General features: G+C 49.7%; 5 protein-coding genes across 10 annotated transcripts in view; 2 read left to right on the plus strand and 3 right to left on the minus strand.

Annotated features, from left to right (window-relative positions):
* Positions 1-4,845, minus strand: part of Cldn19 (claudin 19) — a 7,321-nt gene extending 2,476 nt beyond the window's left edge. The window contains exons 1-4 of the mRNA XM_052717067.1: positions 4,477-4,845; positions 3,120-3,284; positions 2,938-3,022; positions 1-1,197 (exon numbers count right to left, since the gene is read on the minus strand). The exon at positions 1-1,197 is cut by the window's left edge and continues 2,476 nt beyond it. Of these exons, the coding sequence (XP_052573027.1) occupies positions 1,035-1,197; positions 2,938-3,022; positions 3,120-3,284; positions 4,477-4,699 (636 nt within the window). The 5' untranslated portion in view covers positions 4,700-4,845 and the 3' untranslated portion in view covers positions 1-1,034. The remainder of the gene's footprint in view (positions 1,198-2,937; positions 3,023-3,119; positions 3,285-4,476) is intronic.
* A 6,458-nt stretch (positions 4,846-11,303) lies between these two features.
* P3h1 (prolyl 3-hydroxylase 1) lies at positions 11,304-26,287 on the minus strand. Of its 3 annotated transcripts, none has more exons than XM_052718805.1 (15): positions 25,684-26,287; positions 23,746-23,898; positions 22,434-22,623; positions 21,561-21,692; positions 20,847-20,986; positions 18,102-18,191; positions 17,753-17,805; positions 17,458-17,579; positions 15,359-15,486; positions 15,135-15,230; positions 14,557-14,707; positions 12,960-13,077; positions 12,515-12,590; positions 12,138-12,278; positions 11,304-11,782 (listed from the first exon to the last, which is right to left on the minus strand). In XM_052718805.1, exons 1-15 carry the CDS (start codon positions 26,155-26,157, stop codon positions 11,627-11,629), a joined length of 2,220 nt encoding a protein of 739 aa, XP_052574765.1. In that variant the 5' UTR covers positions 26,158-26,287; the 3' UTR covers positions 11,304-11,626. The 3 variants fall into 3 exon arrangements, with proteins under 3 accessions (XP_052574765.1, XP_052574767.1, XP_052574766.1); XM_052718807.1 differs by having other exon boundaries at positions 17,458-17,606; XM_052718806.1 differs by lacking the exon at positions 11,304-11,782 and having other exon boundaries at positions 12,165-12,278; positions 12,515-12,661.
* A 125-nt stretch (positions 26,288-26,412) lies between these two features.
* Positions 26,413-35,044, plus strand: CUNH1orf50 (chromosome unknown C1orf50 homolog). Its single transcript, XM_052718811.1, has 5 exons — positions 26,413-26,542; positions 26,659-26,774; positions 30,488-30,574; positions 31,480-31,611; positions 32,103-35,044. Exons 1-5 carry the CDS (start codon positions 26,464-26,466, stop codon positions 32,286-32,288), a joined length of 600 nt encoding a protein of 199 aa, XP_052574771.1. The 5' UTR covers positions 26,413-26,463; the 3' UTR covers positions 32,289-35,044.
* A 2,621-nt stretch (positions 35,045-37,665) lies between these two features.
* Positions 37,666-56,736, plus strand: Tmem269 (transmembrane protein 269). 3 transcript variants are annotated; one of them, XM_052718809.1, is made up of 7 exons: positions 37,666-40,101; positions 41,057-41,128; positions 44,029-44,158; positions 47,282-47,379; positions 48,187-48,333; positions 48,922-49,122; positions 52,849-56,736. In XM_052718809.1, exons 2-7 carry the CDS (start codon positions 41,062-41,064, stop codon positions 52,968-52,970), a joined length of 765 nt encoding a protein of 254 aa, XP_052574769.1. In that variant the 5' UTR covers positions 37,666-40,101; positions 41,057-41,061; the 3' UTR covers positions 52,971-56,736. The 3 variants fall into 3 exon arrangements, with proteins under 3 accessions (XP_052574769.1, XP_052574768.1, XP_052574770.1); XM_052718808.1 differs by having other exon boundaries at positions 37,666-41,128; XM_052718810.1 differs by having other exon boundaries at positions 37,666-41,128; positions 48,190-48,333.
* A 3,133-nt stretch (positions 56,737-59,869) lies between these two features.
* Svbp (small vasohibin binding protein) lies at positions 59,870-66,333 on the minus strand. Of its 2 annotated transcripts, XM_052718012.1 has the most exons (4): positions 66,083-66,333; positions 65,839-65,988; positions 65,664-65,731; positions 59,870-60,225 (listed from the first exon to the last, which is right to left on the minus strand). In XM_052718012.1, the coding sequence occupies exons 1-4, from the start codon at positions 66,155-66,157 to the stop codon at positions 60,201-60,203; spliced, it is 318 nt and encodes a 105-aa protein (XP_052573972.1). In that variant the 5' UTR covers positions 66,158-66,333; the 3' UTR covers positions 59,870-60,200. The 2 variants fall into 2 exon arrangements, with proteins under 2 accessions (XP_052573972.1, XP_052573973.1); XM_052718013.1 differs by lacking the exon at positions 65,664-65,731 and having other exon boundaries at positions 66,083-66,307.
* Between the last annotated feature and the right edge of the window lie 1,636 nt (positions 66,334-67,969).

A 67,969-nucleotide genomic window follows, 5' to 3' on the forward strand; every position in this document is an offset into this window, starting at 1 on the left:
TGCTCTGCCTGTGTCCCGGAACCCACCGCAATAACCTTAGGAGCTGGCTCTGACCTCTCTAGTCCAGGCCCCGCCCTAGACGCGTGGGAATAGATAGGATGACATCACACTTGGGGCTGAATGTTCACTTCTCTTTCCAAAAAATACCAAACACACCATCTAGATGTAGTAGTGGGGAGGGCCTGGCTGGGAACCCGGACTTTACACACCCAGGGGGCCCTTGATGGAGGCGGGCAATTTAACAACAGGTCTGCAAGTCAAAAGAGAGAAAGCTGGTTAGTGGAATGAGCGAAGGTGATGGAGACAAGGGCTGTGGAGTCAGGCCCAGGCACAAGATTCTTATGGCAGCCCTGCCTAGTGTCCATTCCTGGGGACAAGAGTGAGACAGTCTGACCTCGTGACCTGTATGGACACCCAAACAATGTTGGGCAACTAACTGCTAGAGCCTGAGGCCTGCTCTTACAGACAGGAGACTCATGCTTCCAGGTCTCTCTGAAGCTCAGTGTCCTTGTGTGTGAGGTGGAGACAGTCCTTAGCCTAGAGAATTCCCTTTATATGGTTGCTGTGAGGAGCTGCTGGATGGAGTATGAAGGGCTCTCTGGACCAAAGTGTGATGAGCTGAGATCCTTCTGTTGCTCTGGGATCTTCAGGGCCCAGCGTATAGTGGGCAGGTGGCCCCTTCAGTAAGTAAGTACACAGATGAAGTTTTTTCAGGTTTTAGGTGGAACTCTTGCCCCACATTGGGCGCCAGCCAGGGGCTAAGCTAGTGTATAAGACCCTGTGTACTCATTCTGGTGCAGACAGAACAGACTGGGTCTTACTGGATGACATGTGTTGGCTGGGTCTTGCTTCTGATCTCTTTGAGCATCTGAGTCTGTGACTCAGAGCCCATGTTGAGGACCGGATGCTTGGAGCTCCAGACAGAGTTCAAGGGGTCTGTACCCCTACCTACCCTTGCCTAGGGTATCACGTAGCTGGCTGGAGTTCTAGGCAAGAGGGTGGCTAGGCAGATGGGCTGGGCAGGGCAGGCAGACTCAGACGTACTCTCGGGCAGCAGTTGAGGGTCCAGAGCGATAGGGCTGTGGGATGCTGTTGGCTCTCTCGGGCTCTGGGCATGTGCAGCAAAGAAAGGAGCCCCCCAGCATGGCCAGGCCAGCAGAGGCCCAGCCGACGAACAGAGCTGGGCCAAATTCATACCTGTAAAAGGTAGGGAGGACTCCATCAGGCTGCAAAACCCAGCCCTGCCTGGCCCCAACCCTCTTGGGGATCCTGTGCCCTGCAACCAGCACCTGGTAGACAAAAGATAGCACACAAGGACTTCACAGGCCTCCTCCTTCTTTCCAAATAAACTAGGGTGAGTGCTCACCTTGCCTCCCTCCCTACTAGCACGTCCACCCCACACAGCTCAAGTCTGGTTGAGTTGGGGTCACTGCCTCATCTGGCTGGTGGAGAGACGGATATAGAGATCCAGATGGATGTGGGAGAACAATCTGCTGTCTCCTTTCCCAGTCATGGTCTGGTCTACGGACCAGAGTCCAGACAGGGTGGCTCCTCACTGCCCTCTGGAGATTGCTGCTTTTCTGCCTGGCCCTCTGGGCTCTCCACATCCAGCCTGGCTCTTCCAGGGTTTTCCCTGTGCCTTGGTACCGGTCTTCCCCTCCTAGAACACCTTCCCAGCTCCTTCTCTACCTTCAGGGCCCAGTTCATATGGAACCTCCCGACTGGGGGACATGCCTTGTCGTTCCCCTTCACCCCTCTACATGCTCACCTCACCCCTCGTCACCCCCCACCGGAAGGATCCTTTGATCTGCACTTGGAGGGCAGGCAGGCTTAACTGTGTTCTCAGGACCCAGTCCAGGCAGCCCCAGGAGTCCTGAAGGGATGGTCCTAGTCCCAGCTTGGCTCCTTGGTTAGACCTTGCAAGGCAGGTCTTTGGGCTGTAGCTGCCCACCCAGAGCACAACTCTCTTGTCTGAATTCTCCTTCTCTGTCTTCTCCATGGAGCCTTCCCACAGAGGCAGCCCAAGCATCCCTCTCATCCTCCTCCGCCCCAGAGTCATCAGGATGTCTGGACTGGGAACTATCATTCTTTGCTCCTGGCTAGACTGAGAGGAAGGGAAGAACCAAGTATACCCAGGCCCCTCTGAAAGCCCCTGACCCCCTTCTCGGCAATGCCTTTAACTCTAAGTAGCTCCCAAGTGTACGGCCTGCTTCGTGCTGCTACCTCCCTCACTCAGAGCGCCCTCTGCTGGAGACAAAGTTAACAGCTGCTTCGCTGTGCTGGCCTCCACTGTGCGGGCCACCTCCCTGCTCTTCACACACAGCAGAGGGCGGCTGCAGCCTCCCCCAGGGTGAGGAGCAAATTCTCACCCTGTGCTCTACTGTGCGGGCCACCTCCCTGCTCTTCTCACACAGCAGAGGGCAGCTGCAGCCTCCCCCAGGGTGAGGAGCAAATTCTCCTCATAGCTGCGGGCTTTACCTTAGCTACCCATTTTCTCCAGTCTCACATTACCAGTGCCCCCCACCCCCGTTCTTCCGCCTCCTCTGGGGAGCCACCTTGACCTGCTGCCACCAGCAGAAGTAAAACTGCCCAGGTGTACTGAGCCCTGGACACAAATCTCTTTCCTCACCACCTCCGAGAGCCTCAAAACCACAGGAGAGCTGGTTCTGGCATGAAAAGGTTAAGTCACAAGTGACCCAGGTCACTGGCAAGAACATAGAGCTGGACTTTAGACCCAGAGTTAGGGCCCTGGGCTCCTCAGGGGCCTGGTTACACCAGGATGTCCTTGTCAGGTCTCCCATCCCTCTCAAGGGCCTGGTCACACCCCACGTGGCTCTCCTTTCTCAGAAACTATCTGGGGCCCATTCCCTATTTCCTCTTCCAAGAGACAATGGGCCAGGGGAGGACAGCTAAGAAGGGGCCAGCCCCGACACTCACCTGGCGTTGATAGGCGTGCTGGGGTTGAAGAATTCCTGGGTTACCAGGGTAGCATACCATGAGACAGCGGTCAAAGTACAGAGACCTAAGGACCAAGTGGGGGTGCTCAGCTCTGCCTGGCCCAGCCAGCCACCGGGGTGGGCTAGCTGCATGGTCGAGGGGGTCGGAGGCAGGGCACTCACCCGCCAAGAGGAAGAGGGCACCCCCGGAGATGGCCACACGGCCCTTGGCGATGGGGTTACTGTCTCCAACCCGCGTACACTTCATGCCCACGACACTGAGCACCATGGCCACAAAGCCCAGCAGCACTGCCACTACCATCAGGGCTCTCGCTGACTGGATATGACCTGGAACAGTGAGATGGTACTGAGCAGGCGTGGGGATCTCGGAGGGGGTGGCAAAATGGAGGAGTTGGACCTGGATGGGAGCAGCCCAGTTTGGAAGGGCTTGAGTAGAAGCTCAAAGAGGTCTGGACCACTTGCCTGCTTGTGAGAAGAGACAAGGAATATATGAGAACAGGGTGCGGAGGTGATTTCCCACTGGCCCTTACCAGCTCCTCTGAACGGTGCTGAGTGATGGAGAGTTTGAATTTGCTCCTCTGCCGCTTTCCCTTGGGTCTGGAGCACCCTCGAGCATCAGGAGATAGGGCCAGGTGCCGCTCAGAATTGCCAGAGAAAGAGCTGAGAATGTGGGGCCCACCTAAGCCCAGCTTGGTCCTCAGCGGCAAGCCCTGCTAATCATCCATGGAAGTGTATGCCTGCTTCTCTCTGAGTGTGCTGGTCAGATCTCGGCTGCAGACAGCTCGGGGAAACTTAGGTCTCTGAAGGAGGCCAGTGATCTGCCTGGGTCCGTGTGCAGTGGGGCTGACTGGTGGCAGTTTCTGCTCAGGTGCTTTGCAGAGCCCTGCTGGAGTGCAGGTGAGATGGCCCCGCCAAGGTCGGAGCTGTAATGGTGGCTGACTGTGGGCCAGCTTGGTGGTTGACATGCCACATCCCAAGAGTAGGGGTGTGTGGTGTGTGTGTGTGTGTAGACATGTGTGTGTGTGTATGTGTGTGGTGTGTGTGTGTGTGTGTGTGTATGTATGCGTGGGTGTGTTCTGTTGTTTGTGTGTGCTCTAGTGCTTTGTGTCTGTGTGAGGTGTTTACACCTGTGTGTGTGTATACATGTGTCTACCAACATAGAATATGGAGAGAAGAGGAACAGATGGTGTTAACAGGCTTGTGGAACCAGACCCTCATCTACCCTCCCATGTCCTATGTATTAGTGTCCTGGTTACACAGGAAGACATCAGTGCGAAGGGTTGGGTGACTGGCCAGGCAGGCTATGGTGTCAGGACAGGGAGCCCAGGCTGCCAGCCTCTTGTGCTCATATGGCCTCCCCAGAGACCCGGCTGGCCTGGACTCTCTATAGTGTACACAGGACAGCAGTTAGGGAACCACACAGGGACTGGAGTGTGCCACCCCGGGCTGAGGGCAGGCTCTGAGAAAGCTTGCCCCAGCCCTCCCCGGCCCCCTCCCAGGCTCCCTGCCTCAAGCCTACCGTCCAGGGCCAGAAGCGAATCATAGAGCTTGCATTGCACCTGCCCGGTGCTCTGAGAGGCGCAAGACATCCACAGCCCTTCGTAGAGGCCCACGGCCGTGATGATGGCATCGCCGGCATAGGAGGACTGCTTCCACTGGGGCAGGGCGGTGCTGGCGATGATGCCCACCCAGCCACCCAGGGCTAGGAAGTAGCCCAGCAGCTGGAGGCCTGAGTTGGCCATGGCCTAGGGAGGAGTCCGAGGGTTCCAGGGCTCAGAGATGGGCCAGGGTCTCGGGGAGCGCCGTGGTCATGGTGAGAGGAACAGCTGGAACAGGGAAGCTAAGTGGCACAGGAGGAGGAGGGGAGCGGAGGGGACGGCTGGACGGACGGCTGGCCAGCCACAGTCAGCCTAGAAAAGGCAGTGGCTGCTGGATTCCAGAATGCAGGGGGCGGCCCAGGGGCTGGAAAAGGCCAAAGCCCGCCCACAGCCAGTCCCCAGCAGAGCCCTTGCCCAGCTTCTTGGGGGTGGAGGGCGGGACCTAGTGCCCAAGGTGGGGTACCCTTGCCCTCCCTGCCTCAAGAGTAAGGAAGGGAGGGGCTAGAGGGAGTGACTCTTCCCCTCTCAAGGCCTTTCCCGCCAGGGAAACCCCTTCAGGAGTGTGATTCCAGTGAGAATTCTAATCCCTCCCGTAAGCACCAGCTCCGCGGATGGCTTTGCTGTGCTTTCGTCCCTGACCTGAACCTGGGGTTTCTCGCCCACTAACTTGAGGATGGAAAGGGAAGGAAAGATTCTAGTTACAGCAGGAAAAACTAGAGTTAGATGTGTGCATGTACGTGTGTGCGTGTGTGTGTGTGTGTGCGTGTGCGTGTGCGTGTGTGTGTGTGTGTGTGTGTGTGTGTGTGTGTGTGTGTATGCTGGGTATGGAAACCAGGCCTTGCACATGTAAGGCAAACACTCTACCACTGAGTTATACCCCCTAGCGTTAGTTTTTGGTAGGGGCTCCGAGGCCAGATGTGCAGAGACTAGGCTAGAGCTGAGGTGTTGGGGAGAAGAGGCCTGGGTACCTGGAAGCCATACGTATCAAAATAGGGGAGACCAAACCAGGGAACATGTGCTGTAGGGTCTGTTTGGGATCTGAGGAGTCAGAAGAAGGACCCTACAGTTACCAGGCCAGCAGTGGCTGCAGGCCAGCCTCAGATGTGGTGGGGAGCTGGGGGGGACCTGCGCCAGCATCTGGCGTGGGCCTGGAGGAAGGAGAACTTCTCAGCCAGTTAATCCCTTTGCTGGCTGGCTCAGCAGCTCCTGCTGGGACCTGAGACAGCAGGCCTGAGCCCCTAGCTCCAGAGCAGCCTGGCAGGGGCAGTGGCCTCTGTACATTCCTGGGGTTCAGGCCGCCCCCTCCCAGACCCCTGCCTGCCCCTTCTCACTCAGCCCTCGGGAACAGGGAATGTTTAACTCCCCTGGGTCTCATTAGCAATCCTCTCACGTTCATTTCGGCCCCACAGGCTTGGCATGGGTGCGGGAGGAATGTCACACCCCTGCTCCCACTCCAGCCAGCCTCCCGGCCGCCTCCCTGCATCCCCTGCATCCCACTGCCTTTCCTGAGCTGCAGCATGGCCAGCTTCCTCCCGCACAGCCTCAGCCCCCACTGCAGGGACAAACCCCCAGTCTGCTGCCTCACATTCTTCACGTGGGTGCCTGGCACTGTCGGACAATGGCAGGCCTGTGTGCCCGATCAGGGCGTGGGCTCTGGTATGGCCTGCAGCTCCAGCTCCAAGCTAGGAGGGCTTGGGGGAAGCTGGGCAGGGGTGGAGTGCTGGTTTTGCTAGACAGTGTCTCACATACTGGGTCCCTCTGACTTCCTGTGTACACAGGACCTGCTTCTTGGGGTAGCCTGCCAATCCCAAAATATCAATGGGGTCCACAGCGGCGACAGAGAAGATGGTTCCGACTTCAAATTCTTCTGCCCTGCATAACAAAACAATGGGATCAAAAGAAGGAGAGGAGGTGGTTGCCAGAGCCCAGAGTGGGGCAGGAGATACAAGCAAAAGACCCCTGGCTGGCAGTGAGACCCTTCTAACCTCCAAGAGGCCTTCCAGATAGGCAGGAAACTGGGATGTGTGTGGTGCTGGTTTCTATGGCCTCTCCTCATGTCTCCACCTTTCTGTTTTTTGGAGGGAGGCATCCAGTGCAGATAGGGAGGGGCATAAGATGCTCCCTACAAAGGAGACGACTGTGTAGCCTCAGTGTCTTCATCCCCAAGGGACACTGTTATACCAAGCTGGGATGCTTAGGGGAGGCAGAGGGACCACACTGAAAAGGGCAGGCAGGGCCCTCCCTCCCAAAGCTGGGTCTTGGCCTCTTGTAAAGACTTCTCTGTGAGGAAGACCAGGGCTCATTCTGACCTTGGGAGCACTGGTCACATACCTGAGTCCTGGTGCCTCAGGGGTACACATAGCACTAGCTGTGACCCTTTCTTCAGACATGCAAGAGGTGAGGTAGACCGGAAGATGGTCACTGTCCCCAGAGCTAATGTGTTCCAGATGTGAAGCCTGAGGGGCAGCAGGATGCCTGTCTATGTCTCCACTCTGGGCATTTCTTCAAGTCCCACCCTAAGGACCCAGAACCTCCACGATTCTTTTTTGTTTTGTTTTGTTTTTTGAGACAACGTTTCTCTGTGTAGTCCTGGGCTGTCCTAGAACTTGCTCTGTACACCAGGCTGGCCTTGAACTCAGAGCTCCACCTGCCTCTGCCTCCGAAGAGCTGGGATTAAAGACATGCACCACCACTGCCTGGCAGAAGTCTCCATGATTCTTACATCTTCCCCTGAGGCCCTCCCAGTTTTTCCCTTTGTTATTTGAGGATTGGGGTCTGTTCTACCTAAATATCCTCTGCTTTCTCAACAGCCTTCCTATGCCAATGTTCCAAAGCCATCTAGAATTCAAGTCCTGCTCCTGAAGTGAAGTTCCCTAGCCCAGTATGGCTTCTCCACCCTAGGGAACCTACCATTCTTGGTGGCCCTGCAGCCCAGTGACTCTCAGGCATGCGTAGAGGACCGGAAGGCTCAGGGTTCCCAGCCCAGCCTCTCATCAGAGCTGACAGGAACTGCCTGGGTGGACACAAGTCACAGTTAAAAAATAAATAAATAAAATGCTTTTGCTTCTGGAGGGTCCTGGCTTCTGAAAAGTCTTGACGTTAGGCAAGTCCTCAGCTGGTCTTCGTCCTCAGTGGAAAAACAGGAGTAATATCATTTGTCTGTCTAGTTCATGAGGTTATTAGGATCACGAATTGCCATCACAGTGGCTGACCAAAAATGTCCCCAAGATATTGGCTCTAGGGTGGGTCTTCCCTGCGGCTGCCTCATCCTGGCATGGCAGACTGCTTAAGGCTGGAAACCGGCTGCCACCTCTTTCACCACTATGCCCAGCTGAGGGCGGCCTTGGTAGGTATGTGTTGATCATTGATGAGTTGGTATGAAGGTTCATTGTTTTTTTTCCTCTCTCATAATGAAATACCAGATACTGGTCCACTGTCCTCTCCCATGGCTGGTTACGAGGGTCTGATTCAGTCGGTTGCAATCTATTATTTTCCTTGTAGCTGCCGTGGGAAATTGGGGGCTCAGAAGTAGTGCCAGCCTTACTACCCCCAACTGGTTAAGTTCCCTGAACAACCACAGACTCAAGACAGAAATGACTTACCTTGGGCCACACCGCAAGAAAGGAGGACGGCCAACCATGTGCCACCCTCAGCTGCTCTGCCTGTCCAGGCATGGTTGAGCAGCCAGACTGAAGTCGCACAATCCTCTGCGTGTTCCCATTCACTGCAATGGGTACATTGTTTTCCTTCTTCCTCAGGGCCATAAGCAACTTGAGGCTGCACGAGGAGTCTCAGGCGGTCCGCCCTCTAACTAGGACAAGGACAGGGGGCAGTCTAATGGTGCCATCACTCCTTGGGACACAGCACTGTGTACGGATCTCTGGTGCCCCCTACCCCAGCTTTGCAGCTTCCCTAGGCACCAGAGACGAATGAGTGTCGTGCCCATATTGTCCCTGCATTTGCTGGGTTGTTCTTTATGCCTGTGACACTCCCACAGGCTGTCTCCATCCCTAGCATTTTCCTTACATTGCTGACCCGCTCTTCTACATGCTTTCCTCACAGAGAGCAAGCACGTACAGTTGCATCTCAGCTGGGGCCCTATCACTCACTGCTTCTGGATGAGCCTCCCTAGCCTAATTACATACACTTACCTTGGTCCTATTGCCACTGAAAACATCTTACCTTTTGTGAGCTCAGAAGAGGCAGTCTGCTGCCAGTATGGAGCTAGCACGCATTGAAATTGTAAAAGCCAGCCGGGCAGTGGTGGCACACAATTTTAATCCCAGTACTCAGGAGGCAGAGGCAGGCAGAGCTCTGAGTTTGAGGCCAGCCTGATCTACAGAGTGAGTTCCAGGACAGCTGGGGCTACACAGAGAAACCCTGGCTTGAAACGCCAACTGACCAACCAACCAACCAAACACACAAAAATTGTAAAAGCCATCTGCCCCAACATAGAAACTTCTGGAAGACCAGGATGAGGCCAATGTAGAGTTCTGTAATGTGGAACTGCTTCTCTTGTGTCAGGAGCTGCGTGAGAGTTCTTCTGCAAGTATTCTTGGACTTCTCGAGCTCAGCACGTGGGTTACCCCTCTGTCTTAGTGAGGAAACAGCTTGGTCACATCCTTCATGTTCGGGATTATTGCTCAGCTCAGTGCCCAGGCCAGGTCCGTGCCCCTTTCTTTTGTATCCTTTAGTCCTTTGTACAGCAAGTGCTTGCCCAGGTCAGACAGAAAGGACCAACAGTGGGAACAGGAGGCCTGAATCACCTCACCAGCACTGTCCCAGCATGAGAGGCAGTCTGCCTGGCCACCCGGTTCTCCCTTCTGCCTCCACACCCAGCTAACTCCTGCAGCATTGGTAAGCCCTTCCTGTGGTTCTCTCCTTCATCTCTTGTGCACACCACCTCACCCAAACATCTCTGGGGAATTCTGACTTCCCCGTTGTCAAAGACGGAAGTAGACCCTCAGTTCTCATTTTGTTTTTTATTTTGAGAGAAGGTCTTACGTAGTCAAGTCTGGCCCTGAACTCTGATCCTCCTTCTTCACCTCTGAAGTGCTGTGGTTAAGGGCGAGCACTGTGACACCAGGATTTCAGTTCTCATCTTGTTCAGCTTCTGAACACCATTTGTCACCACTACCTTGATCTGCACACCGGTACTCAGCCCAGGGGGAGGCCTTGCCATTCCCATGGGTCTGAGGCATTGGGGTCTTTGACACAGCCATGCTCATGTGAGCAATGCATTCACTCAGGACTTCATTGGCTCCCACACACTATTCTCGTCCTTCTTGAAATGCCCTCGTGGGGGCCAGGACACAGCTCTCTTGCTGTTCTCCAGACTGCTCCTAGATGAGCTCTCTCTCTTGAGTTCTCTGCGTACCTCTCCCGGCTTCACACCCCAGTTACAGGCCTCTCAGACTCACCCTTAGCACACCAACCCAGGGCCCCGCTGGCCACATCTCACTTTCCTCCAACAGTGTGCTGCTCTCTCCCCGCCTCATCCAGTGGCTTAACTTCCAAACGCTTCTGCTCAGACCTCGTGACAACCCCTCAGCACCTCCCGTCGGCGCTGCTGTGGAACCAATGCAAGCCTGTCTTCATCATTTCTACTGCATGGCCCTGACCCAGGTCTCCCCCTCCCCCTCTGATCACTCAGCAGCCCTGTTCAGCTGTCTCCATCCCTCTCCCAACAGCTTATTCTCCATGCATTACCCCAGGAAACTTTAAATATGTTAGTCACATTCTGATGCTCCAAGCTCAAAACCTTACTGGGGCCTTCAGATTCTGACCATCTACCCTTCTCTTCCTGGTCCACTCTGCCCCTGTATTAGTCTTTAAAAAAAACCTGTTTTTATTTGTACGTGTGTATGCCATGTGTGTGCTGGCGCCAGGAGAAGGCACCAGATTCCCCGGAGCTGGAGCTGTAGTTATAAGGCACCTGATGTGGGTACTGGGAAGTAAAGAGTAGCAAAGGCTCTAACCTGTTGAGTCATCTCTCAAGCCCTCATCAATCTTCTGTTTCCTCTGCCTTGGGGCCCTGACTTGACTTTCTATATCAAAGGCTTAGGATATGCAAATCACACTTAGGATAATTACACATTTATTATGTATCCCCTATGAAATACAGCTCTGCCAGGACCAGGCTTGCTTGCTCCCTCTCATAATCCCAGCACCAGGCTGCTGCTCACTAAATAGTCTAATGATTGTTCTGGTACAGGTTCCTACACTCTGTCCCATGGCATCTCAAGCATGGTGAAGGTTTGGTGCCACTGTGTGGCCAGAGGAAGGCAATCTCCAGGTCCGTGTTTTTGGTCTCTCAGGGCATCGTCCTGCACACGAGGTTCTCAGGTACAGGCTCTGAGGCCAGCAGAGCAGGAAGCACGTGGCTGCCCGAGGGTAATGTGCCAGAGCACTGCTGACTGCTGCTGTCTGCCAGGAGAGGATTAGTAACAATCCGGATGCTTCGTCCACAGCATTAGTTTATGAAGTGCTGCCACACTGGGTGCTCTATCTGGGCCACACAGCTCCTGCAGAAGGTGGGCACAGTGACGAACAAGATGCCCCTTCTGTGGTAACAACCCAGGTTACCTGGGCTAAGCATCTGGCCTGAGGCTGCACAGGAAGTGACTCAGCTGGGTACTGGGCCAGGCTTCCTGTACGGCACGGGCCACCACACACTGCCCGGAGTAACTGCTACCCAACACGGCCTCTTGGGTAGAATGGACACATTTCCTCTCTTGGAACAAACCACTAGATGAAAAAACACGAATCATTTATTCTTTGGTTGTCTATACAGACACTTAAATACCATGCTGCTCTCAGGCAGCGGCCTCTATGGGCCCCAGGGTGGTTCTGGGCCTGTGTCCTGAGCCTGGCGCCAAGCCCAGAGAAGAGTAGTGTCCTGCTTCATCCACTCTAAGAACAGTAGCACCATGGGGAAGGCTGTGGGCAGGATCCTTTGGCTGGCTAGTGGACAAAGTACCCCTCGCTCTGCAGCCCTGCGAGGCTGGGAAGTCGAGGCGGCAGGACAGACTCCCATGGGTCCAATGACACCCACGTGTGACCTAGCTGCTATCATAGCTCATCTCTGTGCTGCGACTCTCTGTCTGACAGAGACTCTTCTCCGGGTTTTGGGGAGTCCTGTTGGCTATGCAGGGGCTGCTTCTGGAGGAAGTCCACTTCTTCTGGGCTGAACAGCATCTTCACCAGGTCATCAGCCTGCACCCTGTCCTGCAACGGCAAACCGTCTCCTCAGCGAGCCCCAGAGAGAACAATGGCAATCTGCCACAGGGCCGCTGGGACCACCTCCTTCCCAGCAGGCCTACGCTCTGCTGCCTCACACTGGTGGCTGGGACAGGGTCCAGGGAGTGAACCAAGGACTCCACATCATGCCTACCCTGGTGTCACCCCCCCACCCCCCGCCCCATGTGAAAGGGAAGGTCCAGGGAGGGTGAGGCGGATGTGCACTGGTGTGGGGAGTCCCTAGCCCAGGACTCCTTTGTGTCTGGACCACTAGTGGTAGGACTCAGAGGAAGGACCCAGAGCCTCTCGGAAACAGACCAGCAGCCCTCCCAACAGCTCTTACACGCTCACTGTGTCGAGGATCCAGCGTGAACCACAGAGCGATGGCGCAGCGCTGCCCCCTGGTGACGGCCTTCACTCCGTGTGGGTTCTCAGTGCCGGAAGAGAATCCCACAGCCCTTCCACACTGGGGCTGCACCTCTGCCTGTGCGGAGGGAAGAAGGGAAATGGGAAGAGGTCTTAGGAGAGTAATGGGTAATTAGGACCGGGACCCAGAGGACAGTCGGAGGAGAGCTGCCGTATCCCAAGCCCCTGGCCTGGGGGCAGGGTAGGGGCTGGGGAGAAGTCCAGTCAGTGGTCATTCTGTGCACTGTCCTCTGGGGACATCAACTCTAGAGAACAGGGTTTCATCACCAGGAATGAGGACAGGGGAGGACTCACCGTCACAGTTTTGGCATCTAGTTCAGTGAAGTAAAAGTTTCCTCCATCAAAGTCCCCATTAAGGTACAGGATGGCACTGGGAAGGAATCCAGACATGGCTTATCCCCTGCTCCCTGGAACCCTCCTCTGTGTGCTTTCAACCAGCAGCTGGAGGCCAGAAGCTTTTCTGAATCCATCAACCTCTCACAAGGTCCCCCGCCCCTCCTCAGAGACTCCATCATACCCTAGCTAGTGTGTTTCTGTGCCAAGCCCACGCATGCCCTCCTATTCACACCCTTCCCGAGGTCTTCCTATATGGGGACTAGGGTGAGGGACTGGCCTCTACAGATGACGTGCCTCTGCCTGAGTGTGCCCAGGTGCACCAGGGTGGAGAGGCCGAGTGCAGGACATGGAGGAACTTCCGAGGGCAAGCACAGGGCCCTGGCACCACACACACTGCATTTACCTGTAGTCCCGGAAAGTGTAGGCAGGGGGCTCCTTGATGCACACGAGGGTCTCGGCATTCAGGATGCAGTTATCCACATGGACTGGGTGGCTGCCGTCCCTCCTCTCAGCCTGGGACTCTGAGGCCAAGATAATCATGTCAGAGTAGGACATACGGAGACATAGTGAGAGGCTCTCTTGTTGACACACGGGGCAGGGGATGGAGAGGCGTCCCCAAAGGTATGCGAGTTTGTGAAACTGTCATGTACTGGGACATGAGGAGTCTCTGGCTAAGCTTAGCCATCAGGACAAGTTTTGGGGGTGAACAGGGTGCATCCCACAGACCTGTAGGGTACCAACAAGGCAGATCCTGGGCTGAGTGCCATCACCCTGGGAAAGCTAGAGACTTTCTGAAATAGGAAGGACCATAGCAGTAAACAGAGAAAGCTGGTGGGCACAGGGTCCACTGATGCCATCTTCCAGCCGGCCTGCAGGAGGGGTGGCGCAGATGAACAGAAGCCGCATAGTGCAGCCAGAGAGGCAGAGCTTGGGGCGTGTGGACGGGTGGAAAACCACACAGGGAGAGGACACGGAAAGAGGACAGACAGGATGACTGCAAAAACCAGCGGACCGCACCTTCCTCCAGTGTAAACCCTGGCACACTTGTGTGGGGACGGCAGATGCCGCCTCATTGGGTCCAGCCAGTCACCAGCGCCTGCCTATCTTCCTTTCCACCTTTCCTATGGCATGTCTTCTCTCTGCCTCCTTGCCACTTCCAGATGTCTAGCCTTCATCCTCACCCACCATGGTCATTGCTGACCAGCCTCCCCGCCTCTAGTCTGATCCACCTGCTCCCAGTCTCTCAACATCCAGCAGCAGAGCTCATCCTTTAAAATGAAGGTTCTGCCAAGCCCTTCCTGTCTGCTGTCTCCTCGCTGCCAGCAGGTCCCCACCTCGAGGCTCTGTGGCACACAGTCAAGTGCCTGACGCATTCCTTTGGTGTGTGCAGATTTTCTTAGAGCTCTTAACACCCTGAGGGGGAGAGAAGCCTTCCAGCGCCTGCCGCCTTCCAGGAGGTGTCAGTGTGTCTTCTGAATGTTACAGTAGGGCAGCGCTGGCTGTGGGCCACCTGTGATTCCTGCAGCCTGGCTCTGCCTCACCCCTGCTCAGGAAAGCACAGGGGATACGAGGGAGAAGGAACAAGGTCTTGCACCTCTCTGACTTCAAATGCCCTAGCTACCACACAAGGCTGGCCTATCTAACAGTTACTAAGAGAGGCCTGCAGCACAGTGTGGGACCGAGCGAAAGGAGACAACACCAACTCCAGAACGTGCTTCTCTGTGAGCTGGCAACGTTCTTAGCTCCCTCGGTGCTTCCATTCCCTTAGAACTGGTCTCTCTGGCTTGTAGTCTCCTGCTTCCCTGTGAACTCCAGGAACATTCATCCTGCAAACTTCCCACCACCTTTCCTGAAGGCTTCCTGACTCCTGGCTGGATCTTCCTCCACATTACTTGCGCTGGTTTCCCAGCCAGCATGAAGGTCTTCTCCATGGCCTCAGTGTCTAGCACAGTGCCAGGGCGCAGCCTACTCCTGAGAAGCTGCAGGGTGACGAGGCCCACCTTCTATTGCAGTGCGGCACACCAGGTGGGAATAGGAGAAGTAGAGGGGTGTGTCCAGGCGGAAGTAGGACTCCATGACACGCCGAACCTTCTCTGTCACGTTGTAGTACATGTGGGCACTCTGCAGAGGAACTTTCCCTTCCTGCCCAAGCTGCAAAGAACACTGGTGGTCAGCTGCCCTGACTCTACAGGCTGTCAGGACACTGAGGTACAGGGCTGCATACTGGGAGCATCTCCCATCCCACTGCGGAAGGAGCAATCTCTCCGTTCACTACATCCGACTGTCTCCTCTCCTTTCATATTTCACGTACCGTTCAGGAACACGCCCACACGTCTGGGGACCCATCCCGTCTCAGTTGCCTTATTTTTACTGCGCCTCATCTAACAGCCAAGATTCACAAGGAAACTCCTCGGCATAGCTTACTCTCACTCCCTGGCAGCTGGAATGTCAGCAGTGAGGCACTTCTCCCTATGTATCCCCACCCCCAACTCCTCTTAGAGCTGGAGTCTCTTCCTCCTCCTTCCTGGCCAGCAGACTCCCCCTCCTCCCTGCTCTAGAAAGCCAAGATGAATTTTACCTTGAGAGCTTTGAGGACAGTGACACCATAGAACTTTTCATTTGGGGTGTGTGGAGAGGTCTGACCTCGGTAGCCATCTCCTGAAGTTGCTGCTGCCTAATGGGCCCAAAAGATAAGGCAATGTTAGTCAGGGTAGCCGAGTGTCTGATGAGAGGTAACAACTGAGGGCAACAGGGACCGCTGCGCCTAAGAGGGAGGCACTTGGAAGCAGGGGTCACCCCTACATTGGTCAGTCTCTGCAGCTCCTGGCATTCGTCAGCAGAGATCACACCATCCATCACCACTCGCTGGGAGCCGTTCAAGACTTTGGAGTTCATAGTCAGACTGATGCCTTCATACAGCAAGGGACCACCTGCAAATCAAGGACAAGACTAAGTCCCACAGCGGCTCTGCCCAAGGCATGCTGGGAAAGAACAGGCCTTCCAGAGAAATCCCTACTCAGTCTCTTCCAAAGCAAGGGTAATCCAGAGGACAGAATCAGGAGGTCCAAATCCTAGGTCTCACTCTGCCATCAACTACTGGCTCTTGGGCCTCTACCCACTGAGTAAACAGTTACATGTATTCTTAAAACATGAACTCCAGAACTAAAGAACTAGGTTCAATCCCCGAATCCACCACTTACTGTGTGACCTTAGCAAATTACTTACCCCTGTAAGGTTAATTTTTTAAAAAAATATTTTATGTGTATGGGTGTTTTGCCAGCATGTATATCTACGTACCATAGTGGGCCTGGTGCCCAAGGAATTTAGAAGAAATTAGATCCCCTGAGACTGAAGTTAGAGTTGTGAGTCACCCTGTGGGTGCTGGGAATCAAACCTGGGTCCTCTGGAAGAGCAGCCAGTGCTCTTACTGCTGAGCCATTTCTTCAGACCCATTTTTTTTTTTTTTTTTTGGTTTTTTGAGGCAGGGTTTCTTTGTGTAGCTTTGAAGCCTGTCCTGGAACTCACTCTGTAGACCAGGCTGGCCTTGAACTCACAGAGATCTGCCTGCCTCTGCCTCCTGAGTGCTGGGATTAAAGGCGTGTGCCGCCACCACCGCCCGGCCAGACCCATTTTTTTTTTTTTTTTCAAGACAGAATCTGCTAGCCTCTGCTGGGATTAAAGGCGTGAACCACCAACCCAACCTTAATTTTAATCAATTACTATAACAGCATCTTATAAGTTTGACAATGGATTTATGCGAACAACAAATGAGGCGAGTTCAACTCTTAGTATAGTATTTGGCTTACAGGAAATGTCCAAAGATGCTGCCCATGGTAACTTCGTCATCACACGACGTACAACAGCAACCTTGCAATCTGCCTAACCTACCTCTCAGACATGATGAGAAGCAAGGAAGACAGCAAGCACCTTCTGAGAACAAAGCAGGGCTGGACAGACTTTTCACATGCTACTCCTGTTCATATCACCCGGTCAGTCCGAGCAATGGCAAAGGCCGATGTTTCTCCTGTGGTCGTAAGGTGTCTAACTCGGGCCACACCAGAGACCTGGCTCAACCCCATCTACAAGCTGAGGCCTTGGCAGTGCTGCAACAGAGCGAGCCTAACACCTGAAGACGACTCCGTTCCCAAGTCAGACATCAACCAGTGCTGGGCATACCGCTGTTTCCTTACACATTCACAGGAGGAGGTAAGGTCTCTCTGGGGCATCTTTAAGGGCAGAGACGGTGAGAAGTGCATCAGGGGTGGGGACAAGCATGAGCAACAACCTGTGGGCTCAGGGGACCAGAACCAGCCCAGCCCACCTGATGGAGAGGCATGGGGGATGCACAAATGGAGGATATACACATGCACAGGATGTGGACGGAGGATGCTTGACTATTGGGCATGCATGCATGCTCCTGGTGTTTGGAAGACAGGCCTGGCATCTGTGTGTGGGAAAGGATAAGAACACACAGGAGGTGAGTGGGCCGATGTGGCCGAAGGCAATGGGAAAGACAAAGGCAGGAGAGGAGGAGAGCAGAGAGCAGCCATCACTGTGGGCCGCGAGCAGGCAAATGGAGCAGAGACGACAGGAAGGTTTTGGCTTTTGATGACGTGAGTGGTCAGAGAGAGTTTGGAGAGGGAGGCAGGACGGTTTATGCCATCCATGCTTACTGGGACGACGCTAGTCTAACTGTGGCACAGGAATCTTACTTCTTAGCCACAGGCCCATTCTCAGGGCTGTCTGGATGGCAGTTCCTGGTGTGCTGGATGTGGAGGAAGTCCTAGCCAAAGCTGGTATGTGATGGGCTGAGCAAAGCCCTGGTGGGTGCTGCCGCCTGGTGAATGTGAGACCTGCCTGGCTGCCCGCACGGCAGGCATGCCACCCTCCTGCTGGCTCACCTTCCCGCGTCAGTCTGCTCACATCCAACGACTCCTTGGTCTTCTCCTCCACGAGGGTCTCGATCTCCTTCATAAGGTTGCCGATCTCCTGGGAGATGCGGACCGCAGTTTCACGTTCTGACCTGTGAGCATGGCAGTGTTGAAGGTTGCTGGGGCCACCCCCGGTTCCCACTGCAACTTCCCAGACTGGACCTGCCCACCCCTGGCCAGGAGGAGTTCCCATCTGCCTGGGCACAGGAAGCCTCAAACGCTTCGTCAGACCGATCCAACCATGGCATTTCTACAAGGCCCTCACTTCTGCTTCTCTTGCAGTCTCTTGGGAATCACCTCTTCCGGGGTCCATGAGTCCTGAGGTGGGTCAGAACAACAAGCAGGGTGACTTAATCTCCCAGGTCCCAGTGTGACATGGGGCTTCCAGGAGTCCACTGCCTCCCCGCCTGTGATGAGGAGGGCTCTTGGAACCTGTTACTTTTAGTGACCCAGCGCTCCCTGGCATCTTCCACTTTGTCTCCCATCCTCAGGGTTCACACATCCCATGCCTGGCTCAGCCCTGGACAGTCTCTCCTCAGAGCTGTGCAGTGTAGACCCCCTCACCTCCCAGTGCCTCCCTCTTCCCCGTCCTTCTAGCTCTTGCTTTGACTCACCGGATCCACAAAGGGAATCCCGAAAATGTCGTAAGCGAAGAAAAGCAGTTCTTTCTCCAGCAGGCTTCGCTGTCGGTAATCCTGGGCATTCTGAGGAAACAAAGACTCGGCTAGATCCTGGCCCTAGCCTTTAGCCTTCGGGTGGCCTTCCCTGGCATTTTACATTTCCCTACACGACTGAGGTATTTTCTCCCCATCACAGGTTATGTGTTACCCAGTCTGGGCCAAAGGTTTCTCTTCTGTGCTTTACAAGAACCCTGAGGGCAGCATAACTCGGCTTCACAGGAGGGAAGAAGATCCCGGTGGATCTCTGAACCAGATCTGATGATCCTCAGAATGGGACACATGCTTCACAACACCAAGAGTCCATTTTGGCTTTTGCAACTTCTAGGGATTGAACCCAGGGTTTCAAGCATGCTAGCAGGCCCTCTACCACCTGAGCTGTACCTACAGCCCTCTTTTTACTTTTCTTGTTATATTTTATTTATTTACATTGTGTGTCTAGAGTGTATGACTTCTGCTGTGCATGTGTGGCAGTCAGAGGGCAACTCTGTGGAGTTTGCCGTCTCCATCCACCTCTGTGTGGGTTCTGTAGACTGAATTCAGGTCACAAGCTTGTGGGGCAAACATCTTTTTATTAGAACTTTTTATTCTATTTATTTATTTATTGTATGTTTTTGCACACGTGCGGGCACATGTCTGTGTGTGTGCGCATGCGTGTGTCTGTGTGCGTGTGCGTGTGTATACATACGTGTGCTGCAGCATAGGTGTGGAGGTCAGAGATGAACTTGACAGTTTCCTCCTTGTACCATGTGGGTCCAGAGATCAAGCTCAGGTCACGAGGCTCAGCAGCAAGGGCCTCTACCCACCGAGACATCTTGCCTGCCATTTTCGTTTTGAGACCAGGTCTCACTATGTAGCCCAGGCTAGCCTTGATCCTGCTGTCTTTGCTTCCTGAGTAGCAGCTCATGTGGTAAGACTGTCATCTTCATCTTGGAGATGAAGGAGCAGCAGGACTGGAAGGGATGCTACATTCAAACGCAGGGTTCTGGGTCCTCAGGCCCATGGACTGCTACCTGGCCACCTGCCACCCCTCAGAATGACCAGACCCTAGCCCTCCCTGAAGGTGGGCAGCTGCAGATAGCTCAGCTTGGTGCTCTGACATCCCATGTGTGCTCAGGGGGAGGGCTTACCCAGGGCAGGGAAACTGAGTCCCTTCTGGGCTCACATCTTTCCCTAGGTCCCCTGCTAGGATCCAAGCAGCAGAAGGAGGAGAAGAAGACGGTAGGAAAGGCGAGGCAGTTCAAGGGGAACATGTTAAAGGAGTCTGCTCCATCAGCTACCAGAATCACCCAAGCGGAAGAGGAAATTTTAAGGAGTTTAAATTACTGGCTTCCTCCTCCAAATGCCAGACCCAAGCCCATGTATGCTATTGTAGTGGGTAGCCATTCCAGCTTTGGTCTCGAAGTTCCAACCCCCACTGAGACTTCAGTAACTATCACAAGGCGGGGCCAAGGGAGGGCCCTGAAGACCCGAGATCGGGACACACCACGATCTCTGTTCCTGGACCCTGGACGGTGGAGGTTGACCGAGCAGAGCTCCAGAGAACACCGCTGGACTGTGATACACCTTCCCCAGACCCTGTGACCTACCTATCCCTTCATCTGTAAGTTGCGCCACTAATAAACTTTCCTTTTAACTACGTGGAGTGACCTTAATAATTTCACCAATATGCTATCTCATTTATCTTCCACCAACAATTCAATGAGGATGCAGGAAGAGGACCCCGCTGTTGTTACCTGTTTGCCTACAATGACTTACTGAGTGTCAGCCATGCGTCAGGGGCCATGTCAGAACAGGGACAATGACTGAGTGTCAGCCATGTGTCAGGATCCATGACAGTACAGGACAAAGCAGACAGCAGGTTCCAGTCTCCACTAACCAGTACCGTCCACAGCACAGGTTATTTCACCTGCATGTTCTTATCTCTACCTAGGGCAGAATGCCTACTGAAGATAGCCATGCTGATTACAAAAGACAAGGCCTGGGCTGGGGCTCAAACCAGTGCGAGCTCCTCCCTTCCCAGGAGGAGAGTTCTAGGTAAACGTCCCCAGGTGGAGTGTTTTCCTTCCCCTTCCCAGGCTTCCTAAGAAGATCACAAGGAGGGAAAAAGTACTAAGCAAGCAAGACAAAGACTGGAAGGGCCTTCTTAAAGCTAGATGGGCACCATCTAGTGGCCAAGAAGGACAACTACAAGAAAGCAAGTGTCACCTGGGAGGGGCTGACAACAAATTTTCTCTGCAGACTCAATTCCAGACTATGTGGGAGGGACCGTGGCTTCCCCCTCAGATCTGTGCTATCTAGGCTATCTTCTCATTTTAGAGATGTGAAAAACGCTGATTGACAGGATAGAACAGACAATGACAGGGAGAAATGCCCTCGGGAGGGAAACAGAACCAGAAACCCATTATGAAGGAAACAGCACTGACTTTGGGCAAATGGCATCCAGCATCTGGGCTGGGTATCAAGTGGGGCAGAGAATCTCTGTGTGCCAATGTGAAGAATGCACATCCAAACCCAGAGGATGCTGTGAGGCTCTGGCATGTTCTGCAAACTCCTGGTCCTCCTCCCCACCCTGAGTGACAAGCCCGGTCCAGAACGTGCCCCACCCCACCCCAGCCATCGCTCTTCTGCCTTCTGCCTGGGTTCAGCCAGAAGCTGCTCTCTCTGAAGCAAGTCTCTCACCTCCCGGGGGCTGATGGAGCTGGCTTCTTCTTCTCCAAGCATGGCTGTATAGTAGGCCAGATTCTGGCTCATCACCTCATCATTGGGGAAGAAGAGGAGGTAGGTCTTGGCACATTCAATAGCCTGTGTATAGTTCCCAACTGTAGAGGAAGAAAAGATGTCTTTGAGGAAAGGGTAATCATGGGTACCGACATCCACTTAGCATCTGCGGCAGGGAAGCCTTGAGGCCATGACAACAGCACAAAGTAGTGCTTGCTACACAAGCCGACTTTTTAGAAGAGGAAGATTATCATAGGTTACAAACAGATCTCCTCAACTCAACTGTACACGTACACACATCATGTACTCATGGATATGCCATAACGGTTGGTGCCCAGTAGTTACCCAGTAAACAACAGCTGATTTGCTGGCTTTTTGTTTGTTTTTTTCTGGCTATTTTTAGTCTCTTTACCCTGAGAGGAGGGCTGGGCATGTCCTGTGAGCTCGTTTCAACAGTAGTACATCTTTACTGTTGTTATTCATTTTAATTCAAACACAAAATTAGATTACAAATGTACGAAGAGGTACAAAAGAAAGAGGCCCTGGAGTCCTCTGTTCTTAGCCTCCCACAGACAAAGAAGCCAGACACAGAGAAGTAGAGTGGTTGCGAACCCTGGCTGTCTGGCTAACCGTCTTAGCCGAGGCCTCGGAGAGGAGAAAGCAGGCAGGCCTTACTGTTATAGTAGGCAAACTGTAGATAATTATAGTGTGAAGGGAGGAAGTCCTCAAAAGGCTTTTCTCGACTTGGGTGGGAAGCCAGCTCTGTGACGCAGCTCTGCTTACAGCTGAGGACCTGGACGTAATGATCTGAAAGGAATCAAAGAGGAGGGATAATAAAGTCACGGTTTAGGATTTAAATTCTGGCTAAGCTGGACAAATCAAAGTAGAAAGCAATCTCTGTGTGGTGTGTATGTGCACGTATTTGTGCGCATGTGTGTGCAGGTGTACAGTATGTGTGAATGCACACCTGCAGAGGCCAGAGGTGACGTCGGGTGTCTTCCTTCATCATTCCTCACTTTATTATTGTTATTATTATTATTATTTGAGACAGGATCTCTCACCCTGAAGCTCATCCATACGATGAGACTGTCTGACCATCAAGTTCCAGCATAGGGTTACATGTGTGTGCCACTGTGCTTGACTTTTATGTGGGTGCTTAGGGATCTGAACTCGGGTCCTTCTGCTTGTGCATCAAGCACCTTACCCACTGAGCCATCTCTCCAGCCCCTGAAAGGCAATTTTTAGTCAGAGTTCCAGACTTAAGAAATTGAGGATAGGGCCAGGCAGTGGTGGCACATGCCTTTAATCTCAGCACTTGGGAGGCAGAGGCAGGAGGATCTCTGTGAGTTCAAAGCCAGCCTGGCTTACAAAGTGAGTTCGAAGACAGGCAGGACTGTTACACAGAGAAACCCTGTCTCAAAACACTAAAAAAAAAGAAAAAAGAAAAAGAAAGAAACTGAGGATGAGGTTGCAGACAGTGTGTGCGTGCATCAGTTTGACTTTACAGCCTTGGGGGGCTTGATCCAGCCAAACTCTGAATGGACGCACCTGTGATGGCCTGGAAGAGGTCAGCACTGTAGTCTAGGTAGTTGTAGCCATCGTAGTCATAGGGCCCCTCGCAGAGGGCACGGCACTCCTCATCAGCCACGAAGTACTCTCGCAAGGCCGCCTCGAGGTGGGGCACAGCTTCCTGCGGTTTCTCCTCCGAGTAGAGCCGCACTCCTAGCCGGAACTCATGCTACTGGAGAGAAGGTGTACTCAACGCAGGCTCCAGAGGGACCCTCAACCTTGTCCTAGGCCACTGTCACGGAGGTCCCTGTCCCTACTTCTAAACTATGGTGGAAAGGGGACACCTGGGTGCTGCTACATAATGAAGGCTGTCAGTAAACAGGCTTCCCGGGACCCTTGGAATTTACACGCGTAACTCTTCACGCAGGGGAAAGGCAGAGTTTGCTGTAATTCTTATACATTTCTTAGGGCTTTCAGTTTTCAGATAACAGGCTAGATGGCTCAGTGATTAAGAACATGTACTTCCAGAGGCCCTGAGTTCAGTTCCCAGCACCCACAAAGGGTGGCTCACAACTGCCTATGACTCCAGCTCCAGGGGATATGATATCCTCTTCTGGCCTCCTCAGGCACCCACATAAATTCCCTCTCTCTCTCTCTCTCTCTCTCTCTCTTACACACACACACACACACATACAAATTAAAAATAAATCACAACCCACCCCTAACCCCCTTGAAGCAATGTCTCACACAGCTCAGGCAGGCATCAAACTCACCAAACACCTGAGGCTAACCTTGAAATCCTGATTTGATTTCCTCTATCTCCCCAGTACTAGGATTACAGGTTCATGCCATCATGTCCAGCAAACACAAGTTTCCTTTTAAAAGTCATTCTGGGACTAGGGAGTGACAGAGTGCTTAGTATGTGTACTATGTATGTGCGAGGCCATTCTGGCAGTGTTTCTTATATTTGTATGTAGATATGAATAATGTATATATAAACATAATTTTTTTGTTGTTGCGGAATACAAACCTAGAGTCTTGTGTATGCTAAACATATGTTCTATCAGTGAGTATATCCCTAGGCTCTCTTATGTTCTGATTTATAAACTATTAAAATGATAGAGACCATAAGTTCTTTATGAAAATGCTATTCAAATGTTAGGTCAAAAGGTGCTGAAAATACACACAAAATACGATACTAAATTAAATAATTAATTATGGAAGACTTAGGGCCAACTTGGACTACATAGTACCAGGACTGCATAGCAGCTCTCGCCACACACACACACACACACACACACACACACACACACACACACACACACGGTGGGGGGTGTGTGTGTCTTTTCACCATATGGGGCTTGGCCTCGAGATCCTTGAAGTCTGCTTCCTTTACCCCAGACATGGTCTGGTAATAGTCGAGGTTCTGCCGCATCTCCATGTGTTCGGGATTGCCCACAAAGAAGGTGTGCGCAGCCGCCACAGCTTTCTCTAGCTTGTTTATCTGCAGATGAAGTAAAAGAATGAGTTCCCATCCAAACTCTGTGGGGTTTTGATCGTCTGCTTGGTTGGTTTCTGTGTGTGTGTGTGTGTGTGTGTGTGTGTGTGTGTGTGTGTGTGTGACACTACGTAGGTCAGTCTCACCCTCAATCCTCCTGACTCAGATCCCAAGTGCTGGGACGATAGGTGAAACTCTGTCTCCAAACAAACAAACAAACAAACAAACAAATGAAATGTAGTGACTGAAGGTCTAAAGCTGCAATGGTTTTGGACTAGGGCAGAAAGAGCAGTTAACAATTACACTGTGGTCAGAATCCAAGGGCTGGCTGGGCTCAGAGGACTGTGCCACCATGCCCAGCTTACTCTCCTGCCTTGCAGGACTGCTCCTGCCTTCCGTTGTTATCCACCCCACCTATGAGCCTTCTGACCTCCAGGCACGGGCACCTGGTTTCCTCCAGGGGGCTGTTTTCACGGCTACCACTTTCTCCTTCTGCCCCTTTTATCCATCTGGCTTCCAGAACTGGCCTTCTGAAAGCTAAGCCTGATGATGGTTGCCCGAAGCCTACAGAAGTTTCTTCTGAATCCAGCCTCCCTAAACTTTGTAGACACTTGCTGTTCTTCTCCACATACATGCCCACACAGGAGTCCCTGCAAGGAACCACCCCGTGGCCCCAAATACATTATACTCTAGCTCTGCTTTCCTTTCGCTGGGGAAAAACCATTCTTCAATGTCACCTCTTCTCTCAGGCCTGATTTAACTGAAGCAAAGCTAGAGTGCTTTGTGCTCCCACAACCCTAACTATCTACATAACCATTTCGGTTAGCCCTTAGTCCAGTGACTCCTAGCAGTAACAAAAGGTAGAAACCAAGAGTCAATCAATCATCCTCATCACCTGCCCAAGAGCTGGAATGTAGTAGGGGTTCAATAATTGTCAATGTCAATGAATTTTAAGTAGTGCTGTTAAGTGACATGATCTAAGTCGGAACCCAATCATTTGGGGCTTGTAAGTCCAGCTCTCATCCCAATAACCAGAAGGAATGGAGGGAATAAGCAGAAATCTGAGGTCCTCAAGGGCCTCAAACTGTTATCGCTATGCAATCTGCGTGTGTACCTTCCCCCCCATGGGACTAATAGCATTATTCAAAGGATACTGTTCCAGGGCAAATCAGTTAATAAACCCAAAGTGCTTTGAATCCTGGAAATACACGCTGCCAGTCACCTGGTGCTCCAAGCCCGTTTGTTGACTTGGCCTTAAAGTGTTGTGGCATCCCTAAAGACGGTCATTTTTTAAAAAACAAAAACAAAACCAAAACCCCAAACAACAACAGAACCCAAAACTGACATACTAGTCAGAGGGTCCTCCACAGGGAGGAGCCACGCAGCCCCTGCTGGCGACGTGGCAATCCCACGTCCTGAAAGCGCTGCTCTTGGATTCGGGAGCAGGAAAAGCATGATTGGAGAACGAACCGGAAGGAAGATGCTGCAGAAGCGCCCAGCTTCTCACTTGGATACTTGCAATGAAGTAGGGCTGGGAGGCCCAAGCGGTCGCCTCGGTTCCCTCTAGGAGGACTTTCCAGAGGGAAAGGTTAGGTTCTTCTTGGCTTGGGCTGTCACTACTGGCTGGACCTTTAGGGTAAGCATCTGCCTATAAGAACCAGATGAAGCGCCCCGAGTCCGCCAAGAGCTCCCTAGGCAAGAGGCCCCTTTCCTCCCTGCGGACTCGACCCTGCTCTGCTCCCTGAGTTCCCCCAGGTCTCCCCAGGCCGCCGGGCTCCGGGCTAGTCGCACCTTGAAGTAGGCGACTTGCAGGTAGTTGTAGGGACTCCTCTTGTTGAACTCCAGGTCCAGCTCCTCGCTCAGCAAGTGGGCAGCGGGCGGCCCGAGGCAGCGGCGCAGGCAGGCGGCACGGCGCAGCAGGGCCCCGAAGAAGCGCAGATCGTGCAGGGCGGCGGCGCCTAGGTCCTGGCTCAGGCTAGGCGCCGGACCGAGATCGAGGTCAGGCGCCCACGGCAGCTCGGCCGCGCAGCGTGTGCGGCAGCGCAGGCGGAGGGCACGCAAGGCGGCCCGCGAGCGCAGCGCCCGCTCCATGCTCAGGACCACCCCGGGCCAGTCCCCGCGCGCGTAGGCGGCGGTCCCCTCTGCGTAAAGCAGGTCAGGGGCTGCCACGTCCCATCCCGGCTCAGACTCCTCTGCGGCCCGCGAGGCGGCTGCTGCGGCGACGGCTAGCAGCGCGGCCAACAGCCTCCTTGCGGTCACCGCCATAGCCTTGCTCCTTCACTTAACGGGACAGCCCGGCTCGGGCACAAGCCAGCATCCCGCCCCACAGAAGCCACGCCCTGAGACGAGCCACGCCTCAAGTGCAGGAGCGCGTGGCCAGGAAGCTTGCACCGCCTCTTGCTTTCAACCAATCCGAACACCCGCTCTTCGCGGGACTCCGCCTCCAAGCTCAGGCACGCCGTTCAATGGCCTGCGAACGAGAAAGCTCCGCCCACAAGCTGTTGTGCGCCTGCGCTTCGTTCCCCCTCCCCCGCCCCCCCCCACGGCAGGCGGTGGGGCTGAGGTGCTGTCATGGCGGACCCGGCGGCTCCCGGCCGGTTGGAAAGAGACACTGGAAATCTAGGGGTACAGGAGGCCGCGGGGCCTGGAGGTAGGTGGGACTGAGTTGGCTGGGGGAAGAGGTCGCAGCCGGGCGGCTCGTCTCTGCTGCCTCGCGGGAGGCTGAGGGCTACAACTTACGCCCGTGTTCCCGGGTGTGTGTCGCAGGAGCCCTGGTGGAGCTCACCCCGACCCCAGGCGGCCTGGCTCTTGTGAGCCCCTACCACACCAACAGGGTCGGGGACCCTTTAGACCTCGTGGCGCTCGCCGAGCAGGTACAAAAGGTGAGGAATAGCCATCTCTATACTTTAAACCCTGCGTCTTTGGGCTCTGACCTCAAATTTCATCTGCACCCTAGGACAGACAGCCTGTGAGCTCAGCAGTATGGGTTACTATTCCATTTCACTTTATCCCCAGTTCTTTGTTGTTGTTTGTTTTTGATACAGGGTTATCATGAAACTATTAGACTAGTCTGGTCTTCAACTCATTTCCACCTGCCTCTTCCTTCCTGGGATTAAAGACATGCGCCACCAAGCTCGGCTTCTATCCCCAATTCTTCAATAGTCAATTATTTTATGCTGCTTCCCGTAAAGTCTTTATCTGTTACCTAAGAGCTTGTGGAACTTAAATATGTGCTATTTCCTTCCTTTAAAAAAAAAAATTGGTGCTGGGAGTGTAGTTTAATGGTTACACCACTTGCCTAGGCTGAATTTGATCCTCAGCACTACCAAAAACAACATGTAAAAAGGCACAAGGTAAAATTCTTTTTTTTTCTTTTTTTTTTTTTTTCTGGAGCTGAGGATCGAACCCAGGGCCTTGTGCTTGCTAGGCAAGTGTCTACCACTGAGCTAAATCCCCCAAAATTCCCATTTTAGATTAAAACAACAGAAACTGGAGACTGTTTCATCTTGCTGGATAGCCAGGCTGGCTTCCTATTCATCCTCCCAAAGGCTGGGTATTAACAGGGGTGGCTGCCACACCTGGTGAATTTCAATGGATATGGTATTCCTATGTCGAGAGCTTAGATATTGATTACCATAACCGGTAGGATAAAGAACATATGCAAGATAATAGAAAAGGTAGTAGAAGTTTGGACACATCAGCTTTGGGCAGATTGCTTTTCTCTGGAGCTCAGGCTCTAAAATGAGAGGTTTGAGGTGGGAGAGCTCCTGGGTCTAAGTGAAACCCTAGGTTCGTCTCTTAGCAAGACTTCCAGCTGTAGATTCCTTTTCAGTACCGGAACCTGGCTACTTTAAAAGCTTCTAGTGTCCCCTCTCTCTTGTATAAACTAGTTTATTTGGCAATCATCATGTTCAAAAGATTGTTTTAATCAAGAAAATTCATGATAATGTGCCCAAATCCCTACATAAAAAAACCATGTCTGCTGTTTTAGTTAAAAAAAAATTCAAATGTTTAGGAAAGGCCTTTTAATTAAAACCTTACCTTTTTATTTTTATTTTTATTTTTTAAAATAGAGATGGGAACGAAATGGAACTTCTGTGGATTAGAAGAATATCGTGTGTCTGTTTAGTCAGATCACCATTGAGAGGGAGGTAACCAGGGACAAAATCTTGGGCAAACAACACTTTGAGTTTCTCTGAGTGACTATCATGGACTCAGCCAAAGAAAGAAGGAGCACAGTTTTTGTCTTTTATAGTATAATCTAGTGAAATATAAAGGATATATTACTCTATTGCCTCCAATTCTCCAGTATAGTCAGTCCACCTTTGAGAAGCTGAATTGAAAAACACTTTAAAAACAAATTGAGAGCTGGAAAGATGGCTCAGTGGTTAAGAGCACTGACTACTCTTTGAGAAAACCCGGGTTCAATTACCAGCACTCACATTACAACTCAAAACCATTTGTAACTCTAGCCCTGGGGGATCAAATGCCCACTTCTGGCTACTGTGGGCATTGCTTGAACATGATGCACATACACACATACAGGCAAACACCTATACCCATATAATAAAAAAATTTAAAAACTAAGTGAACCAACATATTCACTGTCTACATACTGAAATACACTTGCTAAGAGGAGTGACTCTTGGCTCCCTTAATGTGTGTTCAGAAAGCTTTGGGAGATTTGGTATTGAGGCATGGTTTTTGGCGTTAGACTCATCCGTGTTCAGATCCTTCAACTGCCATTTATTAATGGTAAAACCTTAGTTGCTACACTTGTCTGAGTCTTAATGCCTAAGTAAAGTTATTGTATCTGGAGAGTTAGATGTTGTTATTAATACAGAGGTTCTTGAAGTGGTTAGGTCCAGGATCATTGCTTAGTAATCATAAATACCCTTTGGGACTGGAGAGATGGCTCAGGGGTTAAGAGTACTTGCTCTTGCAGAGGACACAGATGTGATTTCTAGAACATACCTGGTGGCTCCCAGCCATTCATTACTCCAGTTCCAGGAGACTGACTGCCCTCTTCTGAATTCTTCAGATGCCAGGCACATGTGATGCACATACATACAGGCAAGACACTCATACGCATATTGTCTTAGTTAGGGTTTCAATTTCTGTGAAGAGACACCATTACCATAGCAGCTTTTATAAAGGAAAACATTTAATGGGGAGCTTACAGTTTCAGAGGTTCAGTCCATTATCATTATGGTGGGGCTTGGCTGCATGCAGGCTGGAGCTGAGAGTCCTACATCTTGATATGCTGGCAACAGGAAGTGAACTGAGACACTGGGTGGAATCTTGAGCATATGAGACCTCAGATCTGGCCTCCACAATGACACACTTCCTCCAACAAGGCCATACCTATTTCAACAAAGCCACATCTCCTAATAGTGCTACTTCCTTTGGGAGCCATTTTCTTTCAAACTACCGCATTCCACTCCCTGGTTCCCAAAGGCTTGTATTAGAATGCAAAAATCAGTCCAGCTTCAAAAGTCTCCATAGTCTATAGCAGTCTCAAACTTATTTAAAAGTCTAAAGTTTGGGCTGGAGAGATGGCTCAGAGGTTAAGAACACTGACTGCTCTTCCAGAGGTCCTGAGTTCAATTCCCAGCAACCACATGGTGGCTCACAACCATCTGTGCCCTCTTCTGGCATGCAGGCATACATGCAGGCAGAACACTGTATATATAATAAATAAATAAATCTTAAAAAAAAAAAGTCTAAAGTTCAAAGTCTTTGAGATTCATGCAATCTCTTAACTGTAATCAAAATCAAAAAGTAGATCACATCCTTCCAACATTCAATGGCACAGAATATATATTACCATTCCAAAACACAGGGAAGGGAGCATAGTGAGGAAATGCAGAACCAAAGCAAGACTGAAAACCAGCTGGGCAAACTCCATACTCTGCATCTCTGTGTATGGTGATTACATGGAGTGTAGGACGAATGTTTTTCGGGTCCCACCAAGCCCCTGCAGGCCAGTGGCCCATTTATAGAATAATCTCTCAGAAGTTTATATTAATTATAACTTCTTGGCCATTAGCTCAGGCTTATTGCTGACTAGCTCTTACACTTAAATTAACCCATAATTCTTACCTATGTTTAGCCATGTGGCTTGGTACCTTTTCTCAGTTCTGCCTTGTCATCTTGCTTTCTCTATGTCTGGCTAGCGACTCCTGACTCAGCAGCGTTTCCTCTTCCCAGAATTCTCATCTGCTTGCTCCGCCTATACTTCCTGCCTGGCTACTGGCCAATCAGCATTTTATTAAACCAGTGTACAAGGGCATCATCCCACAGTAATGGAGGGCATGCTCATGTTTGGTGGCAGATAAGGGTGTGGAAGCACCAAAGCCCAGTGTGATTAGAGTTCAGAGTGAATGGCGATGGAGATAGATGGAGCGTTTCATTCTGTGTGTGGGGTCATTACAGTGTGGGCTTCTGAGTTGGGCCTCAGGGTAGAGATTTACATGGCAATGGAGTAGAAAGGGAGAAGCAGAGCTGTTGGCATAACTCCTTGAACTGCATCTTGATGAACCCCAGGTGCCACTTGCGTTGTCACCCCTACAGTTCGCTTTTCTGTCCTCTGTAGGCTGATGAATTCATCCGAGCAAATGCTACTAACAAGCTGACAGTCATTGCTGAGCAAATCCAACATTTGCAAGAACAAGCTAGGAAGGTAAGAGAGATGCATGTCCAAGGCCAGTGCAGCTTAGGCAGGCTTTCCTTTTCCTTTGCTGGGAGGATTGGCTGAACTTAGAATCATATTGTCTTCTTTGTTTTTAAATGCAATAACTATGCCCAAGGGATTTTGTTAGTTTATTTTGTGTTGCTATGATGAAATACCTGAGGCAGGTTAACCCTAGAGTGATGTTTATTTTGTGCACAGGTTTAGAGGGTCAAGGGCATGGTGCTGGTGCAGCTCAGCTCTGGGGAGAACTCTCTGGTCACATCTAGTCAGAGCAGGGCATGTGTGGGAGAACAGATGCATCTTCAAACAGAAGGCTAGAGATTCAGGTGTTAGGCCCAGGCTTTTACAACATCGAATCCTGTCTCAGCCTTCACGTCGCTCTCCCCAGAACTCCCTCCTGAGGGCAGTGCCTAGGAGACTCAGGACCTCCTAGTAGGCCCTCCCTCTTATGTCATTTCACTGGTGGCCAAGCTCCCAGAATCCTTTAGGAGACAAATGACATCTGAACCAAAACAGAAGTTAAGCAGAATGGGATTTGTTTCTTAGCCAGGAGAAAAGTGATTAAGATAAAGTTTTTTAAGGGAGAAAGAGTTTCTTTTATAAAAGAAAATGTAAAAAAAAAAAGAAAATGTACTTGACCCAGGAAAAGAAGGACTTAAGTATCCCCCAAGCCAGCTACACTCAGCATGTAAAGATCTTATCCCTCTAACAGTTTTTCCCAGCAAAGCAGCTTGTGTAATCGCTACATCTTCCGAACTGTTTGGGCCCTGGTAGTGAGTCATTGCTGCTGGGGAACCAGACTGAAAGCTTGGAAGTTTGTGCTTTGGTTGGGGTGATGTGGGTGAGGTGTGGTACCTCTCACTCATTACTTGCCGTACCTGTGTGTTTGGCAGGTACTGGAAGATGCTCGCAGAGATGCTGACTTGCACCACGCGGCTTGCAATATGGTGAAAAAACCTGGCAACATTTACTATCTTTACCAGCGGGAAAGTGGCCAACAGTACTTTTCCATCATTTCTCCAGAGGTAAGAACATTCATTCTCAACTCTAAACCAGCTCTAGCCTTTGAGAAACTTTGGGCATGTTTGTATGAAAATGTAAGCCTGTAGCTTGGTCAGCGGTTTCCTAGAAAATGAGGTGATGTGAGCCCAGGTATGATGAAAAGTTGTGAGTGCTTGAATGATATTTCTTCCTTTTCTTTTCTTTCTTTTTTTTTTTGGTTTTTCAAGACAGGGTTTCTCTGTGTAACAGTCCTGACTGTCCTGGAACTCCCTCTGTAGACCAGGCTGGCCTCGAACTCACAGAGATCTACCTGCCTCTGCCTCCCAAGTGCTGGGATTAAAGGCGTGCATCACCACCGCCTGGTGATATTCCTTATTTCTGATGTGTAATGTAACTTCCAATGATGGTTTGAATAGTCTGAGGTGAAAAGCGCAAAAAGAAGTCTATGCCCTGAGTAGAAAAGGAACCCTGTTCACTTCTCATCCTGATGAGGACTTGCTCCTTTGCCCTCTAGGAATGGGGAGCAGGCTGTCCCCATGACTTCCTCGGTGCCTACAAGTTGCAACATGACATGTCGTGGACTCCATATGAAGACATTGAGAAGCAAGATGCTAAAATTGGCATGATGGACAAGCTGCTGAACCAGCCCATGGCCTTGCCCCCATGCACTGAACCCACCTTCCAGGGACTAACTCACTGAGTATGGCTCAGACTAGCAGCCCTCATGACAAAGGCCTGACCACTACCACCTCCTTGTCCACATTCTCTTCCATGGTGTGGGGGGTGGGGTGGGGTGGGGCTCATAAGGACTGTGGGTTTTCGGGTGAATCATGAACTTCTTAGGAGGAGACCGTGGTGAATGTAGATGCTATGTCTGCTGTCAGTTGTGTTGGTAAGGAATCGCAGAACTCCTGTGGGATCTTCTTGGGTTCACTGATGCCCAGTTACTCTGTTTCAAAGGATTGGCTATTGCTTTCCTTCACCTCCAGCTCTTCCTCCCATAAGTCAAAACACTGCAGAAGGAAGAGCCTTCTGCCCACAGCAAGTTGGTGGGTCATTTTCCAAGAGGAACTGTTTTCCTGTCTCGTGTCAGATTGGTGTTGAAGCGGTCTTCATAGGTGCTGTGCCAATTTGAGGTTGATTCAGGAATTCCAGTGTTGCCTGCAGAGGATTAAAAGAAACAACAGACAAAAGCTTGGCATGGCTGGATGAGAGTGTTGATTGTAGAGTTTTACTCCTGAGAGTGTCCTTCTGGTTTGCCCTTCTGCCCTTCCTGCCTAGTAAGAGTGACTGGAGACTGAGGCGGCAGCCAAAGTCGGGCGTGTTTGGGCAGCCATCCTAACCCTTGCAGAAGTGGAGAACTGGAAGAGGTATAGAAGGCTGCTGCTATTGGATGAGTCCACTCTGAAGCCTCCTTAGGACAGCCTGAGCTCAGCACCACAGCAGGACAGACCCAAAACATGGCATTTTAAAGACACAGCGCCGAAGGGCTGGAGAGAGGGTCAGCAGTTGAGGGTGCTTGCTGCTCCGCCAGAGGGCTTGAGTTCCATTCCTAGCACCCATGTTAGGCAGCTCACAACCACCTGTAACGCCAGCTCCAGAGATGTCACACACTTCTGATTTCCATGAGCCATGCACACCTAGATAGACACATACATACATTTAAAAGTCTTGTCAGAAAGAGACAGTGTGGAAGAGAGTAGAGCAGTGCGGATGCACACCAGGAAAAGTGACCAGCCTGTCCACAGGCTATGAGTTGACTGGGATTGTTTATTTATGGGATCTCTGTAGCTCAGGTTAGCTCGCAACTGACTAGCACAGGCTGGCCTTAGTCAATGTGATAATCCTGCCTCAGGATCCCTAGTTGAGCTGAGCTATCACACATAACACATTAGCTCTGATTGAAACTCCTTTTATTGCTTACTGAGTAAGTCATGAACTGAAGAGAGACCAGGGATGTAGCTCAGTGTTAGTGTGTTTACACGGCATGCGTGGCAGTATTTACAGAGCATGCATGAGGCTCTGGTTCCATCTCCACTGCTGCAGACAAGCAGTACTGAACAGGGCCTTTTGTGGCCAAAACTCTCATGACTTTGAGTGAGCATTTTTGGACTCCTTCATTTCTTATTTGATTGGCTGAGTTAGTTAAATTTATAGCATATTCAGAGTGACTGCTTTGGTGCCGTGTAGTCTATTGTAATGTGTGCTAAAGAACATAAGGAATATGTATTTGAGACCACAACCCAACTTTGGGTATGCACTGTGTCCTGGTGTTCATGGCCTCCCTTATGAACAGTGCACCCTGTACCTAGAAACGGTCCGTGCTTAGCACAAGAAGAAACTGAGATCTGACAAGGAACATGGCCAATACTTGGTCATTCAGTTCCAACAGAAATGTCTTGTGTGAGCTGCAGAAAGCCCCTCGATAGGAAGCTGCAGAGCTGGAAGACAGACGTTACTGGGGTATTAGTTGATCCTGACTCCAGAACATTGCCCAGATCTTCAAGAGGTTCTGACCTGTGTGGTAGTGAGGGATTTTGAGTAGTGCATAGTGAGTAGGAAGGTAACAAATTGCCACAGGGTTAGTGATTTCAAGTGACACTCATCCTTTCATGGTCTCACTGGGTCTTCAGCCTCAGGATTTCTTTGGTACTGAAAGGCTGCAGTCAGGGTTTTGGCTGGGGCTGGGTTCTCGGGGGCCTTCCTATCTGCTTCCAAGCTCACTTGATTTTGGCAGAATTTTGGTTCCTTGGAGATTGCCAGACTACCTGCTGATGATTAGGCAGAGGTCACCCTCAGCTTCTTACCCCAGGAGTCCCTGCAAATGCAGGAATGCTCCGCATCAGAGAGAAAGGATGGGAGCTCATGAGCAAATGGAAGTTCAACCTATGTAGCCCCACCACAGAAATGACATCATCTTTGCTGTATCCTCTTTAGAAGCCAGTCTCTAGGCCAGTCCACATTTAAGGGAAAATTTTACACAAGAGCGTAAAGATCAGTTCTGAGACAGAAAGTGTAACCAATTTTGAGTAAAAGGCAAAAGGTGATTGTGATTGGATGGTGTTGATACCACAGATATGGACTTGACATTCACCATTGGCAAAATAACCTTCTGGCTACATCCCAGAACAGTCTTACCACACTTCTTGTAAAGACCAGGGTTACTTTGGTTGATGAGGTTAAGAGATTTAAGAGGTTAAGAAATGTAGATTTCTCTCACTTTTGACATTTCCAATGGTGAGCTGTGCCTGGAGAGCAATGGTTTCCAAAGAGGAACTTCCTGTTCAAGAAGATGTACTTCCAGCTCTGGCCACCAGGTAGTGCCAGTGCTCTTTCCTGGGTAATCTGATTGCCTGGCTGAGGGATGGCTCTTGGTAATGAGTGCCTGCCTGGTGGTTCTGGATACACAACTCAGAATGGGGGATTAAGACCCAATAAATATATGTAGCAACTGCAGTTCGTCAGCACTCATCCCTCTGTCCTGGCAATTTCCTAAGCAATAAGTGCCTTCTCATTTCCATGTCTAGAGGATGATCTCAAGACAGGGCCCTGTTTCAAAGAGACACACAGTCTGCTAGGGGAACAAGGAGGTTAACAGTTATAGCGTGGTAGAAGGACTTAGTGGAGGTGTGCGAAGGACATTGTCGAATACGGGAAGACTTTGAAGGGAAGATTTCCTGTGTATAGGAGGCTTGTCTTTCGGGGCCTAGGGAGAGCTCTTTTTAGGTGGAATTTATTGGATATGCTCTTAACCTCATCAACCAAAGTAACCCTGGTCTTTACAAGAAGTGTGGTAAGACTGTTCTGGCTAGAACATTCTAAACTGAAGAGGTCAATGAAAGAGGAAGAGAAAAGCAATTGACAAAAATAACACGAGGGTGTTGATAGCAACCTGACCCCGTGTAAGTACAGCTGAAGGGAACGCTGGCAGGGCGATGGGAGAGGGACTAAGGTCTGCACTACTGGACTTTGAGAAGCAGAGGCTGGACGGAGGGAAGGGTGTGAAGAGCTTCCATTCCTCATCCAGCAGGAGGCAAGGATCTGGACTGAGCTAGCAGCATTGGGGTGTGAGGTGCCGGATTGTGTCAGTGTACAGTGGAACTCCTCTGTGTTACTATATCGGGAAGTTGAGTGCTTCTGAAAGTCAGTGGCCTGTCACTTCGTTTTCTTGGGGGCCAGGGGATATGTGCACATGTGTAGGTGCCCATAGAGGCTAGAGATGTCAGACTCTTCTCTGCAAGGTCAGCACTGAGCCATCTCTCCAGTCCTGTTTGGTATGGACTTCTCCCCCTTAGAGCTACATAACAGTGGTGTGACTTACAGTGAGCACCATCTGACTCGATGATGCCTAGCATTTTGAAGTGTGATAAACTACTATCTTGTTAGCTAATACATTTGAGGACAAGAATAAGAGGAAAGAATTTCAGGCAGTTCTTTAATTTCTGGCTCAAGTGTGTTGATTCACTCAACAAAATATGGAAGAGAAAGATATTGTTGTGGAGTATTTACCAGAGAGACTGCTCAGACATGGGTTTGAGCCAATAGAGTCTTTATTAGCCAGCCAGTGACTACACTGGGTGTTCAGGATCCCAGTGTAGCCCCTAGCCTTTCTCAGGGTGAGCTTTTAAGCACAGAAACCATGTCCTGTGTTGACCTACTTCAGTTAACAAGAATATTTAGCCAGAAGCAGAACTACAGAAGCCAAAAAAGCAAAGTTAGTGCATTTAGAGACTTTCCCAGAACTGTGGACTTGGATGGATTAGGTCTATGTTTTCATCTTGGCAGGTGGTGCTGAGTTTTACAGCCTGAATGGTACTTCCCCATCGAGTCAGCTGTGCTGAGGTCTGGGGCCCTGTTACAGACATTGCAATATCTTCTAGCATAATTAGTGATCTATATTTGAATCTACCTTGCTGGCTGCCCAGGCTCACTGGGTGTAACCACTGACTGAGCTCCCTGTCCACCTCAGGGGTCTGGAAGGAGACCTTACTTGTGTACTTACCTTCTCAAATTATTAGTTGGTCCCCAAACATGGATGGTATTAGTCGTAGATAAAGAGAGAATGCTGTCTAGGGAACTTTAATTCTATCAGATATGTTCCCTTTATCTGACTTAATCTTCATGTGGCCCAACACCCATGAGATCTCAGCAGGAACATTTCCAGTTCAGAATGTAGCCAATGGCTATCCAGATAGCAGAGGTAAGGTCAGGTTTAATCAAAGCTGTGTTTGTTTTGAGTCTAGCTGTAACCACAGTCATATCCACCTAGGTCATGTTTACCTCAGTCATGTTTTAGCAGGTAGTTCTAGAGCTCTGTAGAGGTGACATACAAAATGAGTGTGGCCACTGTGGGGTGCATGCATGTCTCTAGTACACACCTGTACTCTCAGCACCTGGAAGACTGAGGCAGGGGTCTGGATGCCAGTTTCAGACTAGTTTGCATGACAACAAGGGAGACGCTTTGGAAAAAGTTAAAAAAAAAAAAAAAGGAGTGGGGAGCTTAGGGGATAGGCAGTAAAATACTTGCTGCATAAACAGGACCTGAGTTTGATCCTCAGCATCCACATTAAAAAAATCTGGGCATGGGGGCTGGAGAGATGACTTGGTGGTTAAGAGCACTGGCTGCTCTTCCAGAGGACCTGGGTTCAGTTTCCAGCACCCACATGGCAGCTCACACCTGTCTGTAACTCTAGTTCCAGGGCATCCGACACCCTCACACAGATACACATGCAGACAAAACACCAATGAATATAAAACTAAATTTAAAAAATCTAGGCATGGACGTACATGCTTGTAATCTCAGTGCTAGCAAGATGGAGTTCACTGGCCAGTCTAGCCTAGTTGGTGAGCCCCAGCACCCTCTCTCAAAAAACAGCAGCAACAAGGTGGACCGCCTTTCTGAGAATGTATACACACATTCAGCCTCCAAAATCAAATAAAAGCAAGATGAGAATGTGAGCTACTGTGGGAGTTGCAACTGACCACATATCTCTGGCATTAAAACCCATGTGCAAACAGGTAAGGTTTGTTTCTTAAGGAGCTGGTGCTTGGAGTACCCGGAGAAACTGGACTTGTACAGTTGTAAGCAGATTTGATTCAGTGGAATCGCTCACTACTTGAAAGTGTCCTCATCTTGATTTAGAATATTGTTTTATCTTGCTCCCTTCTACTTCACTTTTTTGTAATCCAGACCTCTGGGGTCAGGTTCTTGGCACTGCCTCCCTCCTTCATGCTCTAACCCATTCCCAGGGCCTGATATCACCTTTAGGCTGCCAACTCCTACATGTTCCTAGCTCTGATCTGTACTCTGTTCATATGCATTTGTCCTGCTTCTGTACTTGACATCTCTACTTGACTCAGTCATTACAACTTAATGTGTCCACGCTGACTCTGAATTTACCCCCAAGCCTTTCACATCCTCTGCATTCCCATGGCCACCTATCTCACATTGTTACTTAGTTCAAAAAAGCTAAGCTTTCCTTTATTCCATTTGCTCTCCCCATGCCAGTCAACTCTGCTTTCAAAATACAACCCCACATCCGACCCCCTCTTATCATTTCACCCTTTTCTCTTGGTCCGAGCCACCTACCTCTCTAGCCTAACTAAGGCAGTACTTTCCTGGTGGGCCTCCTTGCTTCCTTCCCCACCCTTGAGTGTCTCCACAGAGACTGCCATCATTTAGCACTAGCTGTCATCCCAACATCTGTTTCAAAACATCCCAAGGCTCTGTGTGACCCTCCACAGAGGCAGTGGCATTGACTGCACTTGTCTGTTCTTTTAGTTTTCAAACACCCAGGTCTGACTTCAGTGTCAGATTCTTTTCAGGTCTCAGCTCTACAAGTTCTTATTATAATGTTAGGTGCTAGGGACTAAGTCTAGGGCCTTTGAACACACTGAGCAAGTGCTTATAATAAGGCCGAATCCCCAACCCAAGTCCACTGATGACTAATGGTGGAGTTGACAGTAAATGAACTATTTGAGCCACCATTTCCTTGAGTAGAACGAGATAGTGTCAGAGCCAGTCCAAGACCCAGGGAAACACTGTTCACACCCTCCAGCCCAGTGTCTGCCAGATGGCCTCTGGGCTCAGTGAGACCCTGTCTCCCTTGCTGATTGTGGTGTCACATGGCCTCTTTGCCCCACCCTTTCATTACCTATTGTCTGGGCCTGGACGCTCTTGCTTCTGTAGTTTAGCCTTAGTGTGGTGTGGATGTGGGACAGGTAAGGCCAGACCCTGCCTTGGAATATTATCCAGCACTGTTTCTTTCCAAGTCTGGGTGTCTCACCTGTAATCTCAGGACTTGGGGACAGGCAGGAGGATCATATGAGTACAAGGCTAGCCTCAGCTACATAGTTTCAGGTTAGCCTTGTCTACAGTGTGAGACAGTGTCTTAAAAATGAAACAAAGGCCAGGCGGTGGTGGCGCACGCCTTTAATCCCAGCACTTGGGAGGCAGAGCCAGGCGGATCTCTGTGAGTTCGAGGCCAGCCTGGGCTACCAAGTGAGTCCCAGGAAAGGCGCAAAGCTACACAGAGAAACCCTGTCTTGAAAAACCAAAAAAAAAAAAAAAAAAAAAAAAAATGAGACAAAGAAGGGTTTACTGGTGCCTGTGGTGGGGGTGTGATGACTCACGCCTTTAATCCCAGCACTTGGGGGACAGAGACAGGCAGATCCCTGAGTTAGAGGCCAGCCTGGTCTACAGAGTGAGTTTTAGGACAGCTGGGGCTACACAGAGAAACCCTGTCCCAGGGGGGAAAAAGTTTCTTTCTGTGGCATACTATCCGTCTAACTGCTGAATCCAGAACCTGTCTGGAAAGCTTTTGTCCTTGCCTAGGGCCTCCCTCACACTCTTAAAATTCCTCTCACACTGGCTGCCTCCCCATTCCCTGGCATAGCCTCGGTCTTACTACCTCGTTTCTTTACAGTGACTGCCAGAACCATCTTTCTGAGAGAACCTGACCTAAACACATTGTCTTCATTTTTGGGTCCCAGTTCCTCAGGTCCTCATCCCCCTTAGAAATGCTATTGTATGTCTACACCTCCTTGTAGGTACAAAGAACCAGTCCTATAAAAGGCCATACTTGCTTGGAGCTGACAGTCAAGGGGCTCTTCATGATGTGGACCCCAGCCTGCTTTTTACAGTCTTCAACTCACTCCCAGCCCACCTCCAACCCCAGGCACTCAGCAGCGGGGTCTCTGCACCTCACAGAAACCCTCCGTGAATAATGCCTCCATCCAGGTTCAAGGGGAAGAAGAAAGCAGGTACCTCCTTTGAGAGTCCACAATGCCCCGCCCCTCGCCGCCCACTGTGAGATCTGTAAATCGAGGCCCCGTGCCTCTGTCCAAAGGCTCCTTAGCCCCTCCCCTGCCTTCGGGATTGTGAGCTAAGAGCCAGGCTAAAAGGCTGGACCCGCATCCATGCACCCTCTCCTGGGCTGGGCCCTCCACCTCAACATCAGCAGGAAAGAGTGCAGAGGGGGCCCCAGCCCCATCTAGGAATGTCTGATCTCCAGGTGAGCATTCCCCACTGACATGGAGCAGGTGGGGCAAGAAAGAGGGACAGGGACATCAGGCCAGTCAGCCCTTCGTCATCCGACAGAATTGGGTTTAACCGGGTTACCCGGACAACCCGCGCGGGAGGCTGGCGAGAGACCAGTGTTGTGACCTGTTCTCAAGAGACCAGGTCTCTGCAGGAGATGGCCTCTGGCCTCCAGGGAAAGGGTGGCAGTGTGCGTGATGAGGAACGACAAAAGACATCACTGCTGGAGAGCACACCTTCACCCTCACCCGCCACTCACGGCGGCGCCTGGTGAGGGAACCCTCTTCGTCATTCATTCCTCTTTCTAGAAACCCAGTCATGTGAGCTCTGCGATTCCGGTGCTGCTGCGGGTGGTTCTTACACTCACTATCAATTTCTGTTCCTCAATTTCTTCCCACCCCCTCTTCAATTTCGTTCCCAAACATCACAGGGCTGGCCCACAGTCACCTCTGGGTGAGCCCCATCTCAGACCTCACGGACTTGATCTCCAGTCACCCGGCTTTCGGGAGCCAGGACCTCGTATTTTTAATTCTCTTTGGCTACCACTCCCCTCCCCCCATCCTTAGAGATCCTGGTAAATATCACTATGTTGGTGAAATCCTCCCTGGCCCTTGCCCTTGCCCCAGACTTGGTCTTTGCATCCTGGTATACCCAGGGCAACTGGAACATGCCCTAGTTACACATAACACGTGTCTCTTCAAGCTCCTGAACAGTCCATCGAGACCGTATCTTCCGAGGGTGGCACATGGGTCTTGTTTTATTTACCAAATACACAAAGCGTGGCACAGGGAAGCATTGGAGAGAGTGAAAATGAGTAAACAATAAGGATTGGGCTGAAGGGGCTGTGGGAGCTTCATCAAAAATGAAGTCTAGCGAGAGGACCTAAGTGGTGTATTATATTAACTAACATTGAGCACTTTTATTGTCAGGCCTCATGCTTGACACAGGGGAACCCTGTCTGCATTCAAGTTGCGTCCCCTGTAAGAAAAAAGGAAGACAAGGTAGGCGAAGCCAGTAAAGAATGCCAGGTGACACACGGTGAGCACAAGAAGCCTTCCAAGACGAGCACTTACAGCTCGGGGGGTGTCAGGAACTCCTCAAGGAGGGCTAGCCTAAGACCTAAGGAAGGACCCCAGAGAGGGCTTTCAGCGGGCCTGGAGAAGGGGAGCTGAAGAGCTAAGCAGGGCTGGTGTGGGGCTGGGCTCCACAGAGGGATTCCAGACGCTGGCATGTGACCCAATCTGCTTGGAGCACAAGCCAGCGTCAGCTCCAGCCCTCCTCTGAAAACCTCCCCCGGGCAGGCCAGCCCCTGTCTGTGCTAATGTCTCTTCCATGCTGGGTTGCATCCTCTGCTTGACTGTCCTTGAGAGAGAATTCCCAGTCATCTTTGTGTCCACAGCACCAAGCATCAGATTTGCTCCTAAACAAGTATCCTGCTGTAGGAGTGAGTAGACTGCTCTCTATTTTTGTGGACTTAAACAGCCCTTCTCAAATCCCCATCCTTTTGCTGCTGGGAGATGTGTATGATTTTACAAATAGTATTTAAATAAGAAAGAAGAGACTCAGTTCAAGTCCTGGTTCCACCATTTCCTGAGACAAGCCCTTTCCTATTTGGATGTCGTGCTTTCCCATCTTGTAAGATCTATGCTTGTGTCTCGTTTCTCTAGACCAGTGGTTCTCAACCTTCCTAATGCTACAACCCATTAATACAGTTCTTCATGTTGTGGTGACCCCAACTATAAAATTATTCTCATTGCTACTTCATACTGTGATTTTGCAACTGTTATGAACTGTAATCTAAATATCTGATATGCAATCCCTGTGAAAGGGTTGTTCACCCCCTTACAGGGGTCATGACCCACATATTGAGAACCACTGCTCTAGACAGATAGACTGGCTGTATGTTCTTTGAAGGTAATGACTCAGGGGTTCTCTTAGCCTACACTAAGCATAGAGCCTGAGAAACAGTCTGTCCTGTTTCCTGGTAGATGGCAGAGTACAGAGGAAAAAACACTCAAGACAGAGCTGCATCTCATCCTGTAACTTCAGAGTGACCTCTCCCAAGGCTTTCCCCTCTCTGCTGTGTTTGCCTTACTTGGGATATATAAGCAGGGATGACAACCCTTGTTTCATTGAGCTCCCAGAGCCAGTGGGAATCCCGGGTGTCCAGTGCTTTGTGAACAGGGTAGACAGTGTAGCAGAAGGCTAATCATCAATTAAGACTAAAACATCTATGAAGTAGTACAAGTGAGGCAATGTCTGGTTGCTGGAAGACTGGGCATCTGCTCAGAGAGGCAGAGACACAGGGGTGCTATTCAAGGAGATGGTAGGTGGGCTGGCAGGTGAACAGGTGCCTGGCTCAGGAACTGAGGTATATAGTCCTGTTGGGGTTGGCCTTAAATCAGGAGAGATGGCTGTGCAGATTCATCGAATGGGATGGTGCAGCCAAAATCTTCTCCCTTCATTCCCAGCTTTCCCGGGCTTACGTCATTTCCTATCTTAGGTGTTAATCCTGATGGCTTTGGTCACACAGCTGTTGATTCTTTTGGTGACTGAGGCTGCCTATGGGAACCACCCTTCAGTGATGTCTTGGAATATTCCAGTTCCAGCCCCAAGTCCAGCAGCCCCTCCCTGCCTTGGATATCTTGGTGGCAGGTTTTATTTTGTTTTGTTTTAAAGCGAGCATAGTTTGTCTCAATCCCTTTTTAATTTTTAATTTTAAGGTTTTTTTTTGAGGCAGGGGCTCACTATGTAGCTTTATCTTCTTGAATATTTACAATGTAGACTAGGCTGGCCTTGAACTCACAGAGATCCCCCTGCCTCTGCCTCAGGTGCTAAGATTAAAGGTGTGCCACCACATCTGGCCTTGTCTCAATTCTTGCTCAGACCTTAAGGGCTGGAACTGTCCAGAGAGCCTGCTTGGGGGCCAAGGCCAAGCCTCGAAATGAGTGAAGGATTAAAGAGAAAGTGGATATACGAACGAGAATCTCCTCATACCACTCAAGGGTAGGGCTGCTTTGTGTGGCTGATGTGTTATCCCATCAGTGGGGCTTGTCTGTCTCAGAGAGGACACAAGCAGTTGATGTGTAAGGAGCATATTTGTTTGGACATGGTGTAAAAACAGAGTCAAGACTGTTTGTGAAGATGGATAAGCCAGCTGGTTCCCTGCTGCTGTAAGAGATGTCATGGGTGGTCAAAGGCCTGGATGTGGCCTGTCCTGGCATGCAGAGGCTATGGTAAGGCTATCCCAGTGAACTCCTTAGTCCTAGCCTCCAAACTACCCACTGCTGGGGTCAGAAGCAGCAGCAGATTGAGGACCAAGCATCAGGGTTTGCTTTCATTCACTGTGTGACTTTGAGCAGATGTCTCCAGTTTGCTGAAGTTGTTTCCTCATTTATAAACTAGGGGAAGAAAGAGTATACCCTTTAAGCTGGCCCAGACCAGAGGAAAGAACACAGTGGAAGGTGCTGGGGAGCCACCGAATGCTGTCCACATCCATTCTGTGAAGTTGATTTCCTTCTCTGTTGGAGATAGGACCAGTGTTGTGGTGTGCCCTGAGATCTCTGAGGGAGTGAGCATAGCCTCTCTCAAGTCAACCATTAATCTATGACAAGGCTCTGTCTCTCAGATGGATGCCTTTGAGGTGTCAAAAGGCTCCTGGGAGGATGTCTGTGCTGTGGGGCCAGGGCAAGGGAGGATGGGATGACAATGTGAGTTCATCTACCCCGCTGCTAAGCTTTCCCAAACCTTGTCTTTAACTCTGGTGTCTTCACTAACTTGTAGTCTCAGTCAGTGAGATAGAGTGTGGAGAGCGTTCGGTTCTGTGATGGGGTCTCTGGGAGCCTCTCTGGAGGCCCCCCTTGACCTTGGGAACCCTGTACACCTCTCTTCTGGGCCGTAGGTCAGCGCATCTTGAGCCATGAGCAGACCATTTCTCAGATGACTGAACTTTCCTGGAAGGATGTTATTAATGCCTTGTCTCTGGCCAACATGGTCCTGGGGCTCTTTTCCATCTTCTGCAGCTTCAGCAGGTAGGTCTGGGGCACAGCCTGCTCTTAGCTCAGAGGTGGAGCCTATGTCATGAGGAAGGGGAGGCAGACTAGAGACCTAGCCACTGTGGCTGAAGATCAACTTGGGGACAAGGACAGTATAGTGGCTTCAAAGTCAGGATGATGGCCTCCATGTTGCTATCAGTCTGATAAGTGACTTCAGCTAGGTCACATCTCTGAGCCTCCGTCTCTTTTTGTAGTATGAGGAGTTTGTGTTAAAATCTTTCCTATTCCTTCAGCTATAGCAGTTCAGAATGGCTAGTAGGAGAAAAAAATGCATAGTAGTATTCATAGTACCCCACCACCACCTCTCCCCCACAGAGCCCAGGAAAGTCTTGAACTCACTATGTGGCTTAGGCTGGCTTTGAACTTCTGATCCTTCTGCTTCCACCTCCCAACTCGGGGACTGTGGGTGTGAGCCACCAAGTGCTGGGATTGTAGGTGTAAGCCACCTCACTTGGCTTCGTTCATATTTTCTGGTTCTTGAATCAGAACATATGATTTGAACATCTGACATTAGCACTGTTCTGGAAATTCTGTCATACTTAGGTACCACCAAGAAAGTGGGAGAAATTTATATTCCTGTAAGTTGGATTCTATTTCGAGGCCTTTGGCAGGTCATCTCTTTAAAGAAAACTCTTTATGGTGTGCTCCTGATGTACTTGATTCTCCAGGCCTGGCATGTGACTTCTTTCTGTATCTGTTTTTCAGCCATAAATTTGGAGTTTTGTAGTCTAATAAAGTGGGAGGAGGCACATCTGTGGCAGGAAAAACTCAGTTTAACCAAATCTTCTGAGAGGGTAATTTTATGTTACAATTATAAGTTCTGTTATTTTCATTTAGCCTCTGGCCCCTCTAGACACTCAGTTGTGGTCTAAGGAATGTTGAAGTTGCTTGGGGATGGCTGAGGTCAGGCTCTTTGCTTCTGCTGGGTCACCTAAGCACTGTGATCCAGTGCAGAGCTGGCAGTGGACCTCTGTGGGCAGGTTTTCTTTGGACTGTGTGGCTGCTCACAAAGGGACCATATGGGAGCATAGGATGGATGAGGTGAAATGAAGAATGTGAGGGCTAGAGGAACTCTGGGAAATTACTTAGAGTAGAGCCAGCATCAAATGTGAGAGAATGTGGGAAACACAGGGATCCTTGCCACACTTCAAACCCAAGAGAACTGTGGCAGACACTGGCTGACCCATACCACGTGAGCGATGCCAACACCTATTGCTAATCCACAGAAAATCAGCAAGCACATTCACCTTGGCAGCACCATTTGGTGTCTGGATGTAACAGACACCTGTAGACACTTTGTCCAAGAACACAGAATGCACAGTATCCTCAAGCTCTCTTGGAGGATTTCTTCTGCACTCTAGGCATATACAAGACTAGAAGTCATAAAGAAGGTGATTTTAGTCAAATGGAACTAAAGCTGAGAAACAGAAAGAATGCACAATCCTGACCCAGGATAGCTCCTGGGAGAGCACTTGCCTAGAATGTGTGAGGCCCAAGCTTCAGTCTCCAGTACTGAAGAAGAAAAGAAAAAAGTACCAGATGGTTAAGGTTGCAGGCAAGTTAGAATTGAGCCAGGTATGGTGGCATAAGCTTGTAATCCCAGAATTTGGGAGGTGGAGGCAGGAGGATCAAGAGTCTTCAGACCAGGGTTGGGGGAGATGGCTCAGATGATAGTGCTGTGGCACAAGCATGAGGGCCTGAGTTCAGTTCTTAGCTGCCATGTAAGAAAGCTGGCCATGTGGTGTGCATTCAGAATCCTGGTGCTGGGGAGGTGGAGACAGGAGAGTCTACAGGGCTCACTGGCCATCCAACCTTGCCAAACCAGTGAGCCCCAGGTCTCAGTGAGAAACCCTGTTTCACAAAATAGGGCCAGTGGCTCCTAAAGAACAGTTGTCTTAGTTACCTTTCCTATTGCTGTGATAAAACACCATGACAAAGGCAACTATAAAAGAAAGCATTCAGTTGGGTTTACAGTTTCCTAGGATGAGCGTTCAGGATGGCAGAGCAAAGGCACGTGTCAGAAATAGCTGAGGACTCCCATCTTGATCTGAACGCCAGAGGCAGAGAGAGAGACACTGGGAATGGCAGGAGTCTTTTGAAACTTCAAAGTCTGTCCCCATGACACATCTTCTTCAACAAGGCCACACTTAATCCTTCCCAAACAGTTCTACCAACTGGGGGACCATGTATTTGAACATATGAGCTATGGGGGACATTCTCATTCAAACCACCACAGAATGAAAGAAAGGAAAGGAGAGAAGAGAGGGAAGAGAAGAAAGGAGAGGAAGGCACAGCACAAATCCTTCATTTCACAAGCGGAGAAAGAGACAGAGAGACAAACAGTAATTTATCTGAAGAGTCACAGTGGGACAGTGGCAGAGGCTGCACTAGGAACTAGGAATGAGTCTGTGCCATCACATACACTGAGGCTTAAGAGTTGGAAGGGGCCGGGTGGTAGTGGTGCATGCCTTTAATCCCAGCACTTGGGAGGCAGAGGCAGGCGGATCTCTGAGTTTGAGGCCAGCCTGGTCTATGGAGAAAGTTTCAAGACAGCCAGGGCTACACAGAGAAACCCTGTCTCAAAATATCCTCCCCCCCTCAAAAAAAAAAAAAAAAAGAGTTGTAAGGGACCTTGGTGATTACTGGAGGTTGGGGGTGTCAGAGAACCTCTTTAAACTATGGTTTGGAGGCTGAAAAGCTGGCTCAGTGGTTAAGAGCACTGGCTGCTCTTCTAGAGAGCCTGGGTTTGATTATCAGCACCCACATGGTGTGGCTCACAGCCATCTGCAACTCATCCCATGAGATCCCACATCCTCTTCTGGTCTTCCTGGGCAATGCATTGGTGTGGTGCACAGACATATATGCAGGCAATAACAAGTCAGACACATAAAATCATACAAGCAATTATTAAAAAAGACTATGGTTAGGAGTTTGGGAGGGACAGAGCCTTATGTGAGGGTGTGTGTGAAACACTTACAGCAGTGTATACCAGAGGAGATGTGAGTGAGGGAATGCACATTGGTATGCTTATGTGTGAGGGTGTAGGAGTTTGTCAAGAGTGGGTGGTACGAGAAGCTACCCTGCTGGCCTGCACTCTAGGAAACCCCACTGTGCTTCTTGGATGCTGCTGATCAGCTTCCTGTTAGACATGGCAATAGGGACGATGACCAGACACCTCAACATCTGCCACAAATTGGGTGAGTCTGGACCTCAGCCCCCCTCTAGTCCCTACTCTGCATCCATCTCAGGCTGCCATCCATCCTCTACATCAGGCAGGCCTTCCTCAGTCACCCCCGATTGTTCATATGCCTCTGTTAACAGCGGAAGCAGTCCTGCCCCGGGAGTCAGGCTGTCTGCAGCCAGGAGCCATCTCCTGGGTTGGCTCTCTGCCCCATCTTTGCCCCGTCCTCACTGTAGGGTTTAGTCCTTATCTTCCTCACCCTCTGCTTTAATTCCATTTACTCTTCTTTTGATTGATGTGATTTTGCTGAAGATTTTGGTCTTGTGTTTATAGTGTATTATTATGTTATTTTGAGTTTTATGAGGTAAGATTTTACTTTGAGTTACTCAAGCAGTTTCTTTGCTGTTTATCCTTTCTTGCCTTCCAAGTGTTCACTGGGGTCACCTTCATTCTAAGTGAAGAATATCCTCTATAGATTTATTAGTGAAGTGAGGAGGATGGTGAGGGTCAGTGAGAAGATGAGAAACACCCCCAGGCAAAGCAGCTGGTTCAAAGTACCTCAAAATGTTTTCACGTAAGATTTTGCCTGAAAAAGGTCCTAAGGCTTGTGAACTTGGGTGCTAAGCCTTGCATGTTGAGTGATGAGGACCAGCAGAGGCAGAGCTGGGGGTGGGGGGACGACCCAGACTTCGATGTACAGGCCATCTTTAGGGAGCAGCTGCTGCCCTCTGAGACCCCAGCACCCCAACTGTCACTGCTCCAGCCACCTGAGAGAGGCTAGAGTGTAGACCACATGCCCGTAAGTTAACCTTGACCTCTGAAGCAGGACTTGAGCTGAATGATTTTGCTGTCTTCACCACCTTTGGCCTGGCTTCGGCTCTGCTGCTCGGTGTGGAAGGGCCTCTGAATGGGTTCCTGGCCGTCATCTATGTCTTAACCACGTCTTTCCGCCTGTGTTTCTATTCAACTGGTGAGTGGACCCCAGTCTATCTTAGGACTGTGACAGGGATCAAGGGGCAGGAGAAACTGTTGGGAACCAGAAGCCAGCGGCCACTCATGGACTCCCTCTTCCTCCTCATGAGCCCCGTGCCTACTGCAAGTTGAGGCTGTACTGGCAGAGCCCTGGTCTGGGAGAAATGAGCTCTTGCTTCTTGAGCAGCTATGGCTCTGTCCTGTATTGTATTTGTATGGAGCACTGCTTTGCACACTCTAGAAATGGGGTTCCCCAGTTCCCCCAAACAAGAGAACCTGGGATAAAGGGAGGGCAGCTGCCTTCCTAAGACCACACAGAAAGGGGGTGCAAACCCAGCACTGAGCTCAGACTGGCTTCCAAGGACTCTTTAAGGTGTGGGCACCCCTGGTCTACACTAATTGCCTGCTGTCCCCCAGAAACCAACACAAAGCCAAACCTGCACAGCATCTGCTAGTAATGACCAAATGAGCTACACCCTCCTCCCTACCCCTGGGCTAAGGGAATTTGGTAGCTCAGGGAGAGGAGCCCCAAAGTGACAGATGCCCTTGGAGCCAGGAAGCTGCTGACCCCATGATCTTTCCCTAGGAGGTCCCTCTGCATACAAAGGTCTACCCTGCCCCTACGCTTCCTGTGTTTTGGCCTCCACCTGCCTTCTGACTAAGGGCAACACGTTTATCCTCTGCTGCATGGCTTCACTCATGATTCTGTTCATGATCGACCAGAGTTGCTACCCACACGATGAGATCCTGGAGTCAGAGAACTGGAAAAAAGTGGTTTATATGGGAGGTGAGTTCAGCTAACTGCCACCAGATGTTTACCGTCACAGTGTCTCACAGCAGCTTCGTCCATTCACTTTGTCTCCTGAACTTCTCACCATCAGTGTTATCCAACATAGGACATAGTTACTATTTCTTAATGTCTGAAAATACTAAATGTACTCACCTCCATGGAGGACTTTTTCTTTATGCTCTAATTTCCAGTGCATAGAATTAGGCTGTGCTCAATAAATACCTACCTAATGTTAATGAGTTCAGTAGAATTTAGGGAATGTGTGCCTATGTGCTAGGTACAGGGAGTCAATCTGGTACTAGACAGTCCTTGTCTCAGGTAAGGAGAAAGTTACTGAAAACCAAAACAAACCAACAAATAAAAATGGCCAAAATAATTGGAAACAAACAAAACTGGGCACAGTGGCTTGTATTTGTAATTCTAGTTCTTGGGAGGCTGAGGCTGGAGGATCATTGCAAATTCAAGATATAGTGAGTTCCAGGACAGCCTGAGCTATAGAGTGAAATTCTGTCTAAAGCAATAAACAAAGTAACTACAAACAGTTTTGATGCTCTGGGAAAGTACAGGGTGCTCTCAGAGGGCGACTCATTTAGACTGAGATGGCGTGAGAGGAGGAGATGCTCTTTCTGTTTAAGTGAGATTGGAAAGATAAGCTCACGGATGAGTAGGAAGAATGGTTCAGGAGAGGACACTGTTTTGTGATGGCCGGGAGGCCAAGAAGGTGCTGGAAATGTCAGTGGAGCAGTGTGGCTGGAACTTGTGGGGGAAGACCCAGGTAGCAGGTGATAGATGGTCAGGGCGGCAGCTTCCAGACAACCATTGAACTGCAGTGAGGAGAACAGACAGCAGGTACCAGGAGGAGGTGTTCAGATGGTGGTGGCGTGATGGGTGAAGAGAGGCAACTGGGCTTGAGATAAGTATTGGAACTAGGGTTGACACTGAGGGAGGAAGTTCAAGCGTAAGCAGCTGAGCCTAGGTTCCAGCCTTCAGAGATGCTCGCCGGAGTTAGGGCTTCCTTCAGGGAGTATTGGTTTTTCTTTTTTTTTTTTTTTTTTTTTTTTTGGTTTTTCGAGACAGGGTTTCTCTGTGTAGCTTTGCGCCTTTCCTGGAACTCACTTGGTAGCCCAGGCTGGCCTCGAACTCACAGAGATCCGCCTGGCTCTGCCTCCCGAGTGCTGGGATTAAAGGCGTGCGCCACCACCGCCCGGCTGGTTTTTCTTTTATAATGTATGCAGTGAACAAGACAAGCATCCCTGGGGGCTGGAGTTTCTCCCATTATTCCTTTGCTGTGAATCCACTCTGGGTGGTTGTAGGGTATGTTTCCTTCAGGTGTATACCTTATGTGGCATTAGTACAGTATGCTTAACCAAGTTCTGGTGTGCTGGCTCTCCTGTGCCTAGGCAGAGGCAGAATGGCGAGGAGAGTCTGGGTTTGTAGCTAAACATACCTCAGTTGAAGCTCTGACTTCTGCACATAGTTGTATAAACTTGGGCTAACACCTCACCATTTTGAACTCAGTTTTCTTCACCTATAAATAAAGCTCCAAGTTGCTAGCTTATAGCCTCACTGAGATTGAATGAGGCAACGAGGTAGTTCTCTGGTGGCTCCTGGGCTATAAATGGCAATTGCTGCTCCATCTTTTCTTTTTATATTATTTTTTATTTTATTTTATTAAGATTTATTTATTTATTATGTATAGAGTATTCTGCCTGCATGTGTCCCTGCAGGCCAGAAGAGGGCACCAGATCTCATTACAGGTGGTTGTGAGCCACCATGTGGTTGCTGGGAATTGAACTCAGGACCTCTAGAGGAGCAGTCAGTGCCCTTAACCATTGAGCCATCTCTCCAGCCCCTGCTCCATCTTTTCTACCTCCCCTCTCCTAGCTCCTAGCAAGTGTTTCCCTCAGAGGTCACTGTTCCTGGAGTGTTCCCCTTTGCTCAAATAAACCATACACTTAGCATGAGACTCCTGGGCTGCATTGCTGTGTGAATTAAGGAGGAAATGGCACCTCACAGATTCTGACACCAGTTAATGTCAGTATTGTACACATTTCAAAGTGGATGCTGTTGATCTTCCGCTTGCCTGGGGGACAACTGGTTACCTCAGATTGAAGACCCTTCTTCCTACAGAGCTCCAGACTTCAAGAAGCTGGCCATGGCTAGTTTTGGAGAGATAATGCCATCTATTTTTTAGGACAGTTTTGGCTTTAAACATCGCCTCCTTGCCTCAGCAGATAAATGACTGCTCTCTAATTGCAGTATTCAAAACTCTAGCACATCTTAACTGATTCTTGTCCCCAGAAATGACCTTTTGTTAGGTCACCTGTCACGATCTAGCAGGATTTCACCAAATACATGGTGGTCAGGTTGGGGTTGTAGCCCGGTTGGAAGAGTACTTGCTTAGCCTGCACAGATCCCTGGGGTTTGATCTATAGTACTGCACACACTGGCTGTGGTGGTGCACACCTGTAAGCTCAGCACTCTGGAGGTGGGTCAGAAGTTCACAGTCATCCTCAGCTACATAGCAAGTTTGAGGTCAGCCTGTGTTACGTGAGAGCCTGTCATGAGACTATTGTTGCCCCATATTCTTATTAACTGAGGAAGACTGTCTAGTTTTTAAATGTCAGGCCTCTGTGTAGGTTACTTCCCCTCTATCATTTATGAGGAAGATAGATACAATTCTAAGTCATAGGAGTATTATGAAGTGAAGCAATCGGTAGTACCTAGCAGAGTAGCTAGTACTGAGTAGATGTGCCACTAATTTTGGAGTCCTTATGCCTGATAGTGTTTCATCTGCAATTCAGATGGTCTTGGGAGTTCCTGACTAGATCGAGGCTCAGCAATTTGTTAGCAGCGGCCTCAGGACTCAGCATGTACTCACAGCTAAAACCGGTTAGAACACAAGGATGTGGGCTGGTGACACATGACTTTAATCCTAGCACTCGGGAGGCAGAGGCAGCTGGAGCTCGAGTTCTAGGCCAGCCTGGTCTACAGAGCTGGTTCAAGGACAGCCAGGGCTAGAACAGAGAAACCTGTCTTGACAAACTGAAACAAACAAATAAAAAGAAGAAACAAGGATGTGGCTCAGGATCAGCAGAGGGCAAAGGTGCATGGGAAGTGACCACGAAATGAGATGCGGATTCCCAGAGTCCTCTCCAGGTGGCATCAGAGTCACATTCAATTCCCCAAGCCCTGAACTGCAGTCATTCACATGAAGCACTGTCTTCTAGGGAAGGTCATCAGAGACTCACTTAGGGACCCTCTGCCTAGCAGGTACCGAATTCCAGACTCCAGAAAGACAGTGGCTGCTCCGCACAGACCATGGACTTGCACAGTCTAGGCTAAGCGAGCCACTCTGCTTACTCAGAGATCTTGGTGTGAGAGCTGAGGTCATTCTGTAAGCAGTCTCAGGCATGTAACATTGCATGTTAAACTCCAAACAATCAGGAAGATTTTTTCCCCCAAGAAAAGGTTCTGGTCAACTTGATTCAGTCTTGGCCAGGACTTGGCTTCTGGTCTGAGATCAACAGAATGGACCCTGAGGTTGCATTAGCTTCCAATTAAGGGCTTACATATACTTACTAAACTGACCTTAAACATGGGGCTTCTGCCTCTCTTGGTGCTGTTTCCTCAGCTCTGTGAGTGACCTGTGAGGGACAGAGGGTGGGGTAGGAGCCATGTGAGGCACTTCATGAAACTGAGCGTCTGCTTCTCTCTTCACAGGTGTTATCATGCTGTTCCTCTCCCCATTCTCACTCACCGCCTTTTACTGCCTCATCTGGTCGCTCTCCTACATCTTCTTCCCAGATGCACTGTGGGGCAGGGGAATTTGTATTAAGCTCTAGCAAGGAGGAAACCACAGCTTCACCACTCCTGCTGGCTCTGTGGGCTCTGCACTTAGCATGCTGGATCAAGACCTGCCTCATCCTCACTAAAGCTTTCCTGGCACCTGTGTTCTCATATGCTATCTCTTGTCTTGAATCACAGCGACCCACAGTGCGCCCAGAAGCCTTTGCTTTTTTCTCCTTATTCAGGGTGCAGACTACCTTTTGGGAAATACTTGAAACAGGTTTTTTTGTTTGCTTTTTGTTTTTTTGAGACAGGTTTCTCTGTGTTGCCCAGGCTGTCCTGGAACTCACTCTGTAGGCTGGCCTTGAACTCAGAGATCTGCCTGTCTCTGCCTCTTGAGTGCTGGGATTAAAGGTGTGCACCACCACCACCCATTCTGGGTAATACTTGAATCAGTTATGTAGGATAAACTTTTGTTTCCAAGCTAAGTTTGGGCTGAGTTTGAGTTTCAGCTCAGGATTAGGAGTTCCAGGCCAGCCTTGGATACATGAGATGTTATCTCAAAAAATTGACTAGCAGCCCAAATGCATCACCTGGTGTATTAGTCAGGGTTCTCTATAGGAACAGAACAGATAGAATGAATCTGTCTCTGTCGGTTTGTTTATCTATCTATCTATCTATCTATCTATCTATCTATCTATCTATCTATGTGTAAAGGGGATTTATTAGAGTGGCTTATAGACTGTGATCCAGTTAGTCCAACAATGGCTGTCTACCAACAGAAATACCAAGAATCCAGTAGTTGTTCAGTCTATGAAGCTGGACGTCTCAGCTGGTCTTCAGTATATGACATAATCCTAAAGAAGTAGGCTCTAATGCCAGTGAAGGAATGGACTTGCTAGCGAGGGCAAGCAGGCAAAGAACAGAAGCTTCCTTCTCCCATGTGCTTTACTTCTATAGGCTGCCACCAGGTGTGGCCCAAATTAAAGGTGGAGCTTCCCACCTCAAAAAATCCTGATTAAAGGTGGGTCTTCTATCTTTAAATTAAGAAAATTCCACCAGGCATGGTGGCACATGCTTTTTTTTTTTTTTTTTTTTTTTTTGGTTTTTCAAGACAGGGTTTCTCTGTGTAATTTTGGTACCTGTCCTGGATCTCGCTCTGCCTCGAACCAGGCAGACTTCGAACTCACAGAGATCTGCCTGGCTCTGCCTCCCACCTTTAGTCCCAGCACTCGGGAGGCAGAGCCAGGTGGATCTCTGTGAGTTCGAGGCCAGCCTGGTCTACATAGAGAATTCCAGGATAGCCAGTACTACAAAGAGAGAACCTGTCTGAAAAAGAAGAAGGAAAAAAAAGAAAAAGAAAAATCCCTCACAGGTGTACCTGCTTGGGTTTAGTTAGTTCCAGATGTATCTGACAACCAAGACTAGCCATCACATCTGGCTTCCAGGGATCCCATTCTGTGTGTATCTTTTCTAAGTTCTCAAACACTAAACTCTACTCAGATGTCACTTTGTCTTGTGAAACTACAAATCAGATGGAAATACTGTATGCTCTTATATCGTATCTAAAGCTGCACCTTAAGGAGAATAACCAGGGAGCCCAGCTTCACTCTGGATTCTGTCTTCAGCTGGAACATCCAAAGGACTGCTGGCTAATTCTGCCTCTTCCCACACGGTGGCGCCTGAGCTCCTCTACAACGTGTCTGCCATTGGCGTCTTAAGAGTAGCATATATGTGGTCAATTTGCCTCAAATCTAAAACTAGATTTAAAAAAAAACAACTTGCAAATTAAGGAACAAAGGAAAATGCCAACATCATTACAGCTCTAGGTTAGAGGCTGGGAGCACCCTCTCTCCCAGGCTCTCTTCCCCAGTGCTCATTTCATCTCTTCTGCGGTCACTGTTAGACGGAGCTGTTATGTTCTGCTAGAACATTATTGCCTTTCATTTATGCTTATTTCTACTACCTGCCAAGGTGCCCAGCACTAAAAAAAAAAAAAAAAAAAAAAAAAAAAATGTTTACTTTGCAGATTTCCCTGTGGATTCTGAGATGTTATAAAGAAGGTTATTATAGAAACAGTACATCCACTTGGGGTCTTCCATGCTGAACACTCATGTCAGTGTGAGTCTACACTCACCCAAACACTCACAACTACTGTCACATGAGCTCTTAGGGACCAACAGCTAGCATGGCGCCTCCATAGAGTAGGTGTGAGGAAACAATGCTTGCGTTATTCTCAACCAATTCAATTCTGTTCAAAAACCTGATATTTGAGATTAGTCAATGGTGCCCTCACACTACTTCCGAGTTTTAACCAAATGATTTCTGGCTGTTTCTATGTTCAAAACAAACAAACAAACCCTCAAACAAGCACGCCTCTAGAATCGTGTCCGTTTTAAGTGGCAGGAGCAGAGTTAAGAAGGCGGCTTTGACAACTGAACTACTCAGCAACTGTAGCAGTAGTAACTCTCACTCTATTGGTTTGCTTCTGCCCCTTGGCTAGTGACATGGGGCAGTGCCAGGGCACCTGAGAGTTCCTTGCAGAGTCTGGCTGTCTCTCAGCAGGCTGGGCTCATCTGCCAGCTCACCTCAGCACCTTTATTTCCTAGAAAGCAGTTTTTCTGACATGCTTCCTGGGCTTCCACGTAAGCACAAAGGTAAAGGATGATGTGAGAGCTCATTCAGCACTCGGATGAAGTCAGGGAGGGAGTCTAGGCGGGTTTCTGGTCTAAACCCGGGGGGTGGGGGTGGAGATTGCTTTCTCAAAGCAATGCTCCATGTCTGAGTGGAAGCCTGTGACAGAACCCTATTGCTTTTGTAGGTCTGGCCCTGAGTGAAATGTTTAATCTCAAAGTCCATTTCCCCATTTCTAACCTGAAGATTTACTTTCCCCTGGGAGGTCAAACATACAAGCTAGGGCAGGTCCAACTGGGTTTTCCTGAAGTGTGAACTGAGTGTGCCTGTCATTTCAAGAAAAAGTTCTGTGGGGAGAGGGGTGTGTTTTGGGAGGCGGGAGAGACAGCTCCGCAGTTACGAACACTGCCTGCTTTTGCAGAGGACTTAGATTTTGTTTCCAGCATCAACATGTTAGTGCACAATTAGCTGTGACCCCAGTTTCAGGAATCCCATGCCCTCTTCTGGCCTCTGTGGGCACATACATACATGCAAACAAATACTCGGAATACATGGTTTAAAATGTGGGCTTTCATATGAAAACTGGAATTTTGGAAAACTCGGATGTCATGAAATAGAATATGTAACTATGTAAGGATGTGTTGCATTTGTTTATGCTGCAGTTGCTTAACTGTGTGGGGATGTGTTACTGTTTTACCTTGCCTGCCTGGAGCACCTGATTGGTCTAGTGGAGGGCTAGATGGCTGGTGACTGGGCAGAACAGGATAGGCGGGGCTGGCGGGCAGAGAGAAAAGGGAAGCCAGCCAGCCAGCTGCCAGCCAGCCAGGTGCAGAGAAAGCAGGAAAGCAGGATGGACAGTATGTAGATGAGGTAAATGAGCCTCGGGGCTGCACATGGGTTAATAGAAATGGGTTGATTTGAATTTAAAAAGGGCTAGCTGGAAACAAGCCTACGCTAGGGCTGAGCATTTGTGGTTGATAGTAAGTCCCTGTGTCAGGATTTTGGGCTGGTGGTCCAAGAAAGCCAGCTACACTCAGGTCTACAATTGTGCGCTTAATTCCTTCCTAATGCTCAAGCGTTTTCCAATGGGATCAGCAGGATATAAACCAACATGTAATTTTCTCTTTAGTTTTTCTTCTTTTAGACTGAAATGTTCAAATTTTATTGTCATAAACACCATTTACATTCTCTGGGTTGTCAGGCTTCATAAGTAAGATGAGATTTTTTTTAACCCATTCTTTTCCTGGACTTTTAAATTCATCATTTAACTCAGTGGTTCTCAAACTTCCTAATGCTGTGGCCCTTTAATACAGTCCCTCATGTTGTGGTGACGCAACCATAAAATTATTTTCATTGCTACTCCATAACTAATTTTGCTACTGTTATGAATCGTAACGTAAGTATCTGTGTTTTCTAATGTCTTAGGGTTGTTTGACCTGCAAGGGGATCATGACCCACAGGTTAAAACCACTGATTTAATTGGATCCATATTTTGAAGGACAGATAAATGGAGTAATTTAACAACTCCTTCAATTTAAAAAAATATTTTAGTTTTTAGCTAGGCATTGTGACAAATGCCCTTAATCCCATCACTTGCTCAGCATTGCAGTAACCCTGCTGTGAACATGTTGGTGTCAATTACATTCCTGAAGCACATGTCAGAGACAACTTTAACCTCTACCCGAGAAGAGGCAGCTAGGTGACAGGTGTTTGGTTCCTAAGGTTCCAGTCTGAACTTTCCCCTTGCAACCTGACTCTAGGCCTGGGGAAGTAGCCCCAAGATGAAAACCGAAAAGTATCTGGCCTGCCCTCCCAGAGCTGCTGTTAGCTGCAGTCACAGGATGGCTAGTGGCTGAAACGGGACTAAAGGTCACGTGTACTTACGTGTGTGACTGGACACCTGTGACCAGCAGGGTCTAGAACAGCACTGGAAGTAGCATGTGGTCTTGTTTTTCAAGACAGGGTTTCTCTGTGTAGTCCTGGCTGTCCTGGAACTCACTCTGTAGACCAGGTTGGCTTTGAACTCAGAGATCTTCCTGCTTCTGCCTCCAGAGTGCTGGGATTAAAGGCGTGTGCCACCACGCCCGCCTCGTGTTTTTTTTTCTCTACTACCTGCTCATGTAGGAGGGAATATGCTTTCTGCTTTTTTTGAAGGGGAAGGAAGGAAGAGAGGGAAGAAGGGAGGAAGGAAGAAAGGAAGGAAGGAAGGAAGGAAGGAAGGAGGGAGGGAGGAAGGAAGGAGGGAGGGAGGGAGAAAAGGAAGGAGGAAAGAGGAAGGGAGGAAGGAAGGAGGAAGGGAGGAAGGAGGAAGGAGGGAGGGAGGGAGGGAGGAAGGAAAGGAGGAAGGAAGAGGAAGAAGGAGGGAGGGAAGGGAGGAAGAGAGGGAGGAAAGAAGGAAAGAAGGAGGAGGAAGGAAGGAGGGAGGGAGGAAGGGAAGGAGGAAGGAAGGAGGGAGGGAGGAAGGAAGGGTGGGTGGGTGGTCTACAGTCCTCCCTGATCAGAGTCTCACAGAAACAGTAAGAACAGTGGGAAGCGGCTCCCAGGGTGTAGATAAACTCGTTGCCACCACAGTTTTTAATTTTTCACCAATTAAAGAGTAAGAGCACCTTTTAAGGTTTACTAGGGACTCCGGGTCTGAGTTAACTCCCAGCTGTGCTGTTTCCTGAGCACAGGTGTACTCCAGATGTGGCGCTTTCCATCTTACAGAATTCAAGTGAAGCAGAAATACTAACGTTCCTTCTTAAGAGATGAAGACTGGCCGGGCGGTGGTGGCGCACGCCTTTAATCCCAGCACTCGGGAGGCAGAGCCAGGCGGATCTCTGTGAGTTCGAGGCCAGCCTGGACTACCAAGTGAGTTCCAGGAAAGGCGCAAAGCTACACAGAGAAACCCTGTCTCGAAAAACCAAAAAAAAAAAAAAAAAAAAAAAAAAAAGAGATGAAGACTGAGGTACCAAGCAGCCAAATGACTTGCCCAAGGTCACTCAACAAATCCTGACACGGGCACTTCTCAAGATGACTGTCCCATACTCTGCCTTCCCAGTCCTCCAGCAAACCCCAAAGATCTAGTCCTCTGTCCTACTCCAGCCTTCTGGAGTAATCCCCTGGGCTCTGTCATTACCAGTCAGAGTAGCCGCTCTCGGGTCTGTTTCTGGTATTCTGTTCTCTAATCATCCCTCCAGGATACTTCTAGAGGCTCAGTTTCAACCATAGTAGAAACTCTAACTTGTGAACCTCAGACCCTTCCAAAGTCCCTTATCCTCTCCAGTTCTCATTCACTTGGAGTTAGAGTCTCACTATGTAGCCCAGGCTGGCCTCAAACTCCTGATCCTCCTGCCTCAGCCTCCCCAGTGCTGGGATTACAGGTGTGTGAACCACGTCTGGCTCATTTACGTTTTCGCACAGTGTAGAGCCAGGCCCGTGGTCATAATCCACGCACTGGGAATGCGCTCCTCCCTGCCTTTCTTTGCTTCCACGTTAGCTCTGAGCAAAGCCCTGGTTCACCTCGTCGCAACTCCCCGTCTCCTGCGCCTCACTCCAGCAGCGCTGAGAACACAGCGTGGCCAGCGCGGCTTGGAGTCTAGGTCTGCTCATCCCTAGTGAAGCCGTACTGCTGCCCGGCTGTCGTCCCGTGTCCCTGCAGGTCTGTTTTCACTCTGTGGAACTAGACTACTGTTTCACACCCTCTCTCCTCAAGCCTCCATCACCTCCCCTTTCACTCTCCTCACCCTGCTTCTTGCTCTGCAAAGAACTTCCACACTTACCAAGTCCACCAACTCCTGCATTGTTTCCCCTTGAGAAAAATAATGAGCTGTTCTTATTCCCAAGGCAAAGCACTTCCTCTGTTCCCATGGACACTGGATCCCATTCTGTGTGTGTGTGTGTGTGTGTGTGTGTGTGTGTGTATGTGTGTGTGAGAGACAGGGTCTCACTATGTAGCTTTGGCTAGACTGGGACTTGCTCTGTAGAACAGGTTGACCTCAAACTCACAGGTATCTTGTCTCTGCCTCCTGTGTGCTGGGATTAAAGGTATGTGCTAGTATGCCCAGTTTGTTTGTTTGTTTGTTTAAGACCTATTTTATTTTTAACTATGTATATCTTTGTGGGCATATGTGGGAGTGAGGTACTCACAGAGTCCAGAAAAAGATGTTGGATGCCCTGGAGCCGGAGTTACAGGTGTGTGAAGTGTTGGATGTGGGTGTTGGGAACAGAACCCGGTCCTCCACCAGGGCAGTCAGTGATCTCACTGCTGAGCCATCCCTCTAGCCCTCACCTACTCCATTCTTTATCCCACTTTCCTTGAGCAGGCATTCCCACCCTAAAGTAAGAACAAATGAACATTTTGTATTTTATTCTTTTTAGGGAAGACACACAGTTTCACTAGAAACAATGATTTTTCTCACACAGTAGAAAAAAGGCCTTTTAAAAAATCTGCTGTCCCAGATGAAAAGTCTACCCAGCAAGCACTGGGCCAGTTCTGAGAGGAGGAACCAATGTGGTGGAAGTTACCTACAGGAAGTTGAGTGCAGAGGTCTCCACAAGTCTTGTTCAGTTCTGCAAGGCTCCAGGTGCTCTGACTAGGATGGGGCTGGCTCACTCCCCAGGTGGCTGCATTTGCTTACAGAACTCATCAAACTGCTGCTGCTCCAGCTCTGTCATGACTCTGTTGAGAGCGTAGATCTGAATGGAGAACAGATACATTAGCAATGGAAGCAGGGAGGAAGCTGAAAATGCTGGAATTTCACCAGGAGGAGCTGGGAGGCAGGGACCAGGACAGGATGGCAGCTTCCGCTGGGGGATGAACAGAGCAGCAGTGAGGCAAGGGGCTTGGTCCTTTGCGGATGGGACCTGACAGGTCTGAGGGAACAGCACAGGGTCAGTTCTGGAAACTTCAAGTGTATGCGGGGGAGCTGGGGAGCTGGAGAAAGAAAGTCAGGGCTTTAAATGCCAGGCCAAGGAGTCTGGTCCTTTACCTGCAGGCTCTAGAGAGCAGACAGGAGTATTCAGGAAAGGTGACCGGAGGCCAACTGGGGGGCGGGGGGAGGGGCCCGGGGGTGGAAGTAGGAATTATCACCTACTTAGGAGGCATTTGTAGAAGTCTAGGGAGGAGGCAGCAGTGGGTACGTGGCCTAGTGCAGGTCATGTACTAGAGGAAATCTTGAAAACATTCCAAGCTTGATGGTAGAAGTTGTCCTCTGACCTCTACATATGCTTCATGACACATACATAAATGTAGTAAGGAAAAAAATGTCCAGGAGAGAGCCAGTCAAAGAATAGAGTGTCCACCACCAATTTAAGAAACAGAACTTGGGGCCAGAGAGATGGCTCAATGGTTAAGAGCAGTTGTTGCTCTGGCAGAGGGTCTGGGTTTGGTCCCCAGCACCCACATGGCAGCTCACAACTGTCTAACTTCTGCTGGGGATGTCTTTCGGTATGCTGTCAACGTGTTGCTCTGATTGATTGATAAATAAAATGCTGATTGGCCAGTAGCCAGGCAGGAAGTATAGTATAGGCAGGACAAAGAGAGAGAATTCTGGCAAGTGGAAGGCTGAGTCAGGGGATGCTGCCAGCAGCCGCTGCCATGAGAGGCAAGATGTAAAGATACTGGTAAGCCACAAGCCACGTGGCAAGGTATACATTTATAAAAATGGGTTAATTTAAGATATAAGAACTAGGGGCTGGAGAGATGGCTCAGTGGTTAAGGGCAATAGCTGCTCTTCCAGAGGTCCTGAGTTCAATTCCCAGCAACCACATGGTGCCTCACAACCATCTATAATGAGATCTGGTGCCCTCTTCTGACCTGCAGGCATACATGCAGGCAGAACACTGTATACATAGTAAATAAATTTTAAAAAAAGATATAAGAACTAGATAGCAAGAAGCCTGCCATGGCCATACAGTTTTAAGTAACATAAGCCTCTGTGTTTTTACTTGGGTCTGAGCGGCTGTGGGCCCGGGTGGGACTGCAGAAAACTCCAACTACAAACTTCAGTTCCAGGGGATCCTAAGCCCTCATCTGACCTCCGTGGGCACCACACACTTACATGGTCCACAGATATACTTGCAGGCAAAATACTCATAGAAATAAAGGTATCTGAGAGGCACCTGGGAGGCAGAGGTAGGTGGTACTCTGTGAGTTTGAGGCCAGTCTGGTCCACATAGCAAGTTCCATAACAGCTAGTGCTATATAATAGAGACCATGTCTCACCAAAACAAAATCTGAGAGGCAAAAGAGGGATAGAACTTGGGATGGCTCAGTAGTTAGAGCATTGCTGCTTTAACCATGGGACTGGAGTTCACGTCCCAATTCCCATACTCCAGGGATACACACACACACACACACACACACACACACACACACACACAAATATACATAAATGGTTAAAAAAATAAATCTTAAAAAAAAAAAAGAAAAAAGGGCTGGGTGTGGTGACTCATGTTTTTAATTACAGCACTCTGGAGGCAGAGGCAGGCAGATCTCTGTGAGTTCAAGGCCAGTCTGGTCTACATAAAGAGTTTCAGGCCAGTCAGGGCTATGTAGACAGATACTGTCTCAAACTAAAAAACTTGAAGCCAGACACAGTGGCACATGACTAAAAATTCAGAAATATGTGAAGAGACTTATTGTTATGGAAATACTATTTTAGGAGTACATATTACTCCTAAAATAGAGGTAGTGAGTTCTAGAACAACAAAGGAATGATTAGCATAAAATTAAACAAAGCGGCTTATATGAACAGGCATATGACCGGAAGTGGGCACTGGAGCTTCCAAGTTACTGGTCTATCCCTTCTCCCCCTTTCCTTTTTTTCTTCTTGAGACAAGGCCTCACTATGTCACTCAGGGTGGTCTTGAACTCATGTACTTATTGATCCACCTCACTCTCCCAAATGCTGGGACTACCAGTGTGTGCCACTGGGCTTGGCTTCAAGTTCAGTTTCTTAAGCTGAGTGGTGGATATGAGGGTGTTTGGTCTTCTTTAAACCACATATGATCACGCATGTACTTTATATTTTAAAGTGGGAAAGTCTCTGTTTTGTAAGTTTGATACCTGCCAGCCTTTGTGATCTGTATATTACTTTCTGTTCTGGGACTGACAGGGATATTAAATAGCATTCTGGAGACCTCCCAGTCAAAGAGGCAGAATGGTAGGAGAAAGGGGGAAGTAAGCAGGGCACAGAGAGATTTAAAATGTCCAGGGTGGCTGGGCAGTGGTGGGGCATGCCTTTAATCCCAGCACTTGGGAGGCAGAGGCAGGCGGATATTTGTGAGTTCGAGGCCAGCCTGGTCTACAGAGTGAGTTCCAGGAAAGGTGCAAAGCTACACAGACAAACCCTGTCTCGAAAAACAAAAACAAAACAACAACAAAAAAAATGTCCAGGGTGTCTGAGCCAAGAGTGAGACTTTGGGTCTAGAGGGAAAGGATCATAGCAGTGTGATGTGCTGCTTCAGCTGCCGAATAAGCCTCCGTCCTCACGCATGCCTCTCAGCTCTCCTCCATGCCTTTCTGGAATATGGCATCTATATCCTTTCCTCCTGAGGAGGTGCTGACACATTCCTATGAAAGATTCCATTCCCTTCCAGGGAACACAGACAAAATAGCAAGGCAGCTGTTGGGGAAGCAAATGGCGGACTGGGACTGGGGTTATATCTCAGTGGTAGAGCAGACACATACAGACCCTGGGTTCAAGTCCCAACACCACAAACAAAACCAAGAGGCAAAGAAGTGGGAAGCACTGTTCTGACCACAGGCCTGCCCTTACTGATGGCTGGACTCCGGGCACACTTCTTATTCCAGGACTCACAAAGGGTAAGTGGGAAATAGTAACACCTGACTCAGTGTTTGCTCATACATGTGCAGGCCTGGCTCAGGCAGATATAGTAGCAGTAACAGGTGCCAGCTGCTGCTAGCGTGCACATCCAATCTGACACCTCAGCAAGCGAATGTGGACACAACCAGCTGGTCCCTCTAAGTCCACATGGTAAGAGCACATCGGCTGCTTGGAAGAATGGTGACTCCAGATCGTGATCACTGCTGGTTATCAAACACCTTCCGTGTGCCAGGCACTGTGCTAGGTGCTTTCCACATGTAATTTCTATTCCTTATAATACTGTGAGGTAGATACCACCACCCTCATTTTACCAAAGAGGCATCAAGGAAGTGATGTTCAAAAGTATCTTTTCCAAGATCACATGGGAAGAATGGAAGAGTGGAAGCCAGACAAGTAGATGCCAGGAAGGACAGGAAGGAACAATGCCCTCCATATCTGTCTTTCAATGTGCGCAGAGCTGTTTGCAGGCCTGTTTCTGTCCGCTAAAACACAAAGCAATTAAGACCATCTTGGATCGGGGTAAAGAAAGGACACATTTATTTGTAGAATGGAGGACCACAGCTTTCAAACGGTCTGCCTTAGCCCACAGGGAGACTCTGGGGTGCTCCCAAGTTTATCATGATTACTGGAATGTGCACTTTACGAAGGCAGGAACTGTTCTCTGTCTTGACTATGTGTCTCACTCAAGCCCATACACTGGTGCATCAGCTGGATAATGTTTAATAAATGGATGCAGTAAACAAAGTTTGACAATATCAACTGCCAGACCAAATGGAGCAGGAAGTGTCTCACGCTATCAACGGGTGCAAGCTTGAGGAATCCCTCCGAAAGCTATTTGGCAACATCTAGGGAAAATGAAATGGCACCTGGCAATTTCTCTAGTCAAATACCTGACAGGAATTCTGGCACAGATGCCAAGGAAGCACTTAAAAGGTTTTTTTCTCCACAAATGTTTGCAAAAAGCAAAACTGTAAATTATTACAACACCCACTCCAGGAAGAATGGGTGAGTACGCTGAATAAGGTCGTTCAGGGGCTGGAGAAGGGCTCCGTGGTTAAGAGCCCTTGCTGCACTTCCAGAGGACCCGGGTTTGATTCCCAGCACCTATGTCAGGTGGCTCATAACTACCTGTAACTCCAGCTCCAGGGTATCTGATGCACTCTTAAGGCCTCCATGGGCACCTGAACTCATGTTCACATACCCACAACACACATAATTAAAAATAAATCTTTTTAAAAAGGTTTATAAAGTAGACACTATAAAGAACAAAGAAAACAGATTCTTAATAGTAACATAAATATCTCTAAAATGTCATGCAAACAAAATGCAAATGCACAGATAATAAATTCATCTATCTGAATGAAAATGCATCTTTAAAAAAAAAGGGCTCCTGGTGGTGGTGGCTCACACCTTTAATCCCAGCACTCAGGAGGCAGGATGGATCTCTGAGTTCAAGGGCAGCCTGGTAGACAGAGTGAGTTCCAGGACAGCCAAGGCTACACAGAGAAACCCTCTCTTTAAAAAAAAAAAAAAGCTTACTCATGGAGAGGGAGAAAAGGTGTAAGACAAGAAATAGTCAAAGGGGACATCAAATTTATGTGACTTTATTATCTTAAGAAAATTATGGGAAATTTCAATACCACCAACCACTAACAATCTGAGAAAGCTGTACTTTAAAATTTCTCAAAAACACACACAACAAAGGTGCAGAAAAGACCAGCAAGCTTATTCCTGATACTAAATATGACAATACTCATGTCTGGATGTGGTTCATTAGCCATGTAAATATTTTAAAGCTTTTTATTCTTAAAATAATTGAGTGTGGAGAGAACAAAGGAACACACCGGTGGGCTCAAAGCTTGGGCCTTTACCTGGCTGTGAGCAGACACTTAAAAACTGTTGTTGGTGTGTGTGTCTGTGTGGATGTGCATGCCACAAGTGTGGAGGCCAGAGGACAGCTCTGTGTAGTCTTTCTCTTCTTCCACCTATCTATGGATTCTGAGGAACAGGCTCAGGCAGTCAGGCTACCGCAGCAGGCACCTGGACCATCTCACCCATCAACTAGCTACTTTCTGCACCAGATGCACACGTGTAACTGGGTCACAGGGCACACTGGCACTTGGTGAATTCTCATTCATTTATTTATTCAGTCTCCTCCCCGCTCTGGTCCCTCCCTCATCCACGGCTGCTTTTTCTCTTTTCAGGCATCCCTCAGATCCCTAGAACAAAAGCTCTGGACCAGGTGTCATCTAGAGACCTGGGACAGGTCGGGATTCTGACACTTACTTGGCGTGTGACTCTTGGCTTCCACGCCACCATTCTGGACCTTGATGGCCTCTCTTCCCCGAAATGTCCTGCCCAGAGACAAGCAGGGACCCCCCGTAAAGTTTTCTCTGCTGTGTGTTCTTCCAGCACCTTCTCCAACGGACTCGGGCACACAGAGCCCCCTCCTGAGACCCACCTCTGCTCTTTGTCTTTGCTTCAGCTCCTGCTGCGCAGATTTCTGCTTAGCCTTCTCCACTCTGAAGGCAGGTTCTTTAACTTTGGATTTTTCTTTCCGGCCAGGTGGATCCATGGCTTGGCTTCTGAATGCTTCTTGGTCAGCTCTGACCTGATGGTACAAAAAGAGAACGGCTTGCTAGTCTTTCTCCCAACTCCCTAGCTTGGCAGTGAGGCAGGGTGCCCTGGAGTCCCACTGCCAGCACCTCGCTGTGCGTTCCTAGTCCAGTCTCCTCCTTACTTCTGAGTCTCAGTTTCCTGCACAATGGGACAGCAGTCATTTCCTGGGCCTTTCCCTACCAACACCGGGTGAGCAGCAGATGAGAAGGCCCGAGAAAGCAGCTCCAACCCGGGGGCGTGCGCCACGGCCGGGTCTCTGAGGCCGAGGGGTAAGCCACTCGGTTCGCGGCAGCGCCCTCAGCCAGCCCCGCCCTCCCGGCCCCTCCGCAGCAAGATGGCGGCTTGGGGGTCCGCGCCCTTCCCTACCCGGCCTGGGGCTCCGGGCCTCCGCCACGTCGCAGACCAGCCCCCACGCGGGGTTCACCCTCGCCTTCCCCTTCGGCGGGACCGGAGCACCCAGCCCTGCTGCCCTTGAACTGGGCGGGCCGCGCCGGGGAAGGCGGGGCCGCGGCCTAAGGTGTCCCTCCCGCAGGAGCCACTGCGCGCGCGCAGAGAGCTCGCCTGGGCGTGGCCGGGCCGGGAGGGGCGGAGTCGGAGGCGGGTAGGGTGGGGTCTGCGGCTGGAGGGCGGGACCTAGAGCGGGAGGGGCGGGGCCTGTGACAGGGCCGTTCTTACAAGTAACCAAAGCTTTTCCCGGCTTCTAGTTTCTGGGACAACTGTGAAGCTTTGAAGGGCGAAATGTGATTCCTGGGATTGGAACTGGTTAGCACTGGAATTCTGAGCATCAAGTTCTAAATCCAAAAGTCAGGATGGCTGATTGCTTCCTTCCAGATTTATAGGTCTATAAGGAGGCTCAAATAGGATCCTGTTTGCCATGGTGCTTTAAAAAAACAAACAAACAAACAAACAAAAAAAACCCTAACATTTTAAATACAAGACAAGTCAGGCCTGGTAGTGTACACCTTTAATCCCAGCACTGGGGAGGCATAGGCACGGATAATCAAAGGGGTGTAAAATACAATTTCTAGCTATTGTTTTCATTGTTGTATTAGCAAGAATTGACTAAAGAAGGGAAAGTGGAGGAGGAGAGAGTGAGGAGGAGGAGGCAGAGAAATAACAATAGCTGCTTCCCTTTGGGTCTTCCTATATTCCAGGCACTATTCTTAGAATACATGATTGAGTCCTTAGTCCTCACAATAAGGATGCATTATACAGACGTGTACCAATAAGCTAGTATGCACATTCTATACAGGAACAGGGATTGACAAGTTAAGTGGTTTGTCCAAAGTCTACTAAGTGCTAAAGCAAGTATTTTAACCAGGAGTCAGAGGACAACGACCTCTGTAGACACATTCAGACCTGCTTCTTTGTTCCTCTGTCAAAGTGGTAAGAATTTCGGTGCAAGGTGGTGCATACTTAATCCCAGCACTCCAAAGGCAGAGGCAAACGGACCTCTGTGTATTTGAGGCCAGCCTGGTATACCTAGCAAATTCCAGACCTCCCAGGTCTACATAATTAAGCATCCAATGGGGAGCCTACATGGATACTCAGGTACTTTCAGTCTAAGTGTCAGTTGTTACATTCTCTTGGGAGGCCAATTCTGCATTAGATCACAAAACCTTACAAATGGGCATAATCACATGAGTGCTCACACACACGTTACTGTATGCTTCCTTTTATACAAGGTATCAATTCTAGTCAAACTCTAAGCAACAAAATGCCAGGGGCTGGGGAAGGGGGGCGGAGTGCCTGCCAAGGGCTAGAGGAGAGAGTGACTGCCATGGGCTGGAGGGGTGGAAGGGGTGGGGGGGGGAGTGGGTGCCACGGGTGTGTGGGGGGGAGAGTGCTGCCAGGGCCTGGGGTTGGGAGTGGAAAGGAGAGTTATTATTCTGTGGATATAAAGTTCATTTTGCAAGACAAAATTCTAGAGATTTGGTGCATAGCAATGTTAATACTTTTGTATATAGACTTTA

Source organism: Peromyscus californicus, unplaced genomic scaffold (assembly GCF_007827085.1).
Source record: "Peromyscus californicus insignis strain IS unplaced genomic scaffold, ASM782708v3 Scaffold_5__1_contigs__length_169319896, whole genome shotgun sequence".
Taxonomy (NCBI): domain Eukaryota; kingdom Metazoa; phylum Chordata; class Mammalia; order Rodentia; family Cricetidae; genus Peromyscus; species Peromyscus californicus.

What these genes read in the sequence shown, in the direction of transcription:
- Tmem269 (XM_052718808.1), top strand. Translation starts at nt 41,062, where the DNA reads ATGCTTGACACAGGGGAACCCTGTCTGCATTCAAGTTGCGTCCCCTGT. An exon ending in TAAGAAAAAAGGAAGACAAG is followed by an intron (nt 41,129 to 44,028) that starts GTAGGCGAAGCC and finishes TCTGGGCCGTAG; the next exon opens with GTCAGCGCATCTTGAGCCAT. An exon ending in ATCTTCTGCAGCTTCAGCAG is followed by an intron (nt 44,159 to 47,281) that starts GTAGGTCTGGGG and finishes CCTGCACTCTAG; the next exon opens with GAAACCCCACTGTGCTTCTT.
- CUNH1orf50 (XM_052718811.1), top strand. Translation starts at nt 26,464, where the DNA reads ATGGCGGACCCGGCGGCTCCCGGCCGGTTGGAAAGAGACACTGGAAAT. An exon ending in GGAGGCCGCGGGGCCTGGAG is followed by an intron (nt 26,543 to 26,658) that starts GTAGGTGGGACT and finishes TGTGTGTCGCAG; the next exon opens with GAGCCCTGGTGGAGCTCACC. An exon ending in TGCAAGAACAAGCTAGGAAG is followed by an intron (nt 30,575 to 31,479) that starts GTAAGAGAGATG and finishes TGTGTTTGGCAG; the next exon opens with GTACTGGAAGATGCTCGCAG.
- Svbp (XM_052718012.1), bottom strand. Translation starts at nt 66,157, where the DNA reads ATGACTGCTGTCCCATTGTGCAGGAAACTGAGACTCAGAAGTAAGGAG. An exon ending in GACTAGGAACGCACAGCGAG is followed by an intron (nt 65,989 to 66,082) that starts GTGCTGGCAGTG and finishes TTGTACCATCAG; the next exon opens with GTCAGAGCTGACCAAGAAGC. An exon ending in AGCAAAGACAAAGAGCAGAG is followed by an intron (nt 65,732 to 65,838) that starts GTGGGTCTCAGG and finishes GTCTCTGGGCAG; the next exon opens with GACATTTCGGGGAAGAGAGG.
- P3h1 (XM_052718807.1), bottom strand. Translation starts at nt 26,157, where the DNA reads ATGGCGGTGACCGCAAGGAGGCTGTTGGCCGCGCTGCTAGCCGTCGCC. An exon ending in AGACTGCAAGAGAAGCAGAA is followed by an intron (nt 17,607 to 17,752) that starts GTGAGGGCCTTG and finishes GGGTGGCCCCAG; the next exon opens with CAACCTTCAACACTGCCATG. An exon ending in AGCTGCAGAGACTGACCAAT is followed by an intron (nt 15,231 to 15,358) that starts GTAGGGGTGACC and finishes TGGGCCCATTAG; the next exon opens with GCAGCAGCAACTTCAGGAGA.